This window comes from Fistularia commersonii, chromosome 24 (genome assembly GCF_037954325.1).
Source record: "Fistularia commersonii isolate RoL2024-O1a breed Wild chromosome 24, RoL_Fcom_v1.0, whole genome shotgun sequence".
Lineage (NCBI taxonomy): Eukaryota > Metazoa > Chordata > Actinopteri > Syngnathiformes > Fistulariidae > Fistularia > Fistularia commersonii.
Window position 1 is genome coordinate 5,031,718 of NC_141307.1, and position 72,089 is coordinate 5,103,806.

The window sequence follows — 72,089 nt, forward strand, 5'->3', positions numbered from 1 at the left end:
GGAAATGATGTCACAGCCAGTATTAAAAAGCCAAGCGCCCCGGCAGCAACCAATAGGAGGCCGCGACCAATTAGCACTTACTAAACGCTCTCACCTGCTCCCAATTACCTGCAACATCAAATCAGATAAAATCAACTTTATTCCTTTCACAGTAGTGTGATGTTACAATGTCAAAAAATAAAAAAAGTATATATATATATAAAGATAGCAAGATATCCTCAAATAAATAGACAACACATACTACAACAACCTCTTCACCAAGCACTACCCGACTAATCACACTAAGCCCCCAACCCCCCGACAAAAAAAAATAAATTAACAATGCTAATTGGTTGCGGTCTCCTATTGGTCCCTGCCAGGATGCTGGCCTTCTTATACTGGCTGTGACGTCATTTCTGGGAGATGCCAGAGCTCTGGGGAGAGCCAGCTGAGCGCTGCGTGGTCTCTTTTAACTGGGGAATCGCTTTTGGGGGGGGGCATAAATTTGGGAATTGGGCTTCTTGAAGCAAAGCCAGGGAGAGGTGTCTTGCACACATGGAGTTGCTGTGCTTTATCTACGTGTTGGGGAAGGTAAGAATAAAAAAAACAAAAAAAAACTTTTTTTATTCACTGCAGGGTTTTTGCTGCTTTTTTTTTTTTTCCCCCCCTCTCCATTTTTGGATCTTTGATGGAGGAACCAAGTCTGTTTTGCTCTGCTGTTTTATTTATTTTTTTCTGTCCAAGTAGGTGGTGCTGATTCGTCTCCTCTGACGGGTGATCGTGACACCGTGTCTTCACAAGCTGACTCCTCAGGTTCTTCTGTCCGGAACGCATACGCTTCGGTTTCGTTTGGGCCGCCACCACTGGACGTCAGTCGAAATGTTCGCATGGTTCCCCCTTTCAAAGAACGTGAGGCAGAGAAATCTGTCATTTTGAGAGGGTAGAGCAACACGAGTGGCCTGTAGACTTTTGGACATTGTGGTACCAAATTGTCCCGATTGGCAAGGTGCAGTCTGTATATTCTGCATTAACTGCAACAAGGGTCAGCGTATCAGGCTGTGGGGAAAATGCAGTACTGCCTAAGAGTTGGTCCCAAAGGCGTAGAAAAATTTCGTTGGGTTTGTAAAAGTGACAGGATAACATTTGCAGTGTTTACAAGAGAGTGCGAGTCGGTGCACTTAGAACTTGCAAACACGAGAGTCGACGTCGCTAGAAGAGCTTAAAGAACGGTCAAACTTGATTTTGTTTTTTAGAGTGACTCGCGTAACTGTTTTTATTGGTCATTTCCTTGCGTTAAACGCATGCAGCTCCCAAAAAGCTCTGGTTTTGTTCGATCTGGTAATTCAGTTTACGTTAGAGCGAAAAAGCACTTAGGAAAGAAAATCGTCAAATGTGGTTTGGTAAGATGAGCCTTACCAAAAAAAAAAGCCAGCGATTTAAGCCATCTGTGAGCTCCGCCCGAACAAAGCTTCTGAGAGGATGCTCCTTGCATCGGGGACCCAAAGATCAGCGCCAGACTCGAACCAGCGGAATTCACACACGAGCGTCAGTGGCTTAAGGCACTGAGCTAGCCGGTCAGGCACAGAAATCCGGGTTGCACATATACAACCTTACACCTAGAGAAAAACACACTTGGGGGGGGGGGGGATCGCCAAATGTGACTTGCAGTAAGGGGGCATGGCAAGGTGCAGGGTAGCAGAAAGCATGCTGGGCCAGCTTGAAAGAAAATTGGCAAAAAGACTTAGGTTTTGAACCACATAGGGTACTTTATTTTCACAACAGGAAAACTACAAGCATTCTAGACAGCTAACTTTACACAAAACACTTAGGGCATTTTAAAAATGATGGCCACACATGGATCTGGACCCTCAGGCTGTGAAGCAGCCGCTGCATCAAAAAAAATTGGGGGTGTGTTTCCCCTTCACATCCAGGTGGGGTCAAGTCTGTGGATACAATTTCATACAACGGCACCCCAACCAGGTCAAAGATGGATAGGGGCAGTGTACCCGGCACAGCTTTTACATACTTGCCCTCGTGCCACTTCAAGGTTGCAAAAAATGTCATATTGAAAATCCCTTGGTTTGATAAAGGTTACTGGATAACACCATTAAATGGATATCTTAAATTAAATGGTTCTTACTTGCTTCTTTCTGACAGTAAATTGACATTCTGCCGTCCAGAAGTGCCGCTGACTTCTCGCAAATCTGCAGGCATACCTGAAGATAGAAAACATTGAAACACTAACTAATTTTTCAATACCTGCAAATTCACATACACTATAATCACCAGAGTGAGTTTGAAACCACCTTCTGAAAGAAGCGACATGCATGCAGCCAGACCAAGCGGTGTCGACGTCTCCGGAGGTGGGTGGTCGGCAAGAGCGGCCCTGTTGCGCGTCAGCGCCGCAAAGATGCCAGGTGTTGAGCTACATTAAGTGTTGCAAGCAAAAGAGGTGATGAAGAAGAGACAGATGATGGAAGACTTTGAAAAAAAGGATGAAAATGGAGTTAGAGAACACTTCTTTTCCGGAAGAGTCAAAAGAGGTAGAAGCACACAAGTAGACAAGATCTATATAAGCAACCAAAAACTGACAGAATAGAAAGCAAATAAGAATCAACTTTACCTTGATTTGAGGTTGTTGGATTCCGGCAGGGACGGAAGGATGTTGGAGGCCTTAGCGGAACACTGGTTTACAAAGGGATTTTCTGCCTATGCACAAAAATACAGAAACATGTGCATGATATGGATTTTGTGGAATTAACAACCTCGGAAGGAAAGAGATCATGTAGATATGTGGTCTAACTGGGAAAAGGCATTCCCTGCTAAACAAGGCTTTACTGACCGAAATCATACCTTAATGGGGAATTCCGACCGGAGGAGCAATAATTACGGTACCCGCTTTGAGAATTTAGCCATTGACGAGGTCGGAACCGTTGTGGGGATCGACACTAGACGTACCGTGCTTACCATGGAGCGGAGACGTAATCGAGCGAGAAATAAGCACTCGAAAAGCAAAAATGGCAAAGTGTTGCCAATCTGCCAGGAGACGCCCCGTACTTGACACCCCTTCCGCTAGATAACGACGGAACAGACTCTCCTTACTAGGCCTGCATAATGTCCTCCTTGATAACAGGAACCCATTGGTGTTTCCAAAGATACCAAACATATAACAACTGATATGTCGTCCGCTTCTAACGAAATCCACGACAGTCTGCCAAAAACACCTTCTCCGTTTCCCGGTTAATGCTGATCTGTTCATTTCTGGGGTATATGTGCGTCATGATTTTGTGGCCGGAGGAAGCGGGATGAATGCGAGGAGACCGATGCCGTAGCATACGGTCTCTGCGTAGGAATAATACAGTTCAGAATGCGGTGCAACCCAGAAACGGTTCTCAAGTTCACCGAAGCATTGCCCATCACAAATTCGACTTGAAGCAAATTGCTCTTTAAAATATGTACTCACCTCCCTTGGTGAATGGCACCGATCTCTTCCCTTAGGGATATTGGCTCTGTGAGTCCAGGCTGTATTCCAACAGAATTTGCAGACCTGCAACTCTGAGTCGTCGTACGTTCGTACTCCAGGTGGTGCCAAAGACTGACGGAATCAGACGAGAGACAGCCTTCCTGACCCACGACCACGTACGGGTCACGGACGTTCCAAACAACTTGTGAGGATGGCGGTCTGATAGATCGAGCACTCCGCAATCTCACAAAGCTGCGAGATGAAGGCCATTTTTAAAGGAATGATGGAAACCCAACGTCACTCTCACCTGTAAAGAGGAAATGGAAGCAAACAAACACGATGTTATCGACTCATAACACATCGATCTCCTAATGATACGCCTGAAAATTACCATTAACTTTCGAAACATCTCTTTTTACATCTTCGCATGAACAAAGGGCATCTCCATCGAAGCATTGCTAACCCGAGGTGGACTTGAATCAATACACTTCTGTGGCCACTTCAGCTATTTATCCGACCAGCAGCTTAATGATTTTCTACATATCAGAAGAAGAACGACCTGTATCCAGTAATACATAGAGCACCATGAGCGGAGACGGGTTCGGTGTGTTGTTAAAAAACTCTTTGACAAACTAGGTGGAGTGCGGGAATAACGTCAAGTTTAGTTGAACCTACTGAGCTAATCTCAGTTAGTTGATAAGGAATCCAGTCTATATGTATATAGAGAGAAAGTTGCAGAAAGGAACTTAATATGAATCTCAAATTTATATCGGTGACGTGTGTTCTTTTTAGATGTGTCTCAAGGCTGTCCAAGTGGAAAACAGGAGTTGCTTTCCACGCAACGGCCTGCCGAGACGACGCCTCAAGCAGCCGGAGTCCAGGAGGAGCTGGGAGGTCTTTTACGAACGGACGAGCCCCTGCGTAGAATCTACCGTCGGCGGCTTGAACGAATGCCCGCTACACCGGGCGAGATCTGGGGCTGTCCAGAGACGCCCCCGGGACAACAACCGCACATAACAGCGGGGTGTGAGATGTCACCAGGGAAGGCCTTCGAGAAGGCCGGCGTCATGCCAGAACCCTACGGAGTGCAGGGGTAGAGACGCTCGGATCTCCAAAGGACCAAGATCCTGGTGAATTTCCAGACCAACAACCCAGTGAGGGCCTAACAAACACAGTTTTCTATTATATTGGATGTGTTTGTGTCTAGACATGTGCAGTACATTAATAATCCTGTTTTAAAAACCAAAATGTGCATAATTGTAAATAATACTAATAAATTATGAGGTTCAATGAATTAAACAACCGAGGTGTTGATTTAGACGCTGCGCGGCCGCCAGAGGGCAGTGTCGACCCTCTGAGCTGGAAAAACCCGGGCTGTTTGAGTGAGTCCGGTTCTCCAGGCCTCGATTCCGGTCACATCTTCCGTATGCACGGCGCTTAATTTTCTTCGGGTGTCGGGACAGTGCTGTTTGTGACGTCTTACAATTGGAAACAACAGCGCGGGTTAAAACCAGCCAATAAACAAAGCTGGAGGAAGACGGCCTCTCAGTCACGACGATCCATCAAACTCGTTTGCTCTTGCCGTCATACATCCCAGCCATAAACGTGCGCGTACACACACACACACACACAGATAACGTGGTGAGGAAGGTGTGTGCACAAGCCTCCGAAGGCCCTCCAGTCTCTTCTTAACTGGCTCCATTACACTGAATTTATCTATTTTTTTAAAATATTTGAAGGGACGAGTTAACGTAACCACCAGCATTATTTATCAGTCTTCTCCCTCAAAGGAAGGTGTGACTGTGCGTGCATCTGATGAATGTGTGCACATTGTGACGCAGCAGGGTGTCGGGGAACGGACACACACACACACACACACACACACACACACACACACACACACACCGCAGTCCCAAAGTCAGCCGTTGGCGTGGGCCAAACGACAAGATATGTAAAACCCATGCATTAAGGCACATATTGCAGGCATAATGTCCGTTTAATTGATGGTGTTTAAAGTTTTTACGTATTTTTCATTTAACAAAAACCCATCAGTGCGGTCATTGGATCCCCCCCTATATTTATGAATCAATTTATTTGTCATTTTTATCCAGTGGACAAAGGAAATTGGAGCTTTGTAACTGCTGTGATATAATTATATGAAATAACTAAAAACGAAACTAAATCAATATCTGCAAACAATGACCCAAAATATCCAGGATTTTTTAAAACATTTATCACGACCTATCTGAACATTTAGACGGGAAACCAAACATCTATACTTATATTTATGTACGTCAAAGACAATAATACACCCGTCTGGACTTTGATAGGTCTTTATCAAAACAGATGCTTGAAATTGTGTTATATGAATATTCCCAGATCTGCCTTTTTTTTGCCACCAGCAGACATTAACCATCAGATGGTCCAGACATTAGCCGTAACCTAGCAACAAACACTCTTGCCATATGTGATGAGAGTAAACGTGATCGGCCTCTCGCTCAGCACCCCCACCATCAGAAACCCTTTCTTTCCTAATATCGGTCCCTTTGTTTTTCCTCACATCTCTGTTATTGTAGGAAGAATGTGTGTGTGTGTGTGTGTGTGTGTGTGTGTGTGTGAGAGAGAGAGAAACAAAGGGGAAAAATGGCAGAAAGAAAGCAGCCCCTATTAATATTTACCCCGAGTCATTCTTTTTCCAGCCTTATTTACACATTGCATTTCCTGAGGAGGGAAACATAAAAACAGCAGCCCTACTTCAGTTTTATTACATCCCGCGAATACACAGGATGTATTTTCCTGTGAAAAAAACATCATTTTGTTTTTCACGATATTGCCGAGATCTGGACAAAACAGACCTCGGTGAATTTCCACAAGCAACACATTTGCCTGCGATGTTCGGCTTCACTGCTCATCTTCCTCACTTTCACCGTGACCAGCTGTTTATAAGCTGAACGTCCTTGAATGACTAAAAGAAAAGCTTCCGATGTCACGCCGCCGTGCTTAGTATTGAGACAACCTGCGCAGGTGAACAAAAAAAAAAAAAGAAAAAAAACAAAAACAAAGGATCCTTTCGGAAATGCTGACACAGTCCATGAACAGCCGAAACCCAACAGGAACGGCGTGTGAGGGCTGACCCGTGGAGATGTCGGACAAAAGTGCGGTGCCAGCTTTGTCGGAGAAAACATCCTCCGACCGCATGGTCGTCCCGGGCGACCTTAGTGTCTGAACCTCCGGATCGAGCTCAATTGATGCCGTCGGAGAGGTCGCAACCAGGGTGGTTTTACCAGCCATGATGTATCTTACCGTACCAAAAAAAAAAAAAGCTGGTATTTTGACGGCTCGGCCGTCTTGGCCCTGGCGAATGTTATCGGTCCAGTAACACCGAACTGGCAACCCTCTAACAGAAGGTGGAAGTGCTTGACGGTGAGTTAGAAGCTAAGGCGCTCCCGGATGAGGCTGCTATACTTCTACTCTTCAGGGCTAAAGTGCTGGGAGGAGGACAAGAGGCCGCCAGGCTACATTCAACCGTCGTTGAAATGTACAGACCACATCGGCGGTGATGGAAAGCATTGGGCGAAGGATGTGCCGGCAGAGTCGCGGCAAACGCTTTGTCCTGTTCTGTGGTGAGGATGCTCAGCTCCGGAGAGCTCCGCAAGATAGATTATAAACCATTAGCAGCGGCGGTTTTCCTGGTTAGCTGGTGCAGAACGGCCAAGTGTACAAGTGTTGCTCCCTCTAGCTGTCCGTCAGAAACTCTCGAGCAGTCGGTAACCCAGAGTGGGTGGCGGCTCAAAGGAAGTCAAAGTCCACCCGTTCACATTTCAAGGTTGTACGGTGAACCCGGCTTCCAGGACGAAACAACGAGAAATCTATTCGACACATTTCGTAAGATGTGTAAAGATGCTCAAAGGGCCGGTAATTCTTGGAAAGAGGTGCCCGGAGCGTCTTTCACAAGGTGGCGATAGCCTTGTGATAAATTGTCAAAGGCCAAACATGGTGTGCAGATCTCTTAGCACTGTTCACCTCATTGCGGAAGCAAGTCGCAACAAATCTCATTCCTCCTCCATCATCTTAAACTGCCATCAAGGCCATTGCCAGCCAGCCGTTGCTGTTGATGTCCCGCAATGCTTAGCGTGCAGAGAGTGGAGTCTGTGAGGACTCCAGGAAATTCTCTCCGTCAGTAATCCTGGGAACCTAATGGCCAGAAATAACTTTGTTACCTTGAGAAAAACACCAAGTTTTTACCTCTTCACCAAGCACTACCCCACTAATCGCACCAAAAAAAGAGAAATAAAAAAAAAAACGAAGAAATGCATGTATGTATGTATATGGTTTTGAGATGGCTACTTGGTAGATTGGTCACTTCTGACTACCGACTACTGGATCTTCATTGACTTAATTGCACCTTTTGTGAGTCGCTTTGGATAAAAGCGTCTGCCAAATGACTGTCATGTGATGTAAAAACATTGTTCCGGACTTCAGGCCCATGATGGACTCAAAAACAGATACTCACCGCCGGCCGCCGGGTCGTCCTGCTGCCTGTCTTGGCCAGGACACACCGGCTCTTCCAGTTGCTACACACAGCTCGTACCGAAAGTGGAGATGATGGGGTGCCATCGGGAGCGCCTCAGAGTTTTCCCGACCGAGCAAGTCCACTGGAACTCGCCATTTCTTCTGGCAGTCGCTGCTAAAGCAGCTCAGCAGCTTGTCCATCACCTCAGGTAGCCTGCTGTCACCGGGACCCATTCCCCAAACCTGGAATCGGGGTCACCAGTGTGAAACCGGCAAAAAACTCTATGAACGCTCTTGTTTTCCGTCACGAAACTCCAATTCAAGATTAGCCTCAGTCCTGTGTAAGTCCAGAACCAGACCAGTATACAGTAAAAAGGCTACCTTGGTTTACTTGCAATTACCACAGGATTAATTCTCCATCCTCGCAGATACACAACACTCTCCACAAGCCTGATGTGCAGAGTTTTAAATCTCTTGTGAAAAAACAGGCCTTAAGCGATTCTGTGTATTTACACACAAACAGCTTTCGTGCTATTATTTTTTTCCTGACACGAGAACCCCAGCCACACTGGCTGAGCTGCAACAGAGCGCTGAGAGAAGTGCCTTCCTGCAGGTAAAAATTTCCTTTTTTTTATACATCACAGACATATAAGTCCTAATAAAGTGTCCCAAGGAAGTACAGTCGTGGCTCTTATTTATGTTAATTTTCTGCCACCGGATGGGAGGAGGGAGTGAATCTGTAAATGAGGTTGTTAGACTGATACATGGCGGCCCTGAGGTTAAAATCCCGCTCCTCATTCATCCCTAAGAACCGGCGTCACCTCCAAAACCTGGAGGTCAAAGGAAGCCACCTTTTGATTATAAATTCAAAGGAGACGCCTGATCCCATCCCGCAGTGGAGAGAATGAGGTGAAAAAAAATGAATAAATATATAAAAAAAAAAATCAAAAAAAAAAAAAATCAAAGAACGCTACAAATATACAGACGAGAATTTGCATTTTTAAGACCATTATTTTCTGTTGTAAAAAAAAGAAAAGGCATGTATCTATAGTCACCCATGTCTTTGGTGCATTTACAGCTTCCACCAACAGAGGAAGTAATGAGCCTTCAAACGACACGAGCAGCCATTGTTGTTTCTATTCCCTTGAAGAAAACATAACTGCATCCTGCTGCAGCCTGTCAGTCAAACAGCAAGACAAACAAATTACTTAACACACCGCCATCATTACGCTTTGCACTCGAATGGTTATTTTGACATGTTTAAACATCACATTGACACTTGCACTTTCAATAATATCCCGTATTGTAAATCAATCAGTGCCAACAGAAGCGCATGAAGCACAATCCCCGCATAAATGGTGCATTGAAAATATTTATTCCTTTTCTGTTAATACATAATTAGACATTTACATTTTCATAGAAATTGTATATATATATTTATATATTTATATATCTGTCACATGGGTATGAACAATAGTAGAGTCATGCTAGCCCTCATCGACAGGTTTTGTCCCATGAACATCAAAATGTTTCACACAGACATCATGATTATACATAAAACATCGACTCCATTATTCTGCTGAAAATCCATGCTTCTTGGTTATTTGCTTACATAAAGTACAAATATATATGTCGTAGGTAAATGGCCTTATTCTTTGCTACATCGGGCCACGGGGGTGTGTGTGTGAGTGGGGGCGAGGGGGGGGTCGTTTCTCACTGATTCAGTAGTATTGACTTTAGCCATGGTGTTACTTTCTATTTTCACATCTAAACAAAACAATATCGCATTATAAGGTGTGGCGGTGAAAGTGTACACGTACTAACTGGACGTTACTTTAGTTGTTTAGCTTTAATAAGCATGTACGCTTAAATGTCCACGCAGGCTAATCGTACTATGGCATGATGGTGAAAGCAAGCCATGACTTTGGGTAGAAATACAGAGGTATATTTCAAAAAAATAATAATGATTTTATTCAAGTGTCAGGCAAGTCGGGCTGCAGGTTTCCAAATCCGTCCGACGTCCATATTTGATCCAAATATGAACTGGACAAGGAATAGTTTAGCCATTTGCCATAATCCCTCTGATAACACGACTAAACCCCTCTGTCTTCTCCGGGCGTCAGCGGGAACAAGGTCCCGGCTAGTTAAGTGTGCACTGTTTGCGATATCAAATCCCCCAAAAAGTCATTTTCAAAAGCCCACAATGACTTAATGGCCGCATGACCCTTATGTTCACATGAGATAATACAGTAATATGACACGGCGTTGTAATTATTTAAAACGTGCGTGGCAGTTGCACAGAGCACCGCTCTCAGTTCGTTCCTCGTCACGCCAGTTAGCGGAGACGACGAGCTGACAACTTTTTAACGAGCTTTGTTGGTTTCCAGGAAGTTGCCGGAGGGGGTTGAGGATTTAGCTTAAACAGTTTCAAAATTCAGCAAAACAATGCAAAAACGGAGGCCATTCAGGAGTCGTGGCTTCCATAGACATACGCACCAGCATTGCTAACTAGCTAATCAGCTAATTAGCAGGAAGTTAGCCTTGACTACTGAACGTCGTGGCAAATAGAAACATTTCTCATGAAGTTTTCCTTTTCTTCAAGATGTTGAGCCCATTTGATAGTTTATACCAGGGGTGGGCAAACTTTTTGGCTCAGGGACTGCATTGACTTTTAAAATTTGACAGACAGGCCGGGTCAGCATAAGGTACGATACATATAAAAAAAAAAAAAAAAACACATTTGTGAACAGAACATATCAGACTCGTCTGACATTTGTCTGAACATTGTCTGATGTTTGCTTGCATTTCATGCACAAACCGGTTTTTCCCTTGTAGCTTCACGTCCGGTTCATTCAGGCTAAATCACAAAGCCAATCTGTGTCATTCAGCTCAGGGAAATTCTCAAGTTGCTCCAAAAATGAGCTTCCACATTCATTGATCCAATCATTCACATCAAGTTCGAATTTTGTACCGACCTTCGGCGGGCCGGATTAAGAAGACCATCGGGCCGGATGTGGCCCGCGGGCCGTAGTTTGTCCACCCCTGGTTTATAGATATACCCAGATGAAATTGCGGTACCTCCTAAAACAGAATGGAGGTTTCAAACCACGACCCCGATCCAAGCCTCCATATATTCACAAAAGCCTCATTTGGCGTTTGCTTTGAGCGGCCGCGGCGCCGTCAGATAGATGGACGCCGCATTTTGGACCGCAGCCATCATTTGGGGGGGGAAACTTGGCACACGAGCAAGTGTTCAAGTGTGCGTGCACGTGCTTGAATCAGACCGACACAGCAAAAATGACCACGTCCATCCCATTCGGGGGTTTTACGGTCGCAAACACGCCTGCTAAGTCTGTTTAATGTCCTGAGAGCCAGCTTAGTCCACCGGGGCGACCCATTAAAAGTTAAGGACAATTAATTTAACTCTCCTTTTTTGTTATTTTCCAGTCACACAACCATTAACCCCACGCCTCCGATGTGTTGGTTACCTTCCATCGGTCAGAGGAGTATTGGATTATTCCTTCTCTTGAAGGCAAGCGCGTTAGCTTAGCTTAGCACAAACACACAAAGCCACGAGAAGCTCAACATGAACCTGTCTTTGAACGACTGGTGACTTTACCTCACCCGCTTTGGAGGAGATAACAAATAATAAAAAATAGAAGTCGTCTGGAAAAAGGCTCAAAATGCTACAAGATCAATGACAACCCCTGGGTTTGGAGTAAAAAGAAAATGAAGATAGAAGAAAAAGGCAGTTTTACAAAAGAAGAAGTATATATCTATCTACATATATATTCCAGATTAATACATACAATAATTCTTACTGTTGTTATTGCATGTAAATTGGATATTCTTCATTCTGCCTCTCAGAGAAGCCGTTCTCTGACCTTCCACTTCATTTATCAATGAAAATCAAAGTGAACAAACTGACCGACGTTGAAAATTTTGCAAAAAATGAAAACCTTCTAGAAACTCCCCAGCATAGCAAATTGTGAAATAAAGTGTTTAAAAATATCCGCACAGAAGTCAAAGAAATTGGGCTATAATGTGAAAAAAAAAAAAAAAAAAAAAGATTTTAAAATAAACAAAATAAAAATATTTCCACAAAGAATTGGAAATAAACCATGTCTCAATTTGCTGGAGAGTTATTAAACAGAAATTCAGGCTCCGTATTTTAAACACCTGCAGCGAGCAAACGGATGTTTTCCAAGCTCTGCGACCCCCGGAGGTCACGAGAGACGTGCGCGTCGCGTCGGCCGCACTCGTGCACGTAGACTTGTGCTCTTGTGTTTTTCATCAGGTCACGCTGCCCTTTAAAAAGCCCCACGTTTTCGCTGTGTGCTTATTACCAATTTAAACACAAGTCGCCCCCCCCCCCTTCCTCCCACACAATCTTTATCTCTGAGCCCATTTTTAATTAATCCCATCACTCTCTGCTCCCCCTTTGGTTTATTTCACCTCACTTGTTTAGCGTTCATCTCAGCCAGACAGAGGAGTGAGGAGGAGGAGGAGGAGGAGGAGGGGGGTTGATAAATGATCAGAAGGGCGACGGTCCGCGGGCAAATGAGTGCCCAGCTGATGGAGGGGGGGGGGTGTTGGAGGGCGTTGATTGAGATTTAACGAGAAACGGGAAAGGGGCGGGGGTACGGAAGGGGCAAGACAGGGAAACGAGGGATGGGTAGAGTGATATATGGGGAGGAGAGCCCTGTGACAGGGGAGTAGGAGTTGAGGAGGAAGTCATAAATGGGGGAATCGGGGCTGGATGAGGGTGGCTGGAGATAGAAGGGCTTGAAAAGGAAGGGGGGGCAGAGCAGAGGACAGTGATGAGAAAGTAATGGCTGTCTCTCCCAGCACAGAACAGTATTTAAAACACACCAGATAGCATTAAATCAAGGGCGTGTCCATGTGTGTGTGTGTGTGTGTGTGTGTGTGCAGGGCTGATCAGCAGTCGTCTCAACCACACAGTCACTCATTATCCGGAAAATGTCCGCGCCTCAACTTGCGAGCGGTCGTCGTGCAGGATAAGGCGTGGCGACCTTAAAAAAAAAAAAGGCCGATGAGGATGAAGTGATGACGAATCGCTGCTCCTTCGCATTAAAAAAAGAGCAGCGATGGAGTGAATTACTGAAATATGAAAATGCGTGATGTGATTTCTGTCCCTAATGATGTGTGTCAAATAACCGGGGCTGCGAATCATCAGCATCCTCATTCATTTGTTTTCCAGTTATAGACTCAGGACACTTATGCCATTATTATTCCATTTTTTTCCTCTATTTAACTTTTGTTATCTTATTATTGTCGATGTCTGGAAATCACCTTGAGCCGGATGGACGTTGCCAAATGACAAAATTTGTGACGGGGAGGGCGAGGTCTGCTCAACAGGGAGGATTTAGGTGAGCTTATCTGGATTTTTAAATTCAATCCGATCCCCTTCCAGACCCTGGTCACCAGCACGTCTTCCCCCGTTTGGCCCGAGCTGGACGTCCCTCCCCGCTTCATCCTTATTCCCTTCACATCCTCCTGCAGACCGCAGGCAGCATGTGGTGCTGAATATGCAGAGATGAAGCACAAGCCCGAAATTAAACGTCTGCCTTTTTTTTTTTTTTAGTTTCCATGTCTGCCAGTCTTAAAACTTCCAAAAGTTACTGTCCGGGTTTCGAAAACAAACGGAAATACTGGATTTATTGGAAGTTGGCATCGTTGACCGACCGGCTGAGCCTCAGTAACGTGTTCTGCCGTAAAAAATAATGATCTAACATCATCTTTTGACTGTAAATTCACCAAACTGTGCTCAAAAGTAATGCAGAACTATTATTTACAATTAAAATATCTTAGAAATTAAGAAAAAAAAAAGGAAAATACACCAGATCCTTCCTCTCATTCGCTCATTTTGGGCAATTTAGGCTCTCCTAATAACCGGGGAAAATATACATATATATATGTATATATATGCATATATATAAACACACTCCTACACACATTGCACATGTGTACATGAAAAATTGAGATATATGCAAATACTTATATGCAAATGCAGACCTATATATATATACACACAGTGTGCAAAAAAAATAAAGGGAACACTTTAACAACACAAAGTAACTCCAAGTGTTCCCTTTATTTTTTCGAGCAGTGTATATATATATACGTATATATATATATATATATATATATATATACACACACATACAGATTTTTTTTTCGTCACATTTGCCAGCTTTAACAGAGAAACGGTAGGTGAGGGATATTTCAGGGCGAGTAAAAAAATAAATAAACAAACAAAAAAGAGCGCGTTATCAGGGGCGCAGGGGCTCAAACGATCACGAGAGGAGCGGGACTACAAGGCGACGAGCCGAGAGGAGAGACAGACCGCCAGGGACGAGTGAGCGACAGGTGGAGGGGTAGAAAAAGAAGAAATTGTTTTGTTGTGCACTTACTAAACCGCCGACCTAAAGGAGCTGCTGAACTCGCGGCCGAACCGCCAACGCGGATTCGCTGATTCAAACCTGGAAAACAAACCGACGCGGGCGCTCGTATTTGACGATCCGCTCTCGGGATTCCGTACCGGCGTGGAAAAGCAGCCGGAACATATAAATCAAGTGAGTTCTTGTTGAGGAGGAGGAAAAGAAAAAAAAAAAAAAAAAAAAACGGAAAGAAATGAATCCCCCCGTCGGTGCTTTTTTTTGTAACCGCCAGTTTTTACGTCTCGTTCTCGGCTGACGGCACCGAACATGCCGGTTTTGGTCACAACAAAAGGTTGAATGTAGATTTGTTTTGATCCTCCGCGGTTTTGAGCTCTTCGTCCTGTGGAGGAGCTCCCGCTGTCATGGTCGGCCTCTTTCTTCGGGGTGATGGAGTCTGAGGATGGCTTTCCGTTGGCCTCAGGGTCTGAAAGAGAGGAGACAATCGAGGGGTGTTTCCACTGATTCAGTATCGGTGGAAACCAGCGGAAAGTATTTTAGTGACTCCGATGAAGCTCGTCCATGTTTTTGCGAGGAAACCGAAGAACCCCGAGGAAAGCCGCGCAGACCAAGCGAAAAAAGGCCCGCTGTCAGAATCCAACTTCTAGCTGCGGAGGCGCCACTTTGATCGGAACAACAGCTCTAAAACCAAATCTGAGAAACAATCACAGTAGTTCTGTTTTCCTGTTTTCCAAAAAGCACAATGTTTACAGCTATAGTCTGTTCACTTTCCGAAGAGAGCTGTTTTCAAGTATTACAAGTATCTAAAATAGGACAATCGTTCTCTGCACTGGGGTTTAGAAATATTATTTAGTTTGCAGTGGGTTGAATGTATAAGGTTTTACGGACGTGATCGACGAGTAAAACAAGGCTACTTTGGCTGTAAGCAGAGTCGACGTTTTTGTTTTCACCTTCTAAATCCAGAGGCATCACTGCGGGCCTCTTGACGGACACATTGTCAGGAAGCCATGCTGACTGTCCACACCTGCTCCCCTCCAGTCTCATATGTCTCCAGCATCTCCACCTGTTTCCCATTTCAGAGTGTGTGTAAATATAGAGTCGGCGTTTCGCTTCGCCCGGCGCTACTTTGACTTCTCGCCGCCTGATGGTCGTCCGGCGTCCGAACCAAGTCAGGTATGCTTCGTGGCTTGTTTTTTTGTTTCGGTTTTCCTCAAGACGGTGTTGTTTGCACTTTGTCGGGAAGGATTCCTCTCTTTACCTGACCCTTCGTCATGCCAGCGGGCTCTTAGCGTGCCCCGCCTCTGGCGCATACGTGTAGCAATCGTAATATCAAGGTCTAAATTTGCCAAGAACAAGTTGTATTTTTTTTTTTTTTTTCCTAGGGAGCCTCATAAACCAACTGACTCACTCCTGTACAATAACCACCGAATGCCTGCTCGACAATCACATCACTGACAGCTGGAGTTACGTAACCGTCATTTCCACGTCTATAAAAATGCATCGCGGGCCTGTTTCGCGGAAAAGCGCTGCCTCTGATGGGCTCCGGCGATGTGGAATTCCCGAGAACATCAAACGGCGCCGGTAACTCATGGCTCGGTCGCGCCTCCTCCCGGACTGTCAGCCGCGAATGCAAATGGCGGCACCTTGATTTAGAGCCGGCGACAAATTTGCTTAATTAAAGACATCTCTCTCTCTGCAAGCTGACAGGCGTTTCTCGTGACACACCTGACGCAAAAGCTCGACTGAGGACGGTCCCCGTATGAGGACGCCAGGGTTGGCGTTCGCCGCACCTTGCGCTAAAACGCAGGCCTCAACTGCAACACTGGACACGGACAACTCCTATATCCTGACACGGGGTTTAAAACAGATATAAATGCTATGAATAAATGCGCACTTGTGTATTTACGTAAACGTGAGCCGAATAACGCCGCATCTACTTCCTGTCACAAACTGAGACGCGGGAGCTGGAAACACCGGCGGATCCCGGAGCGGCACTTAGCTCCTTGCTACGGTTAATGCAGTTTATTTTAATTCTGTAAGTTAAATGTAGCTTACAGCAGGTGGGTCAATACTAAAGTGATTCTTTGCGGTGTTAAAACATCTTGGCAGCAAAGCCGGGGACTAACTGCAACAAACAGTAAATACGCCGCGAGCAAAATCCAGAGCCCAGTAGGAGCACGGCTTCTGTGATTTAATTAAGTCTTTGTAAATCTTAAAAATCGGCCAACAAATCCCTCAAAAATCCAATGACGACGGGGAGGCGAAAATTCCCACCTCACAAACAAAACCTACTCCGGACCGGGTCGGGGAATCGGCACAAGTCACCATGGCGACATATCCCGCTGACATTTACGAATTTAGAAAACCCCCCGGGGGTGAACCTGGAGCTCCCGCACTGGCCCATCCATCCTGCTTTAACAGGGGAAAAGACATTATTATTCTATTTTTATTTTTTTAAAAAGCCAGCTTCCCGGGATTTGATGAAGATTATCGATGCGCGTGGCAAAACTCGTAAATACTGATCCTTCAGCTTTTTAATGCACAGTAAAGGATCATCTGCATATCATTAGTAAGAGTGTCAAGCAAAATACTATAAACTACAAAATCCCATTATGTATAATAAGATAAATGTACAGTGGGGCAAAATACAAAAAAATACCTGTGGTATAAATATTCATTATGCTCCTGATGGGGGTGGTGATGAATTAAATATGAAAGCACAGATTTAAGAGTCATTTAAGAAACACGGGAACCTCGTATGTAAGGTTGTTTGAATCTCATCTAGAATTCTGCTCGTGGACTAAACAGCAGGCGTTCAAATGAATTCTGGGAGGACCGGGTCCGTCTGGCCGAGAACAAAATAAATAATAATAAAAAACCAACTATTAAATATTCAAGAGCGGCCCCGTCAGGTCTTACCATGGCTACTCCAGCAGAGGAAATACATTAAAAAAAAAAAAAAAATTGAAGCCGTTATGGAGGTTTAATAATCCCCTTACAAGATCGAGATTTAAAAGGGGACTGTAAAAAAAAAAAAAAGATAAAAATAAATGATTAATATCTGCTATTAAACTGCACAGAAGAAATGATCAGTTTGATTTAATGGTCGGCAACTGAGGTTGACTTAAAGGAATAAAAATAAGAATACTCATCAGGGCAGCCAGTCGGCGGTATTGTTACAGAGCGTTTTGGGGGGGGGCGGGGATAAAAAAAAAATTACCAGCTACAAAAAAAACTTGATGGAGAAAGCTGTAAAGTGAAAAACAGAGTCTCTTTCTCACCCGTCCTGAGGTTCGAGGAGATAGTTATTGCAGAAGGCGATGCAGGGCTGGTCTTAGACGTTGCTGCGCAGTAGCCCCCCCTGTGGGTGTTCAGGAGTACTGCACTCTGAGGAGTTCTTGGCTTTGTCCTTGTTGTTGTTGGGCTCGTTGTCCTTAATAATGTCGTACTGGCGGCAAAACAGCGCGATCACACCTGCGGGACAAACGCAGGGGTTTAGTTAAAACTCAAATATTCATTGCAGATAGATCGGGGTTGTCATTTCACTTTTGCATTCACTGAAACCAGCGTTTCCTCCCGATAGTGGGTTTTGTGCTAAGCTAGCGGTAGCCCAGACTTGGGCATTTTACGGCCCGCGGGCCACATCCGGCCCGTTTTGCATTTTTATCCGGCCCGCCAAAGTATTTTCTTTGAATATTTTAACAAGTATTTTCAATAAATATTGAATCTAGAAACTTATTCTTTCCTTTTTATTTTTTTTTCCTTTGATTTTTCTTCCAAAATAATGTCGGTTCGGGGTACATTTATATTATTATTAATGATTTTAAAATTGAATTAAAATGTCAAAAAATTGAAATTTTTTAAATTGCAATTTTAATTTTGTTCACCTGGTTGGCCCGTGCATAAAAATTAAATTAAAAATGCGGCCCGCCAGCTAAAATAATTGCCCACCCTTGCTGTAGCCCGATATCCACTGTGCACAATGCGCGTTAATATTGTCTCTTTATGTTCACCGGCAGGCTAATACTTCAAATATTGTATCAAGAATGGTTAAAATCACCCAATGCGAATAGAATTTTGATTAAGAGTAAATAGCCGAACGCCTTGTTTCGCCCGTCATTCCATTCGGACCGCGCAATGATTTTTGGAAAGACCGTACGGGCTCACTGGAAAAAAATAATTGGCTAATATGCTACTTCCTTGAATTCGATGCTTTGTTATTCATACTTAGAGACACCGCGGATAAATAAAGGAGATGTTACCCCGCGCGGATTCATCAAGTTTCCCGTCGTTTCCGTTCGTCTCGTTGCAACGACCGGCCAACTCATTTGCAGAGGGTCGGAGCCGGGCCGAAAAAATCGGCGAGAGGAAATTTGTTTTCAAAGCGTCCCGTAGCCCCCTGCAGCTGGATAATCAAAACGTAATCCTCGACACATAATTAGGATCCGAGGAGATACGGCGGCTCGGGTTATTTAAACGCCCGGCTGCCCAACGGAAGGAAAGTAAAAATGACATGAAAAGCTAAAAAGCAGACGGCGGGACGCGGCCAGGTGAAGGGCGGACGTGAACTCGCCATTAACGAGATGTCTTCCATCAGTCGGGGGAAAAAAAAAGATTAAAAACACGGCGGTGACGGAGGGACGGGCTTGGAAGAGGGGAAAGGGAATAATTCATGATGACAGAGGGTTGAAGCAGGAGCAATTTGGCCTCTTTTTTTTTTTTTTGCATCTCCCCTCAGTCTCGGCTTTCTGCTTATGTCAGCCGACGCGGATCTGATCCGCGATACCAAAGGGCACGGCGGGATCTCCCCCGGCGTTACTCGCAGGCCCAATTAAGGCGGAGAAACACAATTCGCCCCCTCGCTTGCGTTCGTTTTTTTTCCTTCTTCTTCCCCACATCCGGCCTCGCTGATTGTCTATCCTTTAAAATGGATCTCTCAGCCGCCCTCCCGCCCGCTCGCGGGTAACGGGTGTCGGAGAGCTTGCCGGTAATGCGTGCGACGCGCAGTGTACGAGCCATATATGTCAACCAGGCAAGAAAAGAATATTTATAACTATGAGCCTCCATAAATCAACGTCGGGGTACCAGGGCTGCAGCACAAAAGGTGCAAAAAGCTTCAGTCTGGGGGAGAAACAATCCTGGAACATACGGGCGGCAACTATTTATTATGACTTGTCAGTATGTGTGGAAATGCAAAAACAAAGTATAATTTTTATTGACATTATGATCCGTCTATAACGCTGATATCAATCTTCTAAATCAAGCGATGATGTTACACAGTTAAATCTTCAGGCGGATCAAGGCTCATCAAATAAACATTTTACTTACCGCACAAGGCTGGCGATTCATCGTAAACACAATAATAAATTGATATAAACAGATTGCAAAACAATTGTGGTGTAGAAATGAATTAGCACATGCACAGGAAAATGTTTGAAAATAATATCCCGCGTGTGTGTGTGTGTGTGTGTGTGTTGGGCGTCCATCTTTAAAGAGATGATGAAACCCAAGCCCTGTAGCATCATGTATTTCTCACCTTTGATACATCTTTGTAATAGATTTGCCTGTCGATAACTGGCTCAATGTCATAAACAAATTGCAAATTGTCAAGTTCAGCACAAAAATAAAACTTGATATGCATTAAACGTTCCCCCTCGGTGAGCAGCGGCTCCTTGCGTTGGCTCGAGAAGATGACATGATTCCAAAAATTATGGATTTTGTTGGCGTCGGTGCATCCGCTGCTGTCCTCCTCCCCTTCCCTCCCCGCGAGAAGATCCTGTCAACCTGCACCCGTCACAGAACACGGCAGCGGATATCAAAATGGCACGCGTGTCGGTAAATTAACTGAATATGGAGCGTGACTCGATGTCCCGGAGCAAATCTGCATTTTAAAGTCCAAGACGGCGACCCCGGGCGGAGGCCGATTTGGTCGGAGGGGATTGTTCGGACTCGGCGGCGAGGAGGCTGTCGATTATAATCCCCCTCGTCCGTTTTCCGCTGACGGACCGGCACGTTTTTTTAATTATAATCCCAAAGTAAAACGATGCGCGTTCGCTCGGTGCGGTCGACGCAAAGACACCTCCGCCGTGAAACACCGACACTCCTTATCTAGGCTTCGAAAGCGCGTAGGAGACGCAATTTTCCCGGCCCGTGTCTTTTAATAGGACCACCGGGGCTTGTTTTTAGCCCACAGGCTTCGGATTCCTGCGCGATCGCTGATGATAAATGTGTTGCGGCCGGAGAGGGATATTACCTGCCCACATGATGAGCACCACGACGATGATGATGAGTTCTCCGGCCCTCAGCTGGGCCGCCTGACCGACCTCCTCCATTGTTACTTCGTCTGGTGAGAGAGGCACACAGGACGCACGGGGGTCAGCGAGCAGAGTTCCACGTGGCGGAGAGGGAACCTGAAATCAGCCATTTCTCAGAAACTCCGCGGGAAGATTACTGGGGGGCCGGGCGGAGAGCGGAGAGATGCCGCCGGGCATAAATAATCCTCGCCGGTCTGTGTAATTAAAGCTAAACGAGAGGCCGATCGCGACCCGAATCGCTCACCGAGTGTCACTCGCCGACAGGTTTCTGGCATCGTGGAACAAAAGTTCCAACGCTGTCTGGATCTTTTACCCGACGGTGTCCGGTTTGAGCGCGGCAAAACAAAACCACCCCGCTTAAAAAGCTATAAATTATTCTCTGTGGGTCCAGCAGCCGGTTAAAAGCAGTTGGTCCTGCAGTCTCATAATTGCGAAGCTTCCCGCCGCTATTAGCAAAACGCAAACCGGATTGCTATGAAAAAGCTAACATCGACACAAAGTGCTGGGCTTGTAATTCCATTACCTGCCTGCAGGTGAGAATATTGATATGATACAAAGGTTTCTATCCTTAGCATCTCTTCCTTGAGGGTAAAAGCGACAACGACGAAACCCATTACGGGCAACAGGAATTAACCGCCTTCCCTTGGTTTGGGGAAGAGTTTCGCCCGCTCGATTACCACTTTGGAAAATGGACGTTCCACCGAAGGTAAAGGATCAGTGGGGCTGCAGGGACCCTCTAATTAGGTTCCTCCACCATCTGACAGCAAAGAGCGTCTCCATGGAGATCAGGGCCAGTGAAAGTATCTCCTGACCATAAACCGAGTCTTCCTAATGGCTAGGTGCTAATGGCTAATGGCTAGACGCTGATAGCGTCTCGCGGGCCAAAAGGTAGCGCCTCTCTGACAAGGCCCGGGTGGAGCTATCTGATTACCACGAGCGTCTCAAACATGTCATTTTTAAGGAAATATCCGTCAACCGTGCTTTATCTCCACCTCGCAAGGACAAGATAAAGCTCCGCGGACAGCAGCTTCTCTGGCTCCTGTGCTGCCGACCACGTTCTCAATCAGAACCCCGCATGAATGCGTAGCTCGGGGAAGCCGCCGCCGCCGCCGCCTCTGACACCGAACCGACACCCCCGGCTGGTCGCGGGCCAAGTCATTTCCTAAAAGGAAGGAAACACCCCTGCCGGCAATTTGGACGTCCCTTCAACCGGAGCGTATCCATCATCGAGACGAGTTCCGGCCAACACCTTGGTGTGAGGGAATAGAGCGCCTCGGAAAAAAAAAAAAAGCACCATCGGTTTGAAGTCGATCAATAGTATCCGCTTCCTGAGAACTGAAACACAAGTCTCGGTCATCCCTCGCTCCGCCCGGGTTTGGACCGAATCCAGCCCGGCGGCTCCGGGGCCTCGATGGCCTCAGTTCCTGCCGGATGGAGCCGCATCATTTTCTCCGTCTGGGTTTACGGTCAGTTTTGACTGACTGCTGTTTTTTTTTTTTTTTTTTCCCCCCCCTCAATCCCTCTAGGACAATGACGCTTATCCGGCTTTCTCTCGGGGTGCCCTGTTGCCATGGCGATCCCGAGCCGAGCGGAACGCCCGGGGGGGGGCTAGACAAACTCTAATGGCTTGGTTATAGAATAACACGCGTGTGTCTTCTGAGGAAAGAAGCGACAGCGGGTTATCTGATGCGAAGCCGCGGTCCGAGACGGACGGATGATTGACAGCCGGTGGGCGGAGGAGTCTCTCCAGTGGCATTTGTCGCAAAAAAAAAAAAAAAAACTGATAGCTTTTCGGGTTAGCGACAGGTGACCTCGACCAAAAATAGACTCCTGCTGTACACCGGCGCTCCGCGATATGAAAGCGAACGCCGCACGACCCAATATTAAGTTCGGCAAAAAATCACTTCGTTCGCATGTCTGGGCAATTTAGGGTCTCCGAAGAAAAAGGAGAGAGGAGAGAACACGGAGGCGTTCTCGCCACGAGGCGGGCGCCGTAACCGCCGCGCCGCCGTGTCGGCATTATTCATTAGCCTGTCTCCTACATAATAATAGGCTGGTGACTTCCTCACGTCCATTACTTGGTATTCTTTTGATGACAAAGACAGAAATGTGCTGGGAATAATAATAAAAAACCCAGAGGTTGAACTTGGACCCTCCCATCAGGCTGTATGAATGGCTGTGCGAGCGTGTGAATTCTGGATCAGCCTTCCGCCGCCGCCGCCGCCGCCGCCGCCGCCGCTGCTGCTGCGCTGTCAGAGATAAATGGAAGGCTGGAACTCTTGTGACAGTAAGAAGGCTCTGTAATATTTTACTGGCTTTTAAAGATTGATTTAAAGGGGAAAAAAATAGGGGGGATTTTGCCGTATAATGTAATTACCATTTTAAAACATTACACCTCGACACAACATGCTGTGTAAAGGACTTCTGCAGCGGTTTTGCCATGAAGGCTGGTTGACAGGGAAACAGACGGCGGCGCCGTCTGTGTGTGTGGCGTAGCGCGGCGCCCACGGGTTCTCGATGGCGTCGGGCTGATTACTTCCCATTTAGAAGGGGAGGAGAAACGGTAACGGCCGGGAGATTCAATCAGGACGGCTAATGAATGCTTCCACGAGGCCGGGCAACCGGAGGTAAAGCGAGTTCGGAGAAATCCGATTTTTGCGGTTGAACGCAACTTTACTTCTTGTGTTCAACGGAATAAAAAAAAAAACCTTTTTATTTTTCTCAGCAGCCTCGCGTTTATGATTCATCCGCCGCAGCGAGCTCCCTCTGCTGACAACGATCAATTCGGAATTATCGGGCTGTTATTCGCTGTCCGATCAGTTATCGCCGCCGCCGGCCGCCTCAAACAAAACCAATAAGCCGAACGAGAGCCGAGCTAAGCTGAAGGAACTGTGGAAAAAGAAAATAAGCAAATGAATGCAAAACTATTTACTCTCGGTCGCTCTTCTGCCCTCCCTCTAATTGTCTTCCTTCACTGGGAGGAAATGTCTAGTACATAAACAAAAGCTTTTTAAAAACCCTGAAATAGAACAATTGTTGGCTGCGTGAGCATAAATCCTTCATCGCTTTTTAAAAATGTGCATTTCCTAATCACTCTTTATAACACTCGGGAAACAAGGGTGATGAGAATTTTGGTAAAAATGACAGGGGAAAAAAAACAAAACAAAAAGAGAGACCCCTGATAGCCAGACCCGAAAATGGTCGCTAAAAGCTTCGAGGGTCTAGTTTAGGAGGACGTGGCTGCAGGTCTATTTCACACTCGGGCTCTTTTACTCCTCGTCGATGTTTCATAACCGTCTCTAGCCCCCGCTCCCTTATCACCCTCGCCACTGATGAGCATTTGGCGGGGCCATTTTTCCGTGTCCCTCTGAAGCAGCCGCTCCTGGAGTTGTAACTGGGTCGGGTACGATAAAACTGGAAGCGCCGTATGCGACGCCAGATAAACGGCGGCCTGTGAGTCGTAGAGCGGGAAAAATGCCGCGGCGCAGAAGGTGAGGAGGTTCCTCACGAGGTTCCGCGTTCCGTGTTCTGGATGTATGAAAATTTCAAATACCCTCATTGTATCTTGAGGCTTTTTCAGGCACGAATTTAAAAAAAAAAAAAGGCAAAACACATGCATATACTGCAAAGCTAATTTTGAGGCAGGCTAATTCTGCTTCTGGAGTCTTTTAGGCTCGGGGAAAAAAAATCCCGGAGATTTGATGCCTGCACGCGCTCAAATGTTGAATCGCTTCCAAACGCGATCGCGGCAAATGAGCCCCTTTGAGCGTCGCCGCTCGGTGAGACTTTTTCGCGTTTGCAAAATGGAAAGTGAAATGGGGAGGAAATCGTTCAAATGAGCAGCTGATTACCCGGCGGAATCCCTCCGTCGCGGCGTTGTCGGGCTTCGGCGGTCGGGCCACGCCAAGGTCTCCGTCTCCAGCTTATTAGGACGCGTTCAAATGCCCGTGTTTCGCTAATCCACCTTCGACCAGGCCTAAGTTGTCCGGTGTCGTCGACGAAAGGACTCCTTTCGATTCCTGCATGGCGTCTGCTCCCGGGACTCCCGGGACCCCCGGTGTTCGGGGCCGACGCTCAATATCGTTTAATGTTGAATGCCCAAAGGGCTGTCTTTGTAGAATCTTCAAGAAACGTAAAGTAAGACTGGAACTACTGAGTCTCTAGTGGTCCGTAACACCTTCCAGGTAAGCCAGATAGGATCTGAGAGGGTTCTTTTTTTTTTTTCAAATCTTTAAATATTTTTTTTTTCCTGCCAACTCACCCACTTCCTAATCTTTGCAACACTATTTAATGGAAAACGACCAGATTCCGAGATGTCATCGGAGGTGGCGTTCTCGATCGGTCAAGGCGGGACGTTTTTAAACAAATAAGACGCAGATCCTGAAACCACAGTCTCTGCTAGCATGATGCTAATAACATCAGCAAAGCAGTGTTTAGGGACAAGAAGATACCATGGGGAAAAGAAGTCATGAAGAAATAAAATAAAGAAAAACTGCTGTCTCCAGCTACCTCCTGCTGCTACCATCACAAGAGCACTCTCTTCGTGTTTAGCATCTTAGCAAAGCTACGTAGCTACTCTTCACCACGATAGTCAGCCTGGTACTAACTCAATAAAGTACAAGAATAAGACCGTCTTTCCGTGTTCTCGCCCCTCACCTGGACTCTTGGAGGCCAGCTTCTCCGACTCTTTAGGCGTCCTGAAGACGATGGGTTCGCTGGGGGGGCTGCTGCCCCCCATGCTGATGCTCTGGACGTGGATTATGTACTCCGTGTCCTCGTCCAGGTCCCACAGCGCACAGGAGCGCGTGGTGGTGTTGACCTCTTGGATGAACCTAAGCATGCGCACATCCTTTTTCTGCAGGGGAACAAAAATCAGAAAAGGCACTTAAAATAGAACGGATACGCGAAACAAAAAGAATACTGTACGGATTCCACATCTATCCCGACTAAAATGTCACTTTCCGTATGAAGGTGAGCACCTTGGCGTGTGTGCGCCGGGTTGGAGCGTCCAATCAGTGAGATGTACTGTTCGGTCTCGCCCTAAAAATAACTCGGCGGCTTGTTTTTTTTTGCTTTGAGTCGCCTGTGCGGCGCTCGAGCTACCGGACACACACGTAATATTAAGTGGCGTCTATTTTATTCATGTATGATAAAAATAGAAGCTGTGCAACAACTTTTGGTCGCAAGTCCCAGGATTTGACTGTGGTTCTCCAGCATCTCCAGGAGCAGCTTTATACTCTTGTTTGTTTTTGTTTTTTATGTATTCTTGATTTTTAAAGGTGTTTACAGTCAGTTGTATTTTAACACATTGGCAAAAATACCCCCGACCAACTCCTAATCTAGTTTTATCTGTAACTCACATCATTTTAGTTCATCTGCATGATTACATTGCGATAATTGTTGAAAAAGGCTGAAAATAAAGCGCCGCGTCCTTAGACGAATTTTTTTTTGCAGTTCCTATAACCTTTTCACCAACAAGGCCATTTCTTGGTACATTCCCAGAGCAGAGAAACCAGGGACCATTGACCTCTGACCTTTTCAGTTCCTCCTCTGAGGCTGGGTCTTTTTACAGTTCCATAGGGACTCCTGTTACATAAGTAATGGTGATACGTGGAATTTAATCACAATTTCATCTACCTCTTCACAGTGGTTTGTTTTTAAGCGTGGGGTTCGGGTGCACGTCACAGTGAGCCCGTAGCCGAGAGGTTCCAAGAACCGAATTTGAACTCGGAAGTTCTTTGAGCTTTTCTGTCTGAAAGCTGCTTTTATTTATCTTCTCTGCCAAGTACTTGTGACTTGGGAAAAAAAAAAAAAAAAAAAAGTACTTGTGAGGCCACGCTCCGCTGCGAATACATTATCCAGCAAGAGTTGCTGGCTCAGGTCAACTGTTGCCTGCGAGATGAAGGAAAAGCCCCCTCGGGGGGCATTTTTATGTACTTGGCAATTAAATCTTAAAACTGCATATTGACAGCCTTCAGCCAGGTGGCTGCACTGATGAGGCTTTTTTCGTGTATTCAAAATTTCTGTCAAATTAGAACCCGTACTCAACGAATGACTGACTGAATTCTGTAGCGTATCCATAATTCAAAAACAATCTTACCTTGTCAGAATGTAGATGGCGATGATATTACAGTGATCCCTCGCTAGAACGCAATTAACTTTTCACGGTTTCGCTACTTCACCTATTTGCATCGTGCATTGTGTTCTGCATTCTGATTGGCTAAAAAGTCACTCCGCTTCTTCTCTACCTGCGCGTCAATAACGTTGCAGTTTAATATGAACGCGTACGTAAAACAGCTTGCCAAATTTACATGACGTGCGTGCAAATTTTCTCGCAATTTCGAGTTTCTCTAAAACCCATAATGTTGACAAAACGCTCCGGACCAACAAAAGCACCTGCGGCAGGAAGATGCTATCTATCGCAGATAAAGTTAAACTTCCGGACATGCTAAGGGAAGCTAAAAGCTATGCGGCTGTAGGCCGGCATTACGGAATGAATGAATCTTCCGTTCGTTCCATTAAGAAGGGAAAAAAAAAACATAAGGACGACAGCAGCGATAAGTTTTAATAAGGATGCAAAAAGGGTTGCAACTGTCCGCAACAAGACCATGGTAAGCATGGATTCTGCATTAGCTCTGTGGATTGTAAAAGAAAATAAAGGTTTCTACTTCACGGATTTTACCTATCACGGGTTCTTTTTGGAACGTAACCCCCGCAAAAAACAAGGGTATACTGTACAGTGCTTTTCCGCGTGTGTCAAACAACCGCCGAGTTGTGAGAGCGCTACCTGTTGGGTGATGGCGAAGCCGATTACGGGGTCCCCCTCCAAGATCTCCCACGTAACCAGGGCGGAGTTGACCTCAATCTCTTTTATGGTCACATTGAGGGGAGCTGACAGCAGGGTGTCTGGGATGCAAGTGCAGGAAAAACACAAGAGGAGACACATCATGAATAATCCATGGCTACACCTTGTAACACACAGGAAACGTGATCTCGCGCTCCCTCTTCCTCTTTGAACGCCCGAGTCGTCTTTAACTCCCTCAAACGCCATCTCCTCCCCGCCCGCAGATGAATTCTTCTCCTTCCATTATGACCAGACGTGACTACCTTCATACCGGTTGGTCTTTTGCGGGCTCCTCCTAGGCCAGGGGTCGGCAACCCTCCGAGTGGCTTGGGAAAATGAATTATAGGTATTTAATTGAAGTGTATTTCATTTGTGTTAATTCCTTTTTTTTTTTTACTTTTAGTTCTGAGTTGGAAGATTATCGTGATCTTGAAATATTAAATGATATTACATTTATTATTTTTCGCCGCTTAAAATAACGTCACACTCGCGGAAGCCGGTAGACCCGCCGGCCGGTAAAGTCCCGATTTGCAGATGCTGTTCAGGAGCAGAAGTCCCATAAACAAGGTGAAATAAATATTTATGAAGATATTTTGCAAATATTCATTTTCTATTGTTTACTGCCACAGTGATTTTTTTTTCCCGATTTATTTTTAAAATTCAGGTCAAGGCTCCGCTACACGCTCTGAAAGCCCAAAGCTCAAAATGAGTTCATTACATAAATAAAATTTAATTTTCTCTGCAATACTTTGTGAATTTCAGAAGCGACACACCACACACTTGTTTATAAAAAGTGTAAAGGTAATAAAAAGCAATATATACAGTGGTACCTTTATTTTAGATGTCAAAAAGTAATTGCGGCTCCCAGTGTTTTCTTTTCCAAATGGGTCCAAATGGCTCTTTGGGTGTTACGGGTTGCCGACCCCTGATCTAGGCGGTGTTTCTCCTCTCTCTTCATTGAACCACCTCCATCTTAGTCCCGCGTCTCAAATAGCCGAGGAGTGCTTCCAACGGCTGTGTTTTATGAAGTGCTTCTCAGGCGGTGGAAGGAGAAGTGTGTGAATCATCGTTCTTTAAGGCCAAAACAACGGACCAGAAGCACCTGGTGCACCGAACCCTTCAAGGCGGCATGTCTGCTCCTCCATCAAACGGACGGCTTAATAAGCTGCAGACGGGAATGGCGCCGAGTTAACTTTGGCTTCCCGATGCGTCGGTTCGGGGGCGGAAACACCTTTATTCGTCCTTGACCGGGAAGAAGTGGGGACTCCCGCTGGGATGGCAGGGGAGGCGGCATGTGACTGTGCCACTGAGGCAAATACCTGATTTTCCTGTGTCGGTGAAAAGCCATATAGAATTTAGGTGAGCGATAAGTGGGCCAGGATGCATTTGAAATGCTAAATGGTCTCCGCTTCCCTAACATTTTCATATTTTCAAAGTGCTTTACACTGGATAGCATTCACCCGTTCACACTCCCACAGTGAACCGGGCATCGAACCGCCAGCTGGACCTCAGTCATACTGGAAAGACGCGTCCTCGGCGTCCTGGAAACCATTCAAAATTACAAATTACAACCTCGATCGTTGGCGCCGAAGTCAAGCGTCTCCAGAGAACGGAAGCACCTGGAGGAGGCATGGGATTTCATATCATTTGGCATCTTGAAAAGAAGATAGTAAAGGTATCGGAACTACAGTTAATGGTATAAATAAATGACAATAATATCATTTATCACAATAAGTACAAGGACAAGGCTGGGAAATCTATTGGTATGTGGCATAAAGAAATACCCTGAATGAGGTCAGCAATTTGCAATCATTCCAAGAAAACAACAGGAACAGAGCAGGAAGAGTTTGTTTTTCTTTTAAGAGAAATTCTATCTTTTGAATGTCAGAGTCATTTGACTGCTTTCCAAAAAATTGGAATTCCAATTGAAAAACATGAATGAGTAAGTCAGCTCCTACTGGCGTGATCTTCTTTTTTTCAACAAATCACCTAAAAAGTCCAACACAAATGCTTATCCTTATTTAATAAGAAAACCTCCGGGAGATTTTACCAATTCCCCGTCAGCGAGGAAACCGAAACGGGAACGAGTTTCGCTCAACAGCCGTGCGGGAGCCGGAGACGCGGTCCAGACCGGAGAACACATTCTACCAGTCGACTCGCGCTCCCTCTGGAAACCATTAGCGGTGCGTGGGCTCCTCCGTGTTCTGGGCCAGTGCATCCTCCAATTTCTTACCGACGAGCGCGGAAGACCATTTGGGGCGGCGAGGAGGAAATGAAAGCCTATGGCTGCAGCCCTCCTCTTCCTCCTCTTCTTCCTCCTCTCCAGGTGGGTTAGCGGCGCGGCCTCGGCCTCCCGGCTAATCTGCGGCCGCTTCGGGTTCACGACCGCCGCTTTCAAAGCCTCCTCGCGTTTTTCGTGAGATGCGCCGAGTGTTCGACCCTCTCTGGCCTGTCGGCTCGACTACCTTTGAATAAAGGCGGCGTATCTTATCTTGAAAGTCCGGGAATTCAAATAAACTGTAATCAGAGGAAAGTCGCACGTTCAATCTGCTGATCATGTGACCGCCGCAGTATATTGATTATGATATGTTGATTGACTTTTTAATTCCTCTCCCCTCAGCCGCAGGGAATCTTCAAATCTTTGTACTTAAGACCTTAAAACACTTGATAGCCTTAATCTTGACACTTTATATTTTATTGTATTTCTTAGTCTCCCTCCTTCCTACTATTATCTATTATTGTTATGTTCTTGCTTGAAACTCTGGCACAACAATTTCCTTCGGGATAAATAAAGTTGTTCTCATCTCATCTCTCATTACTGGTATTAATGTAATGTGTCATGGTCATCTTTTTTACAAAAGGCACCTTTAAGCAAAGAGGGTTTCAATGTTGTAAAACTAGCACACTGACAACACACACACACACACACACACACACATCCATTCTGGTGTGTGTGCTCATGTGTTTTAAGACCAACTCAAGGTCTTCTGTGATCAGAGCAGGCTGGAATTCCCACGAGCCCGACTTGTTAAGGGAACGCAAAAGTGGGACCTTGACATTGCGCGGAAGGCAACATCTGCCAACTTGTCTACACACACACACACACACACACACACACACACACACACAGGTGTTACCATTTACACATGCATTTATGAGGTTGCCTGCTATAAAGACTCCCATTGCCTATTAAATGGCTTCTTCGCACACTGTGAGACTCATGATTTGTGGGGCAGCGTTGAGCGCTGAGGATGCTAACAGGGACTGCAGTCACAGCGCAAATAACCTCCGGTCTTATTTTGGAGATAAAAATGCAATATAGATATTTTGTGTAAAAATGGCTTGAACTTGGGGGGGGGGGGGGGGGGGGGGGGGGGGAAAAAAAACCTTCTCTTCGGATTCAGCGTGACTATTTTTGACTGGGGTCGAAGTTCAACTGCTTTAAAAAGATGAATCTCACTCTGTATTGCTTTAATAAGGAAATATCATATAATACATTGCGAGTTTTAGCATAACTAGTCCAGCAGAACCATGAGACAGAATAAGAGGACTGAAATGTTTACATAGAAACGTATAAACAGACCCTCGCGGCTTCGTCAGGCTCCGAAATGCTGAAATAGGGGGGAATTGTTGAAATGAGCCTCTGGTTATCCAGCGGAACCGCTCTTCCACAGCCCGGTCAGGCTCCAGTTGGCGGACCGTGTCTACGCAACAGCCACAGCCCGGGTCCCGTTGTCTAGATAATTAAGAATAGTTGTTCAGCTGCTCCTTCTGTCCTGTGTTTCGCTAATTCACTTCAACTGCTTCCTTTTAAAAGAACCCCTTCGATCAGGCGTGAGTTTTGTGGTCTCATTTAATTCCCGCGTCTGCTGCTAGGACTCCCTGGGCTCCCAGTGTTCGGGACCTACGGTCATGGTTTTGTTTGGCGTCTCAGACTATTGTTTGACGTTTAATGCCCAAATGGGAGTAGAATTTGCAATAAAGGTGGAGAATGGAAGTGTTCGGGGGTCTGTAGCTGAAGACCAGACCGCTAACAACAATAGAGAGGGTTCAAGCGTCCAACCCGGACCTCGTCGGTAAACTCGGGCGTGAATTTCGCCGTCTTCCCACTGGACGGGCCCGGTAAGTCACCGTATTCCGGACCATCCTCCGCTCGCGATGGGTTTTTACTGCCGCGTTCCCAGTTCCAGACTGAACGGGGCCAAGATTGCAGACGCTATTTCCCCCCTAAGGGGGAGAGCTCTTCAGTGGGCAGAGTATTTGGCAACAGGACGGCCCCGCTCTGGAGGCTGTGGACAATTATACCAAATGCTTCGAGGACTCCTCCCTTCAGAAGCGGCGGAATCAAATCCACCAGAGGTCGTCCGGCACCATGGATTACTCAAAGTTGTGTACGCTAGCCTCCGCTAGTGGTTACGGCAGACGCGCCCTCTGAGCAACATATCGCCAAGGTACACCTCCAGCTCTGTCTCCCATTCTCTGCCTATAACGATAGCCTAGGCCTGGGGAAATTCATCCAGTTGACCATTCGGGTCCCACATAGTAGAGAGGACTTCCAACCCACCAACAGGAGGTCAAGCTTCAATACAGGTGCTGAATGATGAAGAATCAATCATAGCTGTGGAGAGGAAGCCCCGCAGGACTTCTGGGCTGTGTTGGGACCATGAACATGTCATATCTCCACCACTGCACTGCAAAGACAATGTCTTGCTGATCCTGGATGGCTCCACAAGAGATGTCGTCCTCGATCGTCCCTGGTTCCTGCTTCACTCCCCAGTTATTGGCTGGGAATCTGGCGAGGTTCTCCGTCAGAATCCAAAGTGCATGGAAGGTTGCCTCCAAACCCCCCCCATGGCCACCTCAGTTGCAGGAATTACGCGCCACAGAATCCTCAGAGTACTCGTATGACAGGGAACCTACAACAGACACACTATCCTTCAACGCTGTGCAGGCTACATGCCGAAACTGTACAAGGCAGAACAAATTTACAATGTGGGGAAACACCAACCACTACCTGCCTAACTCCATGCCAGTGCCTACTCGGCTACTGACCTCCCCTGTTCCCCTGAGGAATCAAGGGTTCCGTCCGCGGACCAATGGCTCGGGAACAGCAAGCGTGACTGGAGCCATAACAGCCTACAAGAAGGCGGTCAGTCATTGCCAAAGCACCAAGCGAACTAGCCACCTATGGTGTTGGCCATCGAGTGTGGCCATCCAGCCACCTTCAGGGCAGACCTTCCTCTTTTCTACTGAATACCATCCTCGTTGCATGACTCTCCTTGCACCCCGTGTCCCTCCCTGAGCCTGGCCTGGACCGTGACCCCACCTCCGCCACCGCTGCAGGTAGGCCACCAGGTTCATGCCGTCTGTCGTGCGGCGGACTCCCCACGCCGAAGGGGGTGCCCGGAGGACCTTCTGAATGACATTCAGGATCCGGACCTGTTGCGACGGTTCCACAAATCCCAGCCCGGTCGCCTGACATCAGGGCATCTGGGCCCATCACCTTCCTGGGCGGTTCACGGGGGGCCTCGTCAGGCTTACACGTCCGCTCACCAGCGATGATGGGACTCCTTTTAATCCCCACATTGCGTCCGCTCCTTGGACTCCCTGGGCTCCCGATGTTCGGGACCTAGTTTTGTTTTGACGTTGAATGCCCGAGGGGCTGCCTGTGTAGAATCTTCAAGAAACGTGAAAAATTGAACTACTCAGTGTCTGGGGGTCCGCAACGACGACGAGCTTATATCTCAATATGAAAGAAAAGGAGTCGAAACAGGCGTACATCATCACAGGACACGAACGGAAAGGGGATTTGTGAAAACGCCAGCAGCGCGGGTCCGAATATGCCGACTGGTTGATTCCAGAGCGTGAAGGCTGCAAAGGCACGGCGGGGAGAAGAGAGAGGCTCGAGGAACACGAGCGGAAAGCCGATACGAGGAAGGAGGAGATCAGAAAGGTAGCCGAGGGCATCGGTCACGCAGCGCCTTATGTTTTATTCGCAGGACGGTGAGGTTCTTTCTATATTTAAGATGAAGCTGGCAGACGGACGCTCGGAAGGCGGGCGATCTGGTTCCCGTGGCCGACTCCCGTTAATGGACTGGCCGCCGCCTTTTGAGTCAACTGTAAACGTCTCGGAGAGGCTCTTCCAGATTGGCAAGCGACCACCGTTTCCAAGCGCGCTGAGTCGAAACGGATTACATTTTAAGGGGCGGGCTGGAGGAGGCAAAGTCAACAGGGTTTTTGTTACAATTTTGCTAATAAGAATAAGAGGGGAAGAAATTCGTCTTCTCCTCAAGCGCTACGACGTCATAAGTGTTAGCGATGTCCCGGCACGACTGCCCCGGCACAAACAGGTCGCTCCAATTTAAGGGAAAAATCGCCAAAAAGAGGCAGAGGGCTTCAAAAAAATTCATCAGATATTTATTTACATAGCTCAGTTAACATCATACCCAGATTCCAAAGCATAGGTGACAAACCCGGGTCTACACGAGCTAAATTGCTAATATGTTTTCCTATGCATTTGCCATCAGAAACTGCGGTCTGTCATTTTTTTTTCCTCTCCCTTTTTTTTTAACAAATTAGACCGACACGTCATCTCGCGCGCCGATCCCACTCCGCTCGGTCTGGAAGGTCAGATAATGAGATTACGGGAAGTACAATCTACTCTCTCCGTCCTGCCCGCGCCGCCGTCCGCTCGATGCTAACGCGATCTTCACAATGCGATGGAGAAAACTGGATTGTCACATAATGTTTGGTGGAATTAATTTGGTTGACAAGCTTTCAGGCCTCGCCATCCGCAGCCCCCCCCCCTTCCCCGCAAGGCTTTCAGCATGTCAGTGTATGCAGATGAGGTTGCGTGCGTGTTGCACGCGTGTGATACATTGGTATGACTTCCTGTTTGATCATCCAGAAGCACAAACACACACACATACACACACACAATGCCACAGCAGAGAAGCAGAGGAGGCTTTCCCATCTAATCTAGAGAATATATATAAATGACTAACAGGCTGGCAGGTGAATCACAAATTCTCTTAAAACTACATTCATCTCCCGCCCGGGGAGGGGGAAGGGGAGTCAAATACCACATCTCTCGTGGTTGAGATAAATCTCGCAGGATCTTATCGGTGAAAAAAAAAACCTGGGTTTTTTTTTTTCAAAGCGCTATCCATCACCCCTGCTGCTTATTACGGGGACAGATTGTAACCGAGATCTCTTCGCTTGAGACGAACGCCTCCCCTTCAAAACAAGCTCTGGCAGGTTAAGGAGACGAGGCGCCATGAAAGATAGATGACAAAACCCGACGTGCGTGATCCACGTGCCGGCTGGAGAGGCTACCTTCCGCTCCTCGCGTCCTTCTTTAACCGGATGTTATGCTTCAGTTGTGGATGTTACGGCTGAGGCCGGCTCAGAAGCGCCGCAGTCTATTTTTAACATTTTTCTTTACATGAAGCGCAAAAAAAAAAAAAAACAACCTCTTTCCGCCTAATATGACGATCGACCGGTGAAATCTGTCCCGTTCGAAAAAGGAAAACATTCTCGAGGGGGAGAATCGCCCTCATTCTGTGGACGACCAATGAGACGCTGCTATATTTAGTCAATCTTCTACACGTCGGACCTTTGAGAGGAAAACGTCATTGCGCCTCTTCATCTGTGGACAATTTTCATTTTATATTGAAAAAACCTGCAATAATCCCCCCCCCCCCTTTTTTTTTTTTTTTTTTAACTGTTTAAACAATGTCCTACTATTATTTATTATTGCTATGTTTTACTTGAAACTCTAGCACAACAATTTCCTTCGGGATAAATCAAGTTATTATTCTTATAAAATGATGATATTTTCACCCAATAGAAGCTGAGCCGTCGCTGGGAAACCATTTTTTGTGAACTATTTCGCAATTTGACCGCTTTTAAAGATAGAACTCCTTGGCCGCAGTCGTCGTTACGGTAGTAAACGTAGAGCAACTCGAAAAATCTTACATTAATCATCTACCCGGCCATTCGCCCTCTCGTTCACACATCCGGGGGGGTAATATTGGATCCCAGATGTACCAGGATGGTTTTGGGACCACCTTGCCGCCACGTAGTTATTCTACCGAGGGGAAAGTTGCCATCGGAGGTCGAAGACGACGACCGTCTTGAGAGACGATTCAAATGTCGCCGCCGATGTCGACCCTGTTGGTCCGGTGCTTGTGAAACCAAAAAAAGATCCAGCATTTCAAACCGAATCTTATAAATCCAGACACGAGGAGCCCGCATTCTCGCTTCAGATGAAATCCGTGCTCAGACATTCAGAAGGCTGGGGGCCTGAAAGATCAGTGGGCGCGATGGCGAACGCTGATTTGTCTTTTTATTTATTTTTTATGTAATAAGAGGTGGCAGGGGAGGAGATAATGTAGTCCTCTGGCGCTCGGTTGTGATGGTTACACTAATGGGGCGGCGAATGCATCGCGGCGATAAATATCCAGAAGATCCATGCGGAAGCCCACGTCGAATGTCTCCAAGGGCCTGGGAGAAGGTCGCCGTCGTCGGTCTGGAGTAAAAAAAAGTCCAGAGCGCGTTGGGAAAAACGACAAAGGGTCGGATGAAGAGGCGTCCCGAGAAGCCCCTTCGTCCCCACACTTGGGGGGGAAAAATCGCAACAGATTTGTGTTTCCAAGCCGGAGGGACGGACGAAAACACCGCCGGCGGCGACTGGCGTGAATTTTGAAGGGGAGGGGAGGCAAAGGGACCACTTCCAGTCTTATTTCTGGGAAAGCTACTGCATAACTTACTCATACATTTGCATGATAACATGAATAATATTAGTGATTCAATATTTATTTTCCCTGGATCCCTTTGTCTTGCCACTATCTGCAACCATAAAGCTGCATCCAGACGAGGTTTCATCCCAGGTTATCACCCGATGTACCCAACACACACACACACACACACGCACGCACACACACACACAGGACCGCGGATCACGCAAAGCAGTCAAGCCCCGCAGCCTACGCCAACCTGTGGTGGGACTCACCGGCGCAGACGGAGGAGGCGGAGAAGAAGCCCGGCAGGAGCAGCAGCAGCAGCGCCGCCGCCGCCGCAGACGAGCCCGGGTTGACCATCCTGCTGCTTCTCTGGACGCGGCTTCACATCCTGCACGGCCCATTTAGACCATCCCCTCCGCTCGGGAGCACCCGGAGCATCCCGGTCGGTGCCGGGAGACTTGTTGTACCGGAGACGGAGGAGGGGAGGGGGCTCACCTGAACTTGGACGCTGCAGCACAGGCGCAACAACAACCGGAGGAGGAGGAAGAAGGAGGAAGAAGAAGAAGAGGAGGAGGTGGGAGGGGTTGAAGAGGAAAAAAAAAAAGGGGGGGGAGTGGGTCGATTCTGCGATTTATTTATTTTTTTCCCCCCCGCTTCCCGTGTCGGTCGGTGCCGTGGAAAAAACAGCCCCACGCCACCGGCGGCGCGGCTGCAGGCGACGGAGAGGAGGCGAGTTGGGGATTTACTACGCGCCGTGAACGCACCACGCAAGTGCTGCAGAGTGCAAGGTGTCGCCACGGCCTCTCTCTCTTTCTCTTTCTCTCTCTCTCTCTCTCTCTCTCTCTCTTTCTCCCACGCTTGCACGCACACACACTGCCATGTTGAAATGCAGGAGTCCATGTCTTGTGTGTAAAATTGGTGCTGGGGGGAAAAAACATAGCTGGATAGATTTTCATATATTTTGACATTTCATTTCCCGCATGGCTTTTGCGTCCCCTATTTTCTTACGATAGCTTGAAAAAAAAAAAAAAAAAAATTACAAGTAATTTAGTCGGAATCGTAACAGTTGAATATTTTCATTTAATGATATAAAACAAATAAAAGGGAAAAATGGAACACAAGGGGCAACTGGTCAGTTGAGGAAAACTGAGAAAACATCGCCCTCTAGTGTTGCGGGGGTCATTATTTCGACCGTTTGACAGATAAATGATAGATAGACGGATACCCTAACTTCAACTTAGAGTCAGCCTTTGTGCACTATACACACACACACACACACACACACACACGCACACACTCACAATTGTAGTTGAGCCATGTACCAATTGTTGGAATACAATACAGTATACCCTTGTTTTTCGCGGGGGTTACGTTCCAAAAAGAACCCGTGATAGGCAAAATCCGTGAAGTAGAAACCTTTATCTTTTTTTTTTTTACAATTATTATACAATTAAATACTCTATTACACATTGAAAAGAAAGAACAAACCATTTTACAGGCTCAATCATCAAAGCAAAATTTTGATACAGTATTCTCGCCTTTTGTGCAGATAACGTTTGTATCAAACGTAATGTTTTTTTTCCTGCACAGAGCTAATGCAGACTCCATCCTTACCATGGTCTTGTTGCGGACAGTTGCAACCCTTTTTGCATCCTTATTAAAACTTATCGCTGCTGTCGTCCTTATGTTTTTTTCTTCCTTCTTGATTCATTAATTCCGTAATGCCGACCTACGGCCGCATAGCTTTTACCTTCCCTTAGCATGTCCGGAAGTTTAACTTTATCTGCGATAGATCGCATCTTCCGCTGCCTTTTGGGCCCCGCAAGGTGCTTTTGTCGGTCCAGAGCGTTTTGCCAACATTATGGGTTTTAGAGAAACTCGAAATTGCAAGAAAATTTGCACACACGTCATGTAAATTTGGCAAGCTGTTTTACGTACGTGTGCATATTAAACTGCAACGTTATTGACGTGCAGGTAGAGAAGAAGCGGAGTGACTTTTTAGCCAATCAGAATGCAGGACACAATGCAAGATGCAAATAGGTGAAGTAGCGAAACCGTAAAAAGTAAACCGCGTTATAGCGAGGGATCACTGTAATTTGTATTTCAAGTCTTCTCAAGTAAAGCTTGTGTGTTGAAGCCAAATTAAAAGTCCAGCTGGGTTTGGAGCGCAAACAGATCTCGTTCGCCGCGTAAACCAAAACTGTTTTTTCCACACATCGAAAACCGGATGAGGACTAAAAAGTATTTTTCTCTTTTTTCGCCTCCGGAACATTCGCAGTTGGAGTGAGGCCGCACGAAACAAACGCGCTCGTGCGAGGCGGCGGTTAGAGTGCGTCTTCGGCGTTTTCCCATCTCACCGTCGAAGGAACGCGGTCGTGAAAACAGCGCTATTTTATTGGAATGTGTTCTGAAAAGACGCATCGCAATAACACTTTCTCTGTGTTGTATTTCCCAGAGAAGCGGCGATGCAGCACCGAGGGCGGCCCCGTCGTGAAATACTTTCATCCAATCCATTCCGTTCGGCACTTTGAACAACATTTTACAAAAAAAAAAAAAAAAAGAAAAAAAAAGACAGAGCGCTCCCGAGCGCGGGTGGTAATGGGATTTGAGGTGCACGCGGAGAGGAACAACAAATATCCTCCTATAGACGCTCTGGAAACGAACCACAAAACGCAGAGAAAAAAAAAAAAGGACGCAAATCTATTTTATAAGGTAAAATAAAATCGTAAAAATTTCCTATTCTGAATAAAACGACCCCCGGCTCCTACATGTGTCGAGGAAGAAAAGCATGCATATTCTCACATTAGTGCCTCTTGCAAAATATATGTTTCTCTAAAGCCGGAAATCTTGGACTCGGGTTTCATCATCGCGCCGCAGCTCCGGTTCCGCCAGAGACCCCGGACGAACAAGTCCTGCAGATGCTTTGTGGAAAAACCAACAAGCTCGCAAAGGATTGCAGCGGCAGAATATCAATTCGTAGCTCCCGCGGGCCCTGATTCGGGGTCAGAGGTCGCAGCACACCTGGAAACGGCACCGCAAGAACCGACTTCCTTGTATCACATCTCAAGGATGACGCTTTGCGCTGAAGCTCCTCTTTGTTGCGAACTACCGCTGATCTATGGGTGACAGAACTCACACGAACACACGATCCCGGGGCCCGACGCCCGGAAACTTGCCGATCGGAGAACGGCCGCGCGCACACGCGACGCGGCGGTGGCGGCCGGCACATTAACCCCCCCCCATAACCTCCGTTGTGAAAGATGTTGAGGTAACGGCGGCGCCGGCGGCAACATCGGATAAGCCGGTTCCAAATAGGGAAACGCGGGTCCTGTAAGGGCTATTAAAAAGAAAAGCGGCAGCAATATACCCGGTCTGTAAAGAGGGATCCACTCCCGACGGTGGCTTCAATCTAAAGAGGCACCTTATTACAGAGGAAATAGAGCCCCCGCCCTCCGCCGCCACCTTCCGCAATGTGAAACAATGCCGCTCATTGCTCACCCACACGGGGATCCTGGGACACGAGCTGGCCGTAGATTACACCGATCAATAGGTGATTAACATTCCCAGCAGAGCCCTCTCTTAAAGTCTCTCTCACTCCAGCGAGGAGAGCCGGGCGCCCGGTGTCACTCCCTTCCCTTCCCTTCCCTTCCCTTCCTCCTCCTCCTCGCCGCTTCTCCGCTGAAGGTTATTAGAGCGATTTTAGCCGGCGACGGTGATCTCTCTCTGCTCCGCCACTGACAGTTTTATCACTCAATTTAGGTTCAAATGCGCCGAATCTCCTCCGCTGACCTCCGCGTCCGGCGGTTTCGGCACGGTGGTGTGACTCCGATCGTTTACGCGCCGTTAGCCTCGCGCGCCGATTTCACGGCACAGAGAAAGTCGAGTGTTTCGGTAAACATCCCCGATCGGGTTCAGACGCGAGCGGCTCGGCTCGCGCCTCGACGCCATTGCAAATAAGATTCACCGCGGCGTTTGCAGATGCGTCGCAGAAATACGGTGGAACCCGGAAATCGAGATCTTAAAACGTTTTCGTCCCAAAGCAGCTGAGGAGCTGGACGATGTATCCGGCAAACCGAACCCCAACTCTTTACTGAAATCTATTTTTGCAATTTTTTTTTTTCTCTTTCCTTGCAGATTCTCGCGTTTCATGTAATTCCGTGTCCATTTTGAGGACAGAGGGAGTCGTCGTTGCCGGGCTACCAATGATTTGGGTGGTAAGTGACCAAAACAACGGCCAAAAGCAAAGACAAGATGGGTCGTCACAGCTTTTCAGGTGGAAAAATCCATCACATAAATTCGGAGCTAAGGCGTATTTCCGATGGAGAAATATACTCCGTCGAGAACACTTTGTTCCGGACGGGATTTTCCTCCATAGGTGTGCGTGTCGGTGGAAACACTCCTCGTGCGGAGTGTGGAATCGAGGGGGAGCCGATGGGGTAACAAACCGGCCTGAAGTGGCCTTAATCCATCTGGAGCTCCAGGGGATGAAAAAGTCTGCAGCAGCTTTGAAGCAGCGTTATCGCTGACTTCCTTCTCTCACTGCCCCTGGAATAGTTTAATTACAGCTCGTGTGTGTGTGTGTGTGTGTGTGTCTGGGGAGAGGGGGGGGGTGGGTGCTGGCAGGCGTCTAGCATATGGTCATGCAAATGGACACGGTGGTGGACACACAGCAGAATTCGGGTGAGCTATTGTGCTGATTTTGGACGCGGGGACAGAATAGCGGAAAGGTGGCGTGCAGAGAGAGAGGAAACCGATGGGGGCGGAAAAAGGGAAGCGTCGCGGGAGGTGTTTGGACATTGACATGGATTTTTATTTCTCTTGTTTTTGTTTTTGCATCTGTCTGATTTGATTCGGTGCGCGATATTTCCCCCCAACCAGGGATGTTTAAGCCTTTTATTCGATTTTAAAGAGCCCTGCATGTCTTCATCTCCTCTGTCCTTTTCCCGTTGTCTCCCCCGCGACCTTTCCTTTCACGAGACGTATGAAGACGCACTGTTCAAGTGAAAAATGAAACGTACGGATAGAAATGACAGAGAAAAACCGCGGTGCACAATAACTGACGCACAACTTGTTCCAGGGATCAGGTTTGACCTTCAGACTCCCCTCGACATTGAACCCCTGAAAAGCCGGACTCAAGGGCACGGGTTTGGTTTTGGACACCGACAGTGGATGCCGTCAAATTTCTGCGAGCAGCGTAAAAAAAAAAAAAAAAAAAAAAACGACAATGTTTGCAAATGGTTGCCATGTTAACCGACGCACAGATGAGCGGTGAAAGCCTGCTGCTAATCCGAACCCTCGGCTGAGACGCATCGCCCGGGGGACAAACAAAGCTTTGAATCTCAAGGCGGCTCAAAAGCGCTTTGGCTGGACTTCACAAAACAATTTGGCCGGGGAGCCGACGTGATCCGATGGTCGACGTGATCCGAGCCCACCGCCACGTGAGGAGAAGGCTGGAGAATCATAAAGAGAAAGTTTTAGCCCATTACTTTACACTGAAGTCCTTCTGATGCCAAGTTGAACTCATTCAACCGGGCGTAGGAGCACCTCCGCAATGTCTCTCACACACACACACACACACACAGAGATGCGCGCGCACGGTCATGAATGCTACCCTCCAAAAAAGAAATAAATAAATAACCGCGCCAAAGAGGTGCTGACATCAACAGCTATCCTGTTATTCATGAAGATGTGGCCGTTTTCTCCTTGACTGTGCAATTCAATTTTAAGGTCGATGTCACAGGACTGGCGCCGCCGCCGCCGCCTCTGTACGTTCCTGCAGCCCATGCGTTGCGTGTTCTTGCATCTGAACTCTTTCCACCGTCCGATGGTGCGGCCCCTGCAGAAAATTCATCCCTACACATCTGTGTGTAAAAATTGTGCGTGATTTTTTTTTTTTTAGTTTGTCATAAAAGTCCCTTTACTGGGTTATTCGGGAAGTCGTGTGTCCGGGATTCTCCCGCCAGCTACATCGAAAGACTCCGCGGGGGAAAACGGACGCCCGTGACTGATTCTCGGCGGCTGCACGTCGGCCAATAGGACGGCTCTTTAAGAGCGAGCCAAGAGTCCTCTTTCATGCGGTTCCTGCAGTTTTCCGTCTCAGTTACAAACTTTAGCGCTCTTTTCTCCGAGTGGGACCGAAAGGCACCTTCTACGACGGCGCTCCTTCCCGACGACTCGTTTTTATCGTCGCATCTGATTAATGCGGCCGTTCCGACGACACGCCGGTCGCGGAGGGAAAATGGCCGCGGCTTATTTCCTTAAGTGGTCCCGGTGCAGGTGCATCTGGCAGGGAGAGCGTCCTCCTTACGAGGAGGACCAGGAGGTGGAGGAAGCATCGGAGGGAAAGAGGCCCCGAGAGAGAGGGTGGGACGTAAATAGACGCTTTTTTTTTACGTCAGCATCTTTCACACGTCTCTTGTCGTCTCCCCGCAAGGGCGTGCACGGGTGCCCGGCGCTGAGGGCGTAAACCGCCGCGGTCGGGGGTGTCGAGATAAAGACCAACTCGCATTTCTTTCACTCGCCGTCATTTTGTCTCAGGTTGAAAAGGCGGCCAAAACAGCAACGGATTTTAATGTCATTACCCGGGATTGTCATACACGCCGCCTGGATACTTTGGCTTCTTGGTTTCCTCTGGGCTGCTTCCTTCGCAGGTTGTCACAGCCAATCACCTGCGTCCTTCTTACTCTGTCCTCTGGATCCTCTTCTTTCACACCAACTCACTTCCTGTCGTTTTTCCCTCCATCCATAAACCTCCCTGATCTTCCTCTTGTCCTCCTGCCTGGCAATTCCAACCTCAGCATCCTTCCAACCTGTCCCTCTTGCGTGATCATATCCCAAGTCCCAAATGTCCTCGTATTTCTTAACCAAAATAATCAAAAACAAGAAGATACAGTTGAAACGATGTTAAAAGGGGATGCGTCCAAAATGAGTTTAAACAGGAAAAACCCGGAGGAACTCTTACGTTGGGGAAAGGTCCAAACTTAAGGGTGTCCCTTTTGCCAGGTACGCTTTCAACTGAAAGGCCAAGCGGGCTTCCTGGGAACAGCAAAAAGGACCGGCAGCCGAGGATGGACTTGGGAAAACGACTTCCAGTCCCTGAAAACATCACAGAAACCAGCCTTATACCAGACACTGTCGACCAAGCAAGTCGTTTTTTGGAGCTGATGGTGCTCTGGGAGTAGAGGACGGAGGAAGCTAGTGAGAGGTAGCAGGAGCTGGCAGAGGGGTGTGTTGTGCCGTGTGCTTGACCGTTAATGTTAGAGGAAGGAGCTTTGCAGGAAAGTCGCTCCGTGAGGCCAATCGCCTACCGGGCATGACCGGACTGCGCAAGAGAAGTGCGGCTTCTGAGGCTGCAGAGAGGGATTCGCCATGGCTGTAGATCAGGAGGGACAAGCGGAGCGCGACAGCTTCTTGAACACGGGCCCGGAAGCGATCGCTCCCGGTCGGGTCGTCTGGGCGAGGTCCGAAAGAGCGCTCCGGGGAACCAATCGCAGATGACGTGTCCAAGAAACCGCATCTTAAGATGTATGTAAAAACTCGTCTCAAAAAACGATTGCATCCACGCGATACTTTACTCCGCCAACAGCTGCCGACGGATCCGCGCAGCCGCAGAGATCATCCATCGCGACGGCTTTTATTAAATCGCGCGCTTCCATTCATGCCGTAATTAGATATCCTCTTATGAATCTAATCGTGGCGAGTTAAATTGCCCCGTCGCTGCCTGGCGGGGGGGGAGTGTCTCCCGCACCTGCATCTCTTCAGCTTCTCCACGATACGCCTCTTGTCGGAAAACAGCGGGCGGGTTGTCGTCAGAAAGATTCAAGTTGAGAAATCAACAGCGGTCGCAACTGGTCAGGGTCAAGCGCCTCCCATCCTGACTAATCCTACCAACGATCAGGTCCACGTAGAGATAAACAATCCATGACATCACACTGGGCTGGAGGAACCAAAACATCCAACACACACCTCATCACGTGTGTGTGTGTGTGTGTGTGTGGGAGCGTGCGAGGGAGAGACGGAGAGGAGACCAAGAAAGGAGGGAGAGGACTTGATGGATAACTGCGGTAGTGATGCTGACAGCTCACTTCAGTAGCAGACGTTGTGTTAGCGTTGGCGTATGTGTGCATTTGTCACCATATCTGTCTTTCACACACGTATCCAGGATCTATCGATGCTATCAGTTACCATTTGAGGGCCCGTTATGTTTTTTTTTTTAAATACAAAAGATGCGACAGGAATCTGAAGCAGGCAACACTGACGCAAACATAAAATATATGTAACTAATGATTTAAAAAGATGTTTAAAGAGTATTAAAACTCATGCAACGGGTAAGTCTTACATGTTTACAGTTCGTGAAAGCGTCTCATCACAGTTCCGTGCATTTTTTCCCACTAACATTGGGGGTGACAGACACAAAGTGGCTCTCGACTGCTGACACCCAACCGACCACACACACACACACACACACATACACTCATTCACCCTCTCCCTCCTCCTGCCGGGGGCTTTAACATTATTGCCTGTGCGCTCTCATTAGCGGGAATGAGGACACATTAAGCATCCCTGCTGGATTGAGCAGGGCAAAGATCTCGCTCTACTTTCAGTCTTTTTCTCCTCCGTATCCGGTAAACCTCCGTGTGCCGCCGCCTCTGGATTCTCCTCCGACTCTCCGCCCTTCTCCTCCCTCCACAGCTTAATGATCCTGCCGCACACTAAGAAGTAACTGCGCGCCTGAGGGGGGGTGTGTATTGATGTGGAAGTCTTATATTAAGGTGTAGTTAGTATGCCTTTGCTGCACAGGAATAACCATTACCATCTCTGCAGGGGTTCGGTGTCGCTGCCAGTAAATTAGCCGACGCGCACAAAAGTCACATCGGCTACTTTTTCCGAAGCCCATAAAAGCAGCAGCGACGATCGCGATCCGTCACCGCTGACACGTGATTGGCTGGATCTTTAATTTAGCGCGCTTTAAGGAGCACGATACATCAAATCATTCATTCATTCATTATCTATATCGCTTAGCCTGCACTCTGGGGGGGTGCGGGCCCACACACCACGGAGTGATCATAACACGTGATCATTTTTATCCCTTATAATCAAGCAATTAGATCGCTAGTTATGACACATCATGAACATACGATCACATATCATGTCATGTGATCATCTGTTGTGTGAATACACACCGTGGGAGACCCCCAGGTCAAATCCAGCACCCGTCAGTGTCTTGATACTTTGCGTTGTTGTATAGTTTGAGCTTTTGAATGCGTTTTTTGAGGCGGTTTGCCGGTTCAAACAAGCCCGGCCCCGGTGGGTTTTATTGATAAATCGTGAGGAAACACCTCAGCAGAAAAGGGAGAATGACCGGCAAGCTGAACTAGCGTCGTGCGTAGAAACATCCGGGAGTCGTCAATACATTAAAAGACGCGTTTGACTTTAAAGCTGATCTCAAGCGGCGTAATCCCGTCGTTCAACACCGTCTATGGATGGACGGCGTCCAGCAGCGGAGGTCAGTGGTTATGTAATAATCCCCCTCTCTCCTGCCCTGCACACATCGTTTCTATATTTGGCATCTAAAAGGTACCAGCGCCCGGAACTCCTGCTGGAACCATTACTTATTCACCACAATGGATTTGCTGAGCTCTGTGAGTGTGTGTTGTGTGTGTGTATGTGTGTGTGGGAGCGTGAAAGAGCGAGAGTGTACGCTTGACATCTCCATCTGAGTGCAACTGTCTCAAGTCACCCTCGACGCGCGAAGTCACATTTCCACTTCTGGACATTTGAACACCCCTTTAACTTCAGCGGCTTTTACAAAAGATCCAGGCACGGCTCAAAAATATCTTGTAATACCACATCTGGCCACTAGGGGGTGCACATGCTTGAACCACTCCTTCCATGTCACATTGTCTGGGTTTATCACTGTAAAAATGATAAAAAAAAAAAAAAAAAGACAAAATGTTTGATTGCGAGTTGAAAAATAGAAGAAAAAAAAAAACGCTCTTCCCTGAGCACGGCAACTCTATGGTGTCACATTGTCCCTCATCAAATGAGTCAATGACAGGATTTCTATGGATAAACAATGCCGGTACCAGTCACATTTCCATGGAGCTTGCCGTCGGGGTGAACCGTCGGTCAAGGAAGCGATTACATTTCAGGGTCAGATCCATTGAATGAAAAAGCGGTTCCTTTTTTTTTTCTCCAATACTGGCTGGGTTGAGGTCTGTGCCCTCTGGATGCCCTGCTATCAGCAGGATTATGCAGCAACTGCCGCTCTGATTTTCATTAAACTTGGTGGATTTAATGCGTTGGCGGAGGAGCAGAGCGGCAGCCAAGGAGGACGCCGATCCAGATGTTTTAAATAATTCCTCGGGAGTCTTGGCAGGAGTTTGAGTGCTCGCCTAATTGAATCAGACGGCGGTATCTCAAGGTTTTAAAAACACACGACGCAGTCGCGAGACAATTCGAATGCAGGATCATTTTTGCCAAATCTCGCAGAACTTTGATCGAAACATAACCGCTGAAGCAATAAAACAATTTAAACGGCGTCATCTATTTTTTGACATCACACCTGCCGATGGCAACGTATCACTTTTTCATAGGGTATATGTTCACTTTGAAGCCAAAGGGCTCACTGCGTCCCCTTGTGTCTCAGCATCGGGTAAAATACCTGACTGCATGACGGCAAAAGAGCAATGTAGAAAAAATAAAAATCTACTTCTCTTTTTCTGTCTGAAACCAAAGAAAAACAACGAAATTACCCAAATTCAAACCAAAGCCTGCACAACACATGAACGACTCAAAGTGTGAAAAGAGCAGAGTGCGTTTCCTGCTATGCTTCCATAAATATGGAACTGCAAGAACAAATCCAAACATACGTCTATAAATGTGTTATTTTCTCATGATCAAAATCCTAATGTTGATTTAGAATAACTGGAAAGAAATCTTTGGTCTATTTCCTAATATAGACATATATGGAAACCGTGTATTTTAAACATAGCAGCTCTATAAAAATGCATTAGTCATAGTTATATTTTGTACTCACAAACTGAATTAAATCCTCGCAGGATGGAATAAAAGTATTGAGCTAAATATCATCGAGACAGAAAATAATTTGGGATCGGAGGTTTTTTCAGTTTGTTCATTAACCCACGCATCATTGAGAAATAACACAAATGAAAAAAAAAAAAAAAAAACACACACATTCATCTTTGTGCCTTTTCTAAAAAAAACTCCCTCCGCGTCGAGATTTCTTTCCTGGAGCACTTAAGAAAGACGACTGGCGTGCGGACGCTGCATTCATAATGCCGGTTCCCCGAATGACGGCGGCAGGGCCGAAGTCGAGCGGGAGCGAGGGAGCGCGGCGGCCGCCATTCTGAGGAGAAGGCGTGATGAGGTGCGGCTTAATTGCGGCGCGGTGAAGGTTTGGGTATCGACTTCTGCACGGGGATGGTGGAGGTACGGAAAGAGCTCGCTTTAATGGCCGTGTCAGGAGGGGAGAATAATCTCTGGAGTACAACGGCCAAAAAGCCAATTAAATTCACATGGTGGAATTAACGCTCGATATTTATTTTATCTCCGGGTTGCTTCTGCATTATACTTTCTAATGATTATTGTTAGTATTATGACTCCTTTTCTTCTTTGTTTAGGGTCAAATTGTTTGCGGGAGTGCTTTAGATCGCTGCCTTTCGGAGCGGAGTATCTCGAAGACGTTTTTTTTTTACTTACTGCTCTGATAAAAATTTGTTATTAGCTTCTTTTGGCTCCAAAAGTTCCGAGAAGAACACGGACTTCATGGAGATCGGAGCCGCCGCAGCATTCACGCTCTGCACGGCCAGAATAAGAACCGCGGATTATCAAATGTCAAAGCGAGCCCCGGCGTGGCAGGTCAGAAGCGCTTGGCTCTCGCGGTTGCTGAATTTCTCACTGGTTCTGTCCGTTGCAAGAAAACATCTTAAAAGTGTCATTCTCTGCAAGAAGTCTACCAATTTGCAAGTCTGCGAGATTGGTAGCGTTTAAAAATACGTAATACAGTGATCCCTCGCTATAACGCGGTTTACTTTTCACGCTTTCGCTACTTCACTGATTTGCATGGTGCATTGTGTTCTGCATTCTGATTGGCTAAAAAGTCACTAACGTCAACAACGTTGCAGTTTAATATGTACACGTACGTAAAAACAGCTTGCCAAATTTACATGACGTACGTGCAAATTCACTTGCAATTTCGAGTTTCTCTAAAACCCATAATTACATTACATTACATTACATTGCATTTGGCAGACGCTTTTATCCAAAGCAACTTACAATAGAGGACATAGGGACTGCAAATACACTTGCAAATACACGATTTATAATGTTGACAAAACGCTCTGGACCGACAAAAGCACCTGCGGCAGGAAGATGCTATCTATCGCAGATAAAGTTAAACTTCTGCACATGCTAAGGGAAGGTAAAAGCTATGCGGCTGTAGGTCGGCATTACGGAATTAATTAATCTTCCGTTCGTCTCCCGTTCTTTTCAATGTATAATAGAGTATTTAATTGTATGATAATTGTAAAAAAAAAAAAAAGGTTTCTACTTCACAGATTTTGCCTATCACGGGTTCTTTTTGTAACGTAACCCCCGCGAAAAACAAGGGTATACTTTATACCCTACCAGATGTCTAAAATGCAGAATGCACCTCCCTGAAGACTTTGGCGCTTGAGTTACTCTTTCAGTTCAGGGCATTCACTCGCAGGTGACGGCGCCGCTGCATTTACCGAAGTAAAATATCTGTGCACTTCATCCCCCCGCTGCCAGTTCTACCTCCATGGCTCCCACATCAACTTGAGAGCACTTCCTCGGATGTGTCTCGCCGATATTTATTACACATTAGCCCTGAAGTCCAGACAGCGGGAGCATCATGCTTTATATGTGCTTTCAGCAGTTCATCGCCGTCGCCGGGCTCCATTTAACCACATCGAGCTGATGGGATTTGGCAGCCCAGCGCCGCCGCTATTTCTTTGGTTGACACTAATGGCTGCCAACGGACTTTTGGCAAAGTTACTTTCCGATTTGCACCTTATTAACTCAACTCGCCGATGGCTGCCCGCGCCCGGCCAATATTCAATTAAAGTCATAACAACAGTAATGACCGAGAATGACAATAGCAAGGTCTGAATGACAATTAAGCGCTGTCATTAAACATGCATTACAGACGGCGGGCGAGAGAGAGGCATCGGAGAAAAGTTTCCGTCTAATGTTGATTGAGCTGCTGTCAACGGGAATCCATTACTAGATCCATTAAAGGCCTTCCATTGAATTGCTTATTGAAAGTAAGGGATAGCAGATCAGTCGTTTTAAGCCAGTCATCGGTACGGCGAAGGAAAACACGCTAGCGCACACACACACACACACAGCTTTAGACACGGATTAATCCGCCACAAAACGTGACCTCTGATCACCAGGGGCGCGAAACATAAGAGAATTAGTCTGACTCAGTTCTACTACCTCAGTGGTGGAACAAACTCCGAGAAGCCACAAGACTAGCATCATCTCTCTCAACCTTCAAGAAACAGGCAAAAACGTTTCTCTTTCAGGACTTTTTACTGCGCTGATGCCTCAGATCAGGTTGGCAGCAAGTTAGGCTGTGCAGTGTGTGTACGTTTGTGTGTCTCCGTGCAAAAAAGAAAAAAAAAAAAAAATCACTAACCCAAGCTTACTAAGTTCTGTATATTTCCTGTGCATCGTGTATTTGCAAGTGTATTTGCAGTCCCTATGTCCTCTATTGTAAGTCGCTTTGGATAAAAGCGTCTGCCAAATGCAATGTAATGTAATGTAATGTAATGTAATGAATCATCGGTATCAGCACCTGCCGATTACGTTCTCATTCTGAGAAACCTTTACTGTCTCATTCCAACATCCGGATAGTTTACAGGCATCGGTTAGCCCGCTATGCTATGTGTGCACGCTTTATGGAGGAAGCGGGAGTAGCTAAAAAGGCTCTGCAACCTCCATCCCTGGACCGGGACTGACAACCAGATCATCCTCACGGATCGCGCTCCCGGCTGTCAACGTAAAATCTTAACGTCAATTCACAAATCCATTTAAAATGTAAAAATCCATCCTTGGTGAGCATACGTGTGTGTGTACAAGTTTTGCCCCCATCGTGCTTGTCCCCTCTAACTGTCTGCGACGACACAAATCTGGCCACAATCGAACACTCGGTGACCTCCGTGTAAATCCACGACTGCTGTCGAGCTGCACAAACTCCGTTCTCCGCGCAGCGAGGCTTAAGACGAAGAAGAAACGAGGGAGCCGGACAAGGAAAAAGAAATTTGGGACTTGGAGGGCGGACGGAAAAGTGGAATCCCGGCCTCCGGGGGGATGAGCAAGGGCAGGATTGACTCACCTTGCCGCAGAGAGATACGGGTGAGATCCAGATAAACTAGTCGGACGTCACTCTTTGAGGACACACCAAAACAAAGCGCTGTAAAAAAAAAAAAAAAAAAAAAAAAGATGGAATCATCAGTTTCTCACTTCAGCTTGTCCATCATGCAGAATTTCAGCCGTGATGCAAACGCTGTGGTTTAAAAGTAGAAGAACTCTGAAAGTTTGGGGGTTAGAGAAAGGTGATGTTCCTCTCCTCCTCCTGCCTGCCTGCCGCCAGCTTCCCGTCAGCTCTGCATGGCGAGCGAACGCACCGCCTCGCTGTTACCACTCAAATATTGCACCTCGACACCTTTCTGCAGAAATCGTGACCCTCCTGGCGGGTTTGCTCCTCTGGCTGAAAGGCTTACAAACCGCCATGGAGACAAAACACACACACACACTGCGAGAAACCACGGATGAGCTTTCACAACTTCACTGTGACATGGTGTTAAAAAAAATAAACCTTTTTGATGCATTTTTTAAATCTTAATAGATGCTGACGGTCTTCTAATCACAATGCAGTATTTGTGGTTTAGTTTTGTCACTGTTCCTTTAAATATTGCACATAATATTCCCTCTCTGCACATAGTTAAGATGAATTTTGTTTTTTCTTGATTATTTACATTTATGCATAATGTTATTTAACTGCTGTTCTCAACAACGGTATAAATGTACAGTATATTGTCTCATACACACATAAAAATATGTTCACATTCACTGCAAGAGATTATAAATGGCCTCGTTGAATCCTCCTCACTCCAACACACACACACAGCCTCATTTAGCTCATTTCCAGTACATAGCTATTCTATTAGCTATTTCCATGCATCGCGTACAAACACACACACACACACGCTTCATCCATGTTATTGCTTTCACTTTGTTTCCAGCTTTCCCTCCTCTTGAATCTATAGCGGAAGGGAGCGCGGGAGACAAACTGTGATTTAGTAGCAGTGTAAACTAGAAAGCCAAGGCCCGCGGCTCTGCTTTATCAGCAGCACTCCATCTTCCTGTGGGGGAGTGTTTGTTGGGAGGGGCTGACGGTGCATAGGAACTCATTTAGGGTGTTGCCAGGGTTGGTCTTGACCCGGCACGGCTGAGTTACGGCGGCTCTGCTGCTCCTCTATCCCCCCCTGTTTGCCTGCTGGTGCATTTACCCCAGCGCCTGAAGGTGCAGCAGCAGGTGGAGATGAACCGAGTGTGTGTGTGTGTGTGTGTGTGTGTGTGTGTGTGTGTGCGCCTGCCATTCTGAACGCCCCGTAACCCTGACGCCACCTGTAATTATGCGGGGCGCGAGACGGTTACGCATTATCGTAAAACGCCACCACACAAACACACACACACCGAGATGGCGGTGGTAATGAGAAATATAAGCCGGAGAGGTTTAACAGAATGAATCGTAATTACCGGGGACTCGCGGAGGTTATCGCTGGCACACACACACTTATTTCGCCATGTACGTGTGATGCCTCGTATTGTCTTCCAGTTGGTGCCGGGGTCACCATGGAGACGGTCGGCAGGTAATCGGGACGTGTCGGGGGGTTTATTTTTTCGGCCTCCCGGGCTTTCATGACAGCACGCTGATGCCGATTATCGAGGAATGGTTTTAAACATAAATGTTACGGGGACACGTCAGACATCAAGGGAATAATGAAGTTGTTCTCTGCAGTGAAGGAAGACAGATGTTCTGTATGTGTGCGTGTGTGTGTGTGTGGGCCATCATGGAGTTGGAGGTCTATATCCTGCATGTTAGCTTAGCACAATGAATGTGTGTTGCTGATGTGGATTTGAATGAGAAAGTAAAGAATTACATTACATGACATTTAATTGCGAGGCCACAAGGTGTCATATGTTCTATTTTCTGGATGGAGTTTGGGTTTGTGAAAATTCCACTTCCCTAATTGACTGAAAAAGGCTTTTTCCTGTCTCTTGAGGTTATGAATAGTGTGGCTTATGTTTTATTTTTTCTTTCTGCGTACTTTTCCTGGGAATGATCGGTCGTGAACGCGCTTTGAGCTGCGCCGCTTGTGTGGAACGTGTCACACGAACGAGATCCATCGGTAATTCCGTCACCAATAAGGTGAATATTCTCAAAAAAATACAACCCCGGGACAGTCGAGCGGCTGTGGCTTTTTCTTCACGCTCCCACACACACATGCCCTGTTTGGCTCGTCTCAGCCTCTCGAGAGGGCGACCCTGCAGAAGCGCGTAGCAGATGCTTAGCAGGAGGTAGAAGCTGCTCCGTCAAGGACCCCCGTCTCTCTCTCGGCGGGGGTTGAACCCGAAGGCGGCGATGACGATGACGGAACTGACAAACCGCTAGAGATTGACAGCCGGCGTGATGAACAGCCTTCATGACGGCGGAGGTCGGCGACGAGCGGGATGCCGCCCGATGAAAACCAAGGAATCTCATTAACTGATGCTAATATGAAGGTTTTCAATGTGATTTATAAAAAAAAAGAGGAAATTGGTTGAACTAACAAGGAAAGCATCAACTGAGAAAGGAAACTCCTCAAAACTCAAAGGAAAACCCGAGTCGGGGCTGAGAGAAGCACCTCGAGTGTGTGTGTTTTCTTGCTGATGCAACACGGCATCTGTTTCTCAGGTGAGAGCAATAATGCAGGAAAAAAAAAACAAAAACACATATTTGTTTTGTTATGGTTGTGTTTCCAACATCTGCGAAGCTACGGCCTAAGGAGTCTGATATGCTCCTATGAAACTCAAGGCTACAAGAGGAAAACCATCTGTGCATCGTGCAAGAAAACTAGCAGGAAGCAGGATTTTGTTCCTTGTTTGCACCTTTGCAACTTGAAGTAGTCACAGCAAATTTCACGATAAAAACTGAACAAATGAAAGGACTTGACCTTTCTTTCCTGTGGTTCGGGCTCTCGGGGGCGGGTGATGCGAAGGTGTCGGCGCCGCTGTCAGCCTCAGTCTGCTTCCACTCGGGGACGACGGCCGCAGCCGGTAAACCCGGGGCTTTCCGTGGGGTCTGAACCAGATGGACGCTGACGGCGGAGACGGGATCCTTCTTGCGTGCTTTCCGACATGACGGCGGATTTTCCGGCGCTTCAGAGGCCGGCGGGCGACGACTGTTGTTGACGGAAAAGGAAAAACAAGGAAAAAGCGGGTATGTTGAGCCGCATTTAGTAATAACAGTGCATTTTGTAATAAACATCCAAAATGTAATAACTATGTCATTCATTTTGTAATAAAGCCGCATTTTGTAATATACTGCCCAATGCATACATTTTGCCGCATTATGTAATAATCATAATTATTATATTATTATATAATTATTTTATATATCATAAAATAAATCATAATTTTGAGAAGATTATTACAAAATGCACTTGCAACTTTTTTATTCTCTAGGAAATGTAATAACATGGAATTTAGAGAATATTCTCTGTTAATGCAACCTTTGAATAGTGTACTGATAGTAATTGCTAAGTACTGCTACTAGGCTAATACAGTGACACTAATAATAGGCCTAGCTTTTACAAATACTTTAAAGTAAGATAAAATACAATTAACAAACAAACTATGCTTTGGAATTGTTATTACATAATGCACCATGTTATTACATTTCCTGGAGAATAGAAAAGTTGCAAGTGCATTTGTAATAATCTTCTCAATATGTAATAACTTATTACATAATGCGGCAAAATGTATTACAAAATGCGTTGGGGCTGTTTATTACAAAATGCGTCTTTATTACAAAATGAAATGAAAACATTTTTACATTTTGGACGTTTATTAAAAAATGCACCGTCATTACAAAATGCGGCTCAACAGCGTAGCATCGACAGCACGTGAGAAATAATCATTTATCTTATTTCGGTATTGTCCTCCGCTCAGTGTTGCGGGAGTGCCGGAGCCTTTCCTGGCCGTCATTGGCCGAGAGAGGGGGGGTTCGACCCGGAGGGCCAATCACAGGGCCAAAGATAGACAACCATTCAACCTGTCAATCACATATCTGAGCAATTTAGGATCTCCAATGAACCTCCAGCATGATTTTGGACTGTGGGAGAAAACCCAGGCGGACACTGGAAGAACACGGAAACTCCGTGCAGAAAGGCCTCTTGTCGGATTTGATCTTCTAATTCATTCATTTATCTATTATTTTGAATTATTCGTTAAGAATATTTCACCAAAGACGACTGAAAAACAACCAGCTCTTAGTCACTATCCTGTCTTAGATGAACCATGTTTACATGAACCACCATTAAAACCCAAGTTTTCTTTTCTCATATCAGTGCTATTGGCAGGATGTCTTGATGATTTATGGCCTGAAAGTAAAATCTGGAAACCATTGTGCCATTTCTTCCATCCTCCTTCACAAAAAAAAAAAAAAAAAAAAAAAAATGCCCCCCGGGTGAAATTGATTTCATAAAAAAAAAATTTCATTCTGGGATTTTTCATTTTCATTTTTAGACGTCGGCGCGACTGATTTATGACCGCAGCGTTCCGGTCGCTTTTTCCCGCCTCCTGGCTGCCTTTTTCTCTGGTTGCTTGACCTTAAATGCTTTTAGTGCTGCAGCTATGAGCTAAATAAATATGAAGAATTAAAAAGCAAAAAAAAAAAAAAAGAAAGTTAAGACCTAAAGTTCAGGCAAGATGGTGATTTTGGAGGAGGGTTGGATATTTATTTAGACAACATCAGTCGTGATTTAGGACAGAAGCCTCCAAATGTCAAGCGTCCGGACTCTGCGGCCGACCCAAAGAAGATAATTCAGGGCTTTTCTCCAGACTTGAGAGATTAAATCTTTCATTTGTGTGATTTATATTTTGCCATGCAAGCAGGTCTGGGAGTGTCAGCCTGTCAGACGGATCCACCACTTTGGTCCAGACTGAAATATCTGCGTAATTACTGTGGGGATTCGTGGGGAAATGTTTGAGAAGACACGCTGCGGTCTGCCGGACGTGATCGACTGCCGCTTCAGCAAGTAGCTGCCACGGAATGACGGCTTTCCAGAGCTACTTTAAAAAGAACTCAGCTGACTGACGGATGGATTCCTCAACAGCTATTTAAATTAAATGAATCATGGCGTTGATAAAAGGCATATTTAGCGATCCATAAGTTCTCGCTTTTTGCCGCCCGTGAGATCGAAATCGCAAAAGCGGGCCTATGCGTTCTAAGTGCGCGTGATTTGGAAATTCACGCCCACTCGGCGAGAACCCTGTAGGAAACTCATCCGAACATCAACAGGAAGTGGACGGGAGCGTTTTGCGATTTAGCCTCAAACCAATTTAGCCTCAAAAATGAGAAAAATACCAAGACCGGTAAAAAAAAAAAATGAGCCAGAATCAAAGGATATTGATGCGGTGAAACGTCTTCAGGTGAAGAAACTCAAGTTCCTGAGACGAGAAGATTTCGACTAGAATTCTCCGGCGCCTCGATTACTGAGAAATATCGATGTTGTCAAAACAAAAAAGTCCAAAGTATGAGATGACTTTCTTCTTCCAGTTTGAAACGGTTCCAACCGTGTCATCTGCTGGTTTTCGATGGCGGCTTCGATCGGAGCGGGCCGAGATCCGCGCTCCTTTCGTCGCGCAGATGGCGAATCGGCGACTCCCGCGATCTCGCCTCGCTTTTCCGAGTTTAAACCGACAGCTTCCACTTACGGATGCTCTCGAACCCGCGGCTGGAGGGCGTCAAACAGATGGACGGGGCTCGTCTCCGAGGAGGGAGGCTTGGCGTCTGACGCGGGGGTGACATTCATGGATGGCGATTAGAGACCGAACAGCGCCCTCTGATGGTCGCCTGACACAAACGTGGATTCCGTTGAAATCAATCAATCAGGAGATGTTTCTGAATCCGGACAGGCGATCGTCACGCTTCGCTCGCACGTACATCGGCAATTCGGAGAAGAGGCTTAGATGGATGAAGATGATTGGCCGGTGTCGTTGTTTGAACGCGCATTTACAAGCTTCTCAAATACGAGTGTAGATTTCTTTACATTCTACCATTATTCATGAAGAAATTGTGGTTTACAGCATCAACAAGCGACCGAAGGAAAAACCAGGTGTTTACGCTTAGAGTTCTTCTATTAATTGCACATAAAATGATCACAGTAAACTGGCTCAAACTCCACCCACCCACCCTGGACCAGTGGCGTCAGAGGCTTAAGGATGTAAACTGCATGGAACGCATAACAGCAAACTTACAACTTCAGACAGACCTATATCTTGACAAATGGGCACCCATTAAAAAATATTTGGAGAGTTGAAGAGATTATCTCGATTTGACTGAGTTAGATGTTTTTTTGTGTTTATGTTTTTTTTTTTAGTTTTATTTTATTTTTTGCTTGCTATTGAGGAAATAAGTGACCTATAAAGATTATTGTATAATGTATATCTTGTTATGAGGTTTTGTAAGAATGTGTATGACTCTGTTAAGGAACCTGTTAAAAAAAAAAAAAGAAACTGTGGTTAATAATAGCTATTTATCACTTTCTTTAAGCTGCAAGCAGAAAAAGACATTTAGTGAAATTTTTCAGCAAAAGCACGAGTGCTTTCTGTGAATGGACTCATTAAGAGTCGACTCGTTTTTTTTTTTTTTCTCTCCCTGGAAGTTTAATTTTAAAGTCAACCGGAAAATGTCAGAAAGTTCTTTTTTTTTTTCCCGTTTTCTTTTTCTTCTTTCTTATTCTGAACGCTCTGCATTTACCCTGGAACCGAGTCATGCTTGAAGGCCGTGCATTTCTACAAAGTGCTGGCCGGACCCTCCAGTCTTTGAGGCTGTCACAAATGTCAACTACCCAGCAGGCTCCATCCCTCACAGGAGCCAAAGAAATGTATACATAAATATATATACACACACACACACGCACACACACGCACACACACACACACACACACACACGGTTCAAGCCCCACCTTCTCCTGTCTGCACGCCAAAGTGTCCTTGGACACGACATTGAATATACTCAGTTGGTCCTGATGGGCTGGTTAGTGCTTTACATGGCAGCTCTGCCAACATCAGTTTGTGTGTGTGTGTGTGTGTGTGTATGGGGGGGGGTGAATGTGTGTGTGAATCTGAGATCAAGTATATATCGCTTTGACACTGCTTGGTGTGAAAGCACTATATAAGAGGGGACCCTCACTCTCGCTGTCTCTCTCTCTCTCTCTCTCTCTCTCTCACACACACACACACACACACACACACACACACACACACACACATATAAAGTCTTGGTATGAGATGGTCATTCCTACTGGATCACCTAATCACCCTGGGATGAGCTATTGATAAAGGATTAGAAAATCATTGAATGGAATAGAAATTAACATTAGTTGGACACAAAATATTACTTTATTACGATAAAGTATGAATAATATATTCATAAATAAACATTTCTAAATGAGATTTAATGACCTCACTCATTTTCTAGCTTCCCACTACTAATCAATTACTCAATTGATTTACACGACTGGCAAGAATTAAACAGCAGAAAATATAAAGAATATAATAAAATAAATTAAAAGACTACCCGTAAAACAATCTAGACCTCACCTTGGCAAGTATTCTTCCTCCCAATCCGACAGGCACGCCAGCGCAGTGGTTAGTGCTTCTGCCAACCAGCAAGAAGGTCGTTGTCTCTGTCCTTTTTAACGTCTCTATTTCAATTTATTGTTGAACGTCTTCTGTTCCCAGTCCTCTGCCCTGAACTGCTGCAACACCCCGATTTCCCCTGTGGAGATCAATAAAGTCTGGTTTTATCTTAAAAGGTTACCAGTTGCTGTTGAGCACGCAAACATGCAGTGAAGACCCTAAAGATGTGTGAATGAGATGGTGAGCCGTCTCCAGATGATGTGCATCTGCGCTACCACAAACTACACGACCTCACCTTGGTCTAAGTCTGTTGTCTAAGCCCCTATTTTTTTGGTTTATTTATTTTATTTTTGTCATCGCTTGTCCCCCGTTAATGTCGTCGTTTAGTTTTGGTTGTGTATTTTTCACCCCTTTTGTCCCCCCGCTGTTGTTGTCGTCTCTGCTGTCTATTTATTTTTGGATGTCTTTTTTTCAAATTGTCTACCAATCGTCTATTTATATTTATTGACATTATTACTGTTACACTGCCACGGCAAAAGGGTTTCCCCTCTGGCGATTGATAAGGTTTATCGTATCTCATCCCCAGCGCCCTGAGGAGGAGCAGTAAATGATGGATGGATGGATGGATGGATGGATGGATGGATGGATGGATGGATGGATGGATGGATGGATGGATGGATGGATGGATGGAGGGAAACACCCGGGTGACGGTAAAACGTCCGTTTAATAAGCAACAGCTGTTTGTGGCCGCAGCCACGCCACATAAGCCTGCAATACAACTGGCTGTTCCCACCCAATTCCAGGTAAAAAAATAAATAAAAGAATAAAAACAGAATTCCTTGCAGTCCAAAACAAACCCACAAAATTCCCAGCAACCCCAAAATCACACAGAAAACAAACAACATAAACCCAAACATTCAGGACTCACTGCAGAAAGATGGATGGATATATAAGATAGATGGATGCACAGAAGGATGGAGGGATGGATAGATGCATGGAAGGAAGGATGGAAGGATAGAAGGATGGAAGGATGGATGGAAGGATAGAAGGATGCATGGAAGGATGGAAGGATGGAAGGATAGAAGGATGGATAGAAGGAAGGATGGATGGAAGGATGGAAGGATAGAATGATGGATAGAAGGAAGGATGGATGGAAGGATGGAAGGATAGAATGATGGAAGGATAGAAGGATAGAAGGATGGAAGGATGGAAGGATAGAAGGATGGATAGAAGGAAGGATGGATGGATGGATGGAAGGATGGGTAGAAGGATGCATGGAAGGATGGATGGATGGAAGGATAGAAGGATAGAATGATGGAAGGAAGGAAGGAAGGAAGGATGGAAGGATGGATGGAAGGATGCATGGAAGGATAGAAGGATGGATAGAAGGAAGGATGGATGGATGGATGGAAGGATGGGTAGAAGGATGCATGGAAGGATGGATGGATGGAAGGATAGAAGGATAGAATGATGGAAGGATAGAAGGATGGAAGGATAGAAGGATGGAAGGAAGGAAGGAAGGATGGAAGGAAGGATGGAAGGATGCATGGAAGGATGGAAGGATGGATAGAAGGATGCATGGAAGGATGGATGGAAGGATGGAAGCATGGATGGAAGGATAGAAGGATGGATAGAAGGAAGGATGGATGGATGGATGGATGGAAGGATGGATGGATGGAAGGATAGAAGGATGGATAGAAGGAAGGATGGATGGATGGATGGATGGAAGGATAGAAGGATGGAAGGATAGAAGGATGGAAGGAAGGAAGGATGGAAGGATGCATGGAAGGATGGAAGGATGGATAGAAGGATGCATGGAAGCATGGATGGAAGGATGGAAGGATAGAAGGATGGATAGAGGAAAGGATGGATGGATGGATGGATGGATGGAAGGATGGGTAGAAGGATGCATGGAAGGATGGACGGATGTATGGAAGGATGGAAGGAAGGATGGAAGGATGCATGTCTGCCCCTGCAGGTTCTCCGCTCCGCACCAGATGGCAGTGTGGCCTTTAGAATCCGCTCCGCTCCCCGCACCTCCCGGTCCTCCCGCAGCTGCTCGGCGGATCCGTCGCGACGGTCGTGTCTCCTCTCCATGCCGGTCACGCCCCACGCGGGTATCAGCCCGCTTGTCAAAACGCACGCTCACGAGCACGCGTGGATGCCCCTCGCAGGCAAACACCCCGTATTGCACGCACGCTTCAATGGAAACGTGAGTGGGCCGATAACAAATACCCCCCCCCCCCCCCCACACACACACACACACACACACACACACACACACACTCACACGCATCGCGGTGTTTCAGACGCCGACACATGCGCACCTTTCTGTAACCCGCAACAGGGGAGAGGCTGCGGGATCCTTCACGTGCAAAACACACGCGTGCGGTTGTGTCTGATCACCCAATTAAAACCGACCGTGAAGGCACCACTGTCTGGTCTGAGCCTTGTGTGTGTGTGTGTGTGTGTGTGTGTCGTCTGCATTCTGACAACCATTCTCACCAAATGGAAACAAGGGTGTGTATTTATTAACCCAACCTGCCATCACTGCTCGCTGTGGTTTCAATAGTCTGCCAGAAAAACAACATCAGCCCATCTAACACACACACACACACACACACACACTTACACTTGGTTCCTTATTGACAAAAAAATGCCACTACACACACACACACACACACACACACGTACGTGCACTCACACTGGAAAGTACACACATGTATTAAGGCACCATCTCTACGTGTGGGAGACGGAGAGACCATCACCATGGAAACAAACGTCATGTAGCCTCGTCCCCCACCATCCGCCCGCCGCGCACCCCCTCCCCAATTTGAACTCATCCCCACATCTTCCTCTGTTGCTGCCTGCCTCCCTGTCTGTCTATCCATCCACCATTGGTCGGTGCATGTGTGTGTGTGTGTGTGTGTGTGTGTGTGTGTAGGGGGTATGCTAAGAGAGACCACCCTAACAAGATTCCATATTTACACCTCCCTCTCTCTCTCTCTGTTTTTTTGTCCTCTCAGTCAGATGAGGAATTATGGGGTCTGAGAATGTGTTTCCAAGCAGAAGAGCGTCCGTTGCCGTTCACGTCCTTTCGAGCAGGAATCTTATTTTAGCGACCGTAGCGGCCCTGGAGCCGCTGCCCTCGGGTCTGCGGCAACCTGTGACTCATCCGGTCAGTCGCTACAGATCAATTATTTATCCAAATCTCAGATTTGGAGCCGCATACCCGTTAGCGCTCGCTTTCGCCGGTTACCTTGGCGAGCGTTTTCAAAATCGCATTCCTGATGTGATTAGCGCCGCCGGGCTAGCTTGCAAACGGTTCGTGAATCATAATCGACCGCGGTGCGTCCGGGTGGAGAGAGTAAACTGCAACACGGCCATCGGAGTGTTCCCACACACACACACACACACACACATTTCCAAAGAGTCATTCAGGCTGGTTTGAACTTTGTGATCTAATTGAGAAAACGGTGTGCGATTTGAGGCGTCACGCTTCTATTAGATGCCGGACAACAGCTGGAACGGTTTCTGCAAAGCCAGCGAGGGTTGAGCGCACACGGCCACTTCTGAATTTTAACGTTTTCCTAAAAAAGCCCCGCTGGGAAGTCTGGTGTCCTCTCTGCATCGCTGCAGCCCGTCCCCCCTCTTCTGTGCATCTATCAGAGCCGGTGTTTTCATTCTGTCTGCAGCCTCGACCCCTGCGGGTGCGGCCGGATGTCCGCCCGATGTTTTCCACAACTTTTCGTTTTTCTTTTCAAGTACGACTTCAACTTTGTCGGCGATTCACCGCCGCCGCTTTTCCCTTTCAGCCCGTGAACTCGCCTGACGTGAACCTGACACTGCGGCGTCTGAGCCCCGGGAGCTGTGATTCACGCTATTAGTTCTACCTGCGTTTTTTTATTTTTTTTTTTTTATTTTTTTTATCTTTCGGGAGCGGCGCAAAACCCTTTCCAAAACCGCGCCGGTGTGGAATGAAGCAGATTTTTAAAGCAATAAAGTAAACCTTATAAACAAGCATGAATGACAGCTCCGGCGTCTGCGGGCAGCCAAGCGGCGAGCCCGTGGGAAAGAGAGAACGCTAAAAGGTCAAGTAAAATTTATACGATACAGCCTGAAATCAGGAATCAGTTTGAGATTTAGAGGCGTTCTAATACGAGGTATGAAGCCCGCCGTCCTTAAAACCACCAGCCGAGCCGGGGCTTCTGAGGGGAAAACATGGAGGAAACCTCAGAAGAAGGGGGGAAAAAAAAAAAGAAGCCTCAGAGGAAGAATCCTTCTCGGTGGACCTTCGGAAATGTAAAAAAATAACCTCATGCATAAAAGATATCAAACACGGCCATAAACAAAACTTCAAATGTTTCTGAATTGGCAAAAGATGAAACGGTGAGGTTTAACTCCGTACAAACGAAAAAAAACAAAAAAAACAAATGACTTGAACGCCTGCCCGAAATATCACCACGAGATTTACTTTAAGTGCAACAATCCTGTTTTAAAATGTAACAAAGTGTGTTGTGGATGTAAATCAACATACAGGAAGTTGACGTCACGCCCCTTTACTGCGGTGAGGTCTGTCAATTACACCGTTTTAAATTGTTATAAAGCTTAAAAATATATTAAAAATCTGTCTCACAATGCCGTTGATGTCATTTATTCAGTCATGATTTGCAAACGCGTTGGGGTTCGCTCTTGTCAAATGTGGACGTTGTACAGTTATTACCAAATCGCGGTATTGCTGATATCTAGAAATATGACAAATACGGTTGATTTGGGAGGGTGCGGCGTGAGGACCGCAGGTAGAATCAATAACCCGATTGGCGTCCGTCCCGCGGATGATGAGTCACCAGATGTCGCGCCTCCGCCGTGACGGCGAGTTGAAAATGTCTGCCGGCGGCTCAAATGGATTCCACCGTCGCTAATTCCCTGAACTACACATGTGCTTTTCTCACCGTCGCATGAAAAAACGTCTTTTTTCATGACGTAAACGCCGTTCAGACCGAGGTCTGGCGAGTTGGAGCTTCGCCGATTACGGCCCGATGATTTGTTGTTTTATGACGTGCGTGTTTTATGACATCGTGAATTTTAACAGCGGATTGTTTTACTCCTCGGATAATCACCTAACGAGCGGGTGTGACACCGCTTTCCGTATAGTATTAATGAAAAATGCATTATTTTTTGACCCGCTAGACAGGTTGATAAATGGCCTCCGCATTTTGGAGCGTCTTCGGGGACTTTAAACCGCCACGCATCTGATTGGAGGGAAGCCCAAAAATAGACGTATCGATCATTAAATACCCCATTCGAATGATTTCACAATTCTGTCACATTGACGCAAGTTTAACCCATGTGTTGTCTTGCGGGTCAAAAGTGACCCACTACCATGTTTAGCTGTCGAAAAAACACCTTAACCAATTTTTTTTCAACTTGAAATTTTATGACTTTTCCTAAAGAGACCCCATAATTAGAAAAAGTGACACTTCTTTTTTGTTTATGTTTCCATGTGGGCTGTACACCACTAGGGTACAAAGATTGTCTTACGGGTCATTTTTGACCCGTAGGACAAGGGGAGTAAACACAATTTTAAGATCGCACGAGGGTTAAAGTGACATCACCACTTGGTTTTCTTCTGCGGCACCGGTGCGACTCCGGAGGACGGTGAAGATCCGGCTTCTGGTTTTCCACGCGCAGCCGAGCGGCATTAACACCTCATTTATTTTTACTGATCTCCTTTCCATTGCAACCGTTCAATATCAACATCTTCGCCGGCGTCCTTGGGTTCGGCGGAAATGCCTCGTCGAGAACTCTCGTTTTATTCTTATCTCCGAACAAACCCGGGTGACGAGCTTCAATCCGAGAGGTTTATCGTGCGTTGAATGACGGCGTCTGGCGTTTCACTTCCCGTCGGTTGTTACATTGTACGAAATAACGGAACGGGCCGACGTGCGGCGTCGATGCCGCGGTCCGGCCTTCGCCTTTGCTGCGCGGTCGCACGCGGCTCCCTGATTCGTCACGCTAAAGGCCGTCGCGGCCTTCTGGCGTCGCACTTGCGGCTTCCATTACACCTCCCGCCACTTCGCCCGGCCACCCGCCCTCCCCCGAATAAACCCGCGGAAGGTCGACGTCGGGGAAAACGCTGCGCCTCGTAAACGCGTCTTTCCACGCGACTTCTATTCAGATCGGAGGAGAGACGTAAAACCGACTGCGGATTCGGCGGGTATCGGACGGAGCTTCCCTTTTAGCTCGATATTTATGGCGAAAGACATTCCTTGCCGGTTTGATGGCCTTCCTGAATGGATTAGCCCATCGGGAATGTGTGATAGACCGGCGTGGGATGCATAAATGATCCAGAGATGGATTGGTTATGTCTTTACAGGGTAATAGCAAGACTAATAGTGTATCATCCGTTTGCGCGGCCGTCTGTATTCTTCCTCTTTTTCGCTCCGTCTCACGCTCAGGTAGCTTGATTGATGTACTTCCGTCTGTCCTCGCTTCTTCTAAAATAAGGCTCTAAAACAGCATGTTTCAACTGCAGCTTTCGGGGTTTCTGTACGAGACCCTCTGATCTAATGGCGACGGGTGGGGTCGGGACGGACGCCGGCACCCCAAAGACTCAGGTGACACGATAATGAAAGAGTGAATGATCGACAAAACCGGGAAGTGACGCCGAAAACAATCGAAAATGACATTGATGCTACGCGGCTAACTAATTAGCTGGAAGTGCGTAGAAGGGCGTCCTGCACTCACAGAGCCAGATCACGGCATGTTCTGGATTACTGACCCGCAGAACCAGATCCGCTGTGGTTTGCAGGGAAAAAGTGGATTATTCCAAAAAAAAAAGTTTAAAAAAAAAAAAAACAAGGGTTTCAAAGTTTTCGTAAACTCGAATGTTAGCTTAGTAAGCGAAATTTGTGCCTGTAATATTTCAGATTTTACACCGCGCATTTGACTGGGGAAAAAAAATCGATGAGGTGAAATGTGTTGGGGAATTTTGAAAGTGACTCAAAATTTAAAGCCCGTGATAAATACAAGTCCTTTTTGGGGATAATTTCATTTTTCCCCAGACCAGGGCGGAGCGCTCATTCATGAAAAATGAGAGCACTTTGGTTTCGGGGGGTGCGTTGTTCAGTTATTTTATTCAAGAGGCTCCACTTTAGGTGCAGCAGACCTTTCCCAAACATGGTTACATGACCAGGTTGAACTGTGGGGCAGCTGTGTGTGTGTGTGTGTGTGTGTGTGTGTGTGTGTGTAAGAAAATGGAGGTGTGATAGATCCAAGCACCAGACAGTGTGAAAAGTGATGCAACTAGAGTTTCAGGACAATCTGGGTCACAGAAAGAGTGAATGTTCAGTGAATGAACAGCTGCGTGTGTGTGTGTGTGTGTTGAGCGCACGCACGCGCCATCTGTCCTGACAAGATTACTGGAGTCAGACAAGAAGACCGACCGGACCGGATTAGAGTATGAATATAGGGCAGGAAGAAAAGGAGAGGAAGAGGAAGGGTGAAGACGAGCAATGGGGGAAATATGGAGAGAGCGGAGAAAACGGGGCGAAAACAAAGCGCGAGGGACGACGGCGAAGATGACGCGGTGGTTTTGTTTGAGGTGAAATCGATGAAAAACAGCCAGTGCTAAGTAAATATTGACAAAATACTTAGTACTGGGTCATTTCACCCTCCAGTTTCAAATGCTACCGACGCTGTTATCCGGGGGAAATATCTTTCACCAAGAATATGTCACAAACGTGACCGACTGATGAACCTCCGTGTTAAACGGCAACATTGGAAGCTGCATCCCCGCGTGATGCGCTGGAGCGTATTTACATGTTTATCTCCCGGTCCGTCCGCGCATAAAACGTGCATATCTATCGTGCGAGCGATGCCGAATGTTGACGGCACCCGGGAGATGGATGCTGCCGGTGAAAGCTGATTGCATCGCCATGGCAACTGGATCCCCCCCCCCTCCCCGTATCCCCCCGTCGACATCAGTTCCAATGGCGGCGGGGTTGGATATGAATTGGTGCAACAGTGAGTCTCCCATATTTCACACTAACACACACACACACACACAAATACACGTGCGCGCACGCTCATTCCCATGCTCATAAATACATTAAATTAGTTGCCTCTCCTCCATATGTCTATCTATCTGTGCGCCCCTCATTCATTAAATATTTATGTAAACATGATTTTGATGTCATATCTGCTCGTTTGTCGCTGCCTTTCTCCTCTCCAAATTTTCACCATTCGTCATCCGTTTAAAAAAAATATTAAATATGACAACGATGCTATCTAGACCCAGATTCTCACACACACACACACAACCAGCTATTCAAAAAAAAAAGCACGTATATAATCATTGGCATTCATCCACTCTTCGCTCTGCAGACGAGTGACAACCTGGCAAAGAGTTCCCCAAGCTGTTTCCCTGGCAACCCTAAAGAATATTCCCCGGTGGCCATGACAACTCGTGATGCACATCCGGTATGGTCGGCGGATTTTTATTTAGATACTTAGCAGGGGGTCGGAGCATGTGTGCTGGCATTTGGGTCTGTATTGATTTGTTTGTATTAAACGTGTGGGAATAATTATGTTACATGCCGCACCGGCTGCATTGTGTATTTTCGTACGGCTCCGTTTCCTCCTTGTGTGTTTGTCCACAGCGACCGGAGCTGTGACCGGGATAAGTTGCGTGATGAATGTGGATTAAAGATCAACTCGAATTGGGAACGCTTTTAAAAACCAATCGCCGCTGCGCGAGCTTCGGAATTTGAATTTTAGGATCATCTAATAGACCCTTAGCTCGAAATCAGAAATTATATTGCTCTATTTATGGACTTGCCTCCGGATCCTGGAACCGGCGCTAGATTATAATAGTTCACAATGATGGACGCTGTGAACCTAGAAATACTATGAAGTGTAGCAGTGAGACATTTCACGGTCCTAAATAGGTCTCTGTGTTCTATATTTATAAAAATAATCGCAGCATTGGCTAACAAGCTAATCGATCCCCTGATGAATGAAAAGTCTGTCTGTCGATAAGCGATGTTTCGGAAATAGAAACCGGGGAGGGGGGGACAAAAAAAAAACAAAAAACAAACAGAGAAGGTTCTTGACTCCGGTAGGTTTCCAAAATGTTACCAGACCAAACGGATCAAATTATGATCGACTTGTTTTGCAGAGGTTGGGACGGCCGCCTCGCTCTCGCCCGCACAGTTGACGCCGCTGCGTTTTAACACCGATCGTTGAATGAGGAGGACGCGGGCAGAGAGGAAGTGGTTTTGATCGCAGCGGTCGTGTTATGAAGTGCTCGCCGCCCACGTGAGCGCGCGCAGAGTTTCGCCCCGTCGCCCGCGGGACGTTACACGGGGAGGCCCGTCAGATGGACGCGGACGCCGGTCACAAATATTGATGAAAGGCACCGCAGAGACGTCACGGGGAAGTTTCACAATGCAGATTTTAAATTCGAGCGAGGCCGATGTATGACTTTTACCGGGATATTGTCACCAAACTGTCCGGTACCAAATGCTACGTTGCGCAGAGTGAAGGATGCATTTCATGCCAAGTGACATCATCATTCGCGCCACCCAAGAGAGTCTTGCAACAAGAACATGCACAACTCATGTCCTCATTTGGGGACATTAACTGCTTTCTGATGGAACACTTCTAAGATCTCAGCTCAGCAAAAGCGGCGATACACACCTGAATTCATCCTAGATTTGACTTTTTGCTCCCGTGACGGTTAGCCGAGAAAAAAAAATCGACACGCAGACGGTTTGCAACTGCAACTGTTTTTGATGGCACAGACTGGGAATTAACCTTTGACGGATGAAACCGCACGTCCTCCGGGCGTGTCGGGCACTTCGGTGATGAATTAAAAGAATAAACCCGCTTTACTCCAAAGCAAAAACGCTCGATGATCTTAAACACGGGCGATAGAGCGCCATGATAATAGTTTCCCGACAACTCGAGCCGTAACTGCGACAATATGAATTAACATCTAGCACCCTGCCAGTTTGACAGGACTCCTTTGCACTTGAAAGAGTGCAGTCTCTCAATAGTGTCTATCAATCTGCCTGGAGAGAACAGAAGTGTATGATACGGAAATGCACACATGAGGCCCGCGGCGAACGAAATGTGTCACAATGTGCCTGGTAATGGCTCCGATAGGACGCGGTCAATAATATGTGGAAATCCACACAGTCCATTAGTGACTTTGCGGAGCGAGCGGCGGTTCAAGCAGCTAAGTGGCTAAAATACACGCCAGAGGGATAGCGGACGGGCTATAAGAGGAGTGTTAGAGTAAGTAAAACGCTTCGGGCAGAGATAAACGTCGACCTCTTCGGTGACACCTGAGTGTGTGCGCGGATGTGTGTGTGAGGACCACACGTCGTGACCCATCTGTACACGCACGGCTTAATTATAAGCCACAAGATTGCGCGAGCGACGCTAAAAGGTGAGGCTACGAGGCCTCGAGTGGAAGCATCTGGATTATTACTTTCTCTGATTGCCATTTCTTGCAGGTCAACACACACACACACACACAGTCCCCTGCTTGGTGTGACGCTGAAAGCTCCTGACAGTCATAAATAATCTAAAAAAAAAAAAAAAAAAAAAAAAAAAAGTTCAGACTCGGGGCGTAATTGGAAAGTGTTCGCCCCAAACTTCCTTTAGGTGACCTCACGTGATGTGTCACGGGTCGTCACGTGGTGACATGGCAACATGGATCCTCACACACGCGTCACATACCCGTCGGGGCTGTCAGTCTGCTGCTAACATTGGAAAATGGGAGACGTCGCAGTGGGTTTCTCAGGGGTTGGGATGCCCTCCTGTATGGAGTTCACAATCATCAGAATCTGCAAACTTAATGATCCCCCGGGGGGAAATTAGTGTTCGTTGAAAGCAGCTCCTGCTACAGAGTCAAGCGGGGAAGATTCAAAATAGAACTCTAAAAATACAGAATAAAAATAGCAAATAATAAAAAAAAAAAAAAAAAAAAAGGTTAAAAAGTATGTAAAAATATATAAAAATGTGTAACATATGTACATGTGTGTTTACAAGTACATGTGTATCATTACATGCACAAAAACATCCGCTACCCAGTTAGGGATGAATGCTGGATCAAAAAAAGTCAACTAAGTAGGGTTGGAAAAAATCCACAAAAATCCTCCAAAACGAAAAGATGATTTATTCTACATATAACACAAAAAAAACACCTAATCTCCGGAAAGCGTCCGAGGGAAGAGCCCGCGTTTTCTCTCGCATCGTCATGAATGCGAGAATTAATTTTACGGAAAAGAAAACAGCTTTCCTTTTTGGAGCACGTTCGGGGTGCGGATTTTTTCAAAACTTTACTTAGTAAAAAATTTATCCCACAGAAGACAGCGGAACTATTGCGCGTACCGAGAACAACTTTTACAGACTGTATCCGTCCTTAGTGTCAAAATGCACTTATCGTCACGGAAGCCACGCGATGGAGATTTCAAGTCATTGGACTCCGGCTTTGAGCGCATCAGCGAGGGCGTCTTCCTCGCCGCAGAGACCCGCTTTAAACACGGCACAGGGAATTTAATTTGTTTTGAATTTATAGTATTGTGTGTTATTTTCATCCCTCATAATGGCTCATTTTTCATTATTAAATAACACCACATCACGATAATGGCGCTAATATAATTGCCGCAGTTGCGCTGTGAATGTATTCGGGTCTAATTCATAACGGGAAATATATCGCAATCCCCAGAGGACGGATCTATTAAATAAAGGTTTATGACTATATTTATTGATTCTTGGATTGTGTGCGAATACGGAAACCGTCTGTTTCATAACAATTTAGCAGCAAAAATGCATCCAGGGCAGTTTAACGGGCGTTCTGACGCAGCTGGCGTCATGGCAGCGGCAGCAGCAGCATGGACGCAGCAGTTTCCAGCCTCGCCATCCACGCACGGTCCATGAGCACGGCGGCTGTGCGACACTGGCGATGGCCGGAGCAAAATGTAAGAACGAAGACTTGAAGCAGAAGAAACGCGCCGCGCCGCCGCGCTTACGAGATGCGAGGCTGAAACACAGCTGAGACGCCTCCCGAGCGAACGGGCTGCTCCAAGATGGAGGTTGGATGGGGCTTCATGTCGGAAGCGCGTGGCTGCATTTGTGCTGAAAATCATGACGGATCTAATATGAGATCGGCGAGTGAAGAAAAAAAAAAAAAAAAAAAAAAAAAAACACACGGCGCCCGAGGCGGCAAGCCATTAAGATAACGATCGGGCGCTGAAGGAGTTTGTCGTGTATTTACGCTAATTATTTACCGTTAAATAAGTTGATCCGGCTTGGATTACGGATGAACGAGAGCCCGGGGGTTAGAATCGCGTATCGAAAGGGTTAAGTTTGAACTTGTCTGCAAATCAACTGGGCAAAAATATGACTCAGCAAAAGAATTCCTGACAGGAAATCATAAATGAGCAAATTTGGGTAAAACTCGGCCGACCGGTTTCAAATATTAATACGGGAACCACTCACTGTCAGACAAAACATCTATAAGTTTTCCCCCTGGTCTGCTGCGCTGTACGTCTCGGTGAAATGTGGGGTTGGAAGCCTCGGAGATTAGCAAATAGCAAATAACGTCTCTTTCCTGAAACCGCGGACAAGATAACTCAGCGAAAAGAAGACAAAAGCTTGCAATGACTCTCTGTGATTGACTCGTGCGGCAACCCTTCTCTTTTTTTTTGATCCGACTTATCACCCGCTTCCTCCGGGATTGAGGGACTTGACGGCGAGTGGAAAAAAAACAAACAAAAAAAAAAAAAAAAAATGCGAATACTCCTCGGCTGAAACGCCGAGCGTCGGTTTTATCGCCGCTATTGTAAATCCTGACCTCTCGACCCTGGACGCGCCACGCGGATCTTCCGTTTACGAGATGTTTTGTCATTTAAAGGACGGAGCCGGGCGCTCGCGCCACCTTTTGTGGACAACGTTGTAAGACGGAGGAGGCCGAGCGGCGTGAGCAAATTTGTCAGCCGGATCCGAAACGACGTAATCTTCTTAGCCTCTCGGAGGAGAAGGTACGAGGAGGGATGTGTGAAGTGGGAGCCTGGCCTTCTGGCTCCGTGAGAAGTGCTTTTGTTTGAGCGGTTTAATTGTAGCAGCCATTGAACCTCTAATTATGTCCCTGGCTTGGATAGGGAAGAGGGGGGGTGACAAAGAAAAAACAAAAAAGCTAACAACTAACAAAGCCAGGGAGGGGAATAACGGAGAGAGGGAAGAAAGAAGGGCAGACCGATGAATGAACAAGGATCCCAAAATCTGCAGGAGGGGAAGGAATGCAAAGCGGCGGAGCAGACGGGGGGGGAAAGAGAAACGGGAGACGTAGGGTAGCTCTCCGCCTGAGCAAGCGATGCCCGGTTGCCATGGCAGCAACGTCTTACTGGTCTCCGTGGGAACGGCTGAATCCTGTTGCAGCTCGACTTTGCCCCTGGGCAAGAAAAGGGAGAGAGGGAGACGGGGTGGGGGGGAGCGGCGGCGGCGGCGGCGGCGGGGAGAAAAACAGTAACATAACGAGGAGTTTAGCCCGGGGCGTTCGGGCTGACCTGGAAAATGCTGGGCGTGCGCTCGTTCCCCCCCGCTCATTCTCTCGCTTTATCTCTTCGCAACACCTTTCGTCGTCAATAGACGTCCCGGTGATTGCTCAAAGAGCGCCGGGCGGTTTGGGAGCAGACCTGCCCGGAGAAAGATCCTGGCAGATTTTTAAATTCATCTAGACCGGGGGAAAAAAAAATGGCCGCCGTAGTCCGCCCTTCCGGAGTGGCGGCAAAAACAAAAAAACGCTCCGGGTCGGTACGTGGAATTCCGAGGGAAACCGACTG

General features: G+C 46.7%; 1 protein-coding gene and 1 long non-coding RNA gene across 3 annotated transcripts; both read right to left on the reverse strand.

Annotated features, from left to right (window-relative positions):
• Positions 1–2,002: 2,002 nt before the first annotated feature.
• Positions 2,003–3,682, reverse strand: LOC147219732 (uncharacterized). Of its 2 annotated transcripts, XR_015108060.1 has the most exons (4): positions 3,443–3,682; positions 2,603–2,688; positions 2,286–2,460; positions 2,003–2,195 (listed from the first exon to the last, which is right to left on the reverse strand). It is a non-coding gene; the product is annotated as an uncharacterized LOC147219732 (long non-coding RNA). The 2 variants fall into 2 exon arrangements; XR_015108059.1 differs by having other exon boundaries at positions 2,003–2,460.
• Positions 3,683–12,715: 9,033 nt separating this feature from the next.
• On the reverse strand, positions 12,716–36,879 carry fndc5b (fibronectin type III domain containing 5b). Its single transcript, XM_086171653.1, has 6 exons — positions 36,545–36,879; positions 27,475–27,593; positions 25,344–25,542; positions 20,627–20,716; positions 17,655–17,847; positions 12,716–14,839 (listed from the first exon to the last, which is right to left on the reverse strand). Exons 1-5 carry the CDS (start codon positions 36,630–36,632, stop codon positions 17,708–17,710), a joined length of 636 nt encoding a protein of 211 aa, XP_086027779.1. The 5' UTR covers positions 36,633–36,879; the 3' UTR covers positions 12,716–14,839; positions 17,655–17,707.
• Between the last annotated feature and the right edge of the window lie 35,210 nt (positions 36,880–72,089).

Bases quoted from the DNA above. Each gene is read 5' to 3' on its own strand.
- fndc5b (XM_086171653.1), bottom strand. From the start codon at position 36,632: ATGGTCAACCCGGGCTCGTCTGCGGCGGCGGCGGCGCTGCTGCTGCTG. The intron at 27,594-36,544 runs GTGAGTCCCACC...CTTGCATCCCAG, and splicing joins CGCCTCCTCCGTCTGCGCCG to ACACCCTGCTGTCAGCTCCC. The intron at 20,717-25,343 runs GTGAGGGGCGAG...CTCTCTCACCAG, and splicing joins GCTGGCCTCCAAGAGTCCAG to ACGAAGTAACAATGGAGGAG.